The 72,089-nt window shown below is 35.2% G+C and overlaps 1 protein-coding gene, 1 long non-coding RNA gene and 1 other non-coding gene across 4 annotated transcripts; 1 reads left to right on the top strand and 2 right to left on the bottom strand.

Moving 5' to 3' along the window:
* Positions 1-38,385: 38,385 nt before the first annotated feature.
* On the top strand, positions 38,386-40,462 carry LOC141663848 (serine/threonine receptor-like kinase NFP). Its single transcript, XM_074469684.1, has one exon. The coding sequence runs from the start codon at positions 38,621-38,623 to the stop codon at positions 40,457-40,459; it is 1,839 nt and encodes a 612-aa protein (XP_074325785.1). The 5' UTR covers positions 38,386-38,620; the 3' UTR covers positions 40,460-40,462.
* A 3,635-nt stretch (positions 40,463-44,097) lies between these two features.
* Positions 44,098-46,223, bottom strand: LOC141663661 (uncharacterized). Of its 2 annotated transcripts, none has more exons than XR_012551593.1 (5): positions 46,049-46,223; positions 45,695-45,849; positions 45,210-45,404; positions 45,021-45,095; positions 44,098-44,655 (listed from the first exon to the last, which is right to left on the bottom strand). It is a non-coding gene; the product is annotated as an uncharacterized LOC141663661 (long non-coding RNA). The 2 variants fall into 2 exon arrangements; XR_012551592.1 differs by having other exon boundaries at positions 45,538-45,849; positions 46,049-46,222.
* A 14,101-nt stretch (positions 46,224-60,324) lies between these two features.
* On the bottom strand, positions 60,325-60,431 carry LOC141669992 (small nucleolar RNA R71). Its single transcript, XR_012554245.1, has one exon. It is a non-coding gene; the product is annotated as a small nucleolar RNA R71 (small nucleolar RNA).
* Between the last annotated feature and the right edge of the window lie 11,658 nt (positions 60,432-72,089).

Below are 72,089 nucleotides of genomic sequence, written 5' to 3'. Positions count from 1 at the left end.
ATAAGTCAAACACAACTGAGCCTTTCATGTGAGAATAAGAGAAAAGATTGAGAGAAAAACAGAGAGTAAGAGATGCAGGATCCTTCCTGGCAAAAGGAGAGGTAGATGAGTGTATGGATTTAGTAATCCTTGTGAGGGAACTCTAACTCTAAAAAGTCATGAGACTAGTGTAGTAAGAAGTATTGAGACTACTTATTCAAAAGAACAGAGAGCTTAGGATTTTTTTTTACTGACAGACTTTTTTACAGATCTAAGTGAAACCTCTATTCTATTTGATAAACTCATCACCATAAATCTCACTGAAGCTTGAAGCTGCAAACAGTGTTCTAAATGGACAATGACAGTAGCTTGAACAATGTGCATCTAGTTGGATCTTTCTACCTAGAGATAATGTCAAAAAGGGGGAGAATATATCTAAATGCCTGCCAAAACAGCTAATGGATGTGGCTAGATAATAAAATATTATATTCTTCATGAGGGGGGGGGAAGAATAAATCTAAACGCAACTCAACAAACGAAGACCAGATGGGAAGATTGGTTTCTGCATTTAGTTAAAGTTTTGACATTAACAATCAGAACTTGTGCATAATTTCATAATGAACAAGTTGAGGAGATTGTAATATATAATTGATAATGTCAAAGATTACTGGAGATAACAATGTCATTAGCATCTCTGATCAAAGTATGAAGCAAGTCAAATGGACATATGATCTGAGTAGAAGATTAATGAATAATTATTTTCAGTAATCAGTTAAGCTTGGGGTCAACCCTGAGTAAGTTGTATTTTTATCTAAATTTCTATTTTTTACTTGTAACACTTAAAGTCTGTTAAAATGCAAAGGAGCAGACTGGAGTCTTTTTCCTAAAACAGTATCAAGCCTAAGGATTCTATCTGGAAGAAGATCAAGAAGATCATGCCTCAGAAGAATTTTGAAGAAGGTTGGAGTTGAATAAATCTGTTTGGTGAAAAATACTCTAAGTCAAGATCTCTACAAGTCACAGATTTAATGTTATAGAGAAGTCATTTGAGAACTCGAGAATGGCCTATCGAGAAGTCATTCAAGTTGCAGAGAGTACCGACGGATGAGGAACATCCATCGGAATAGTAGTTTGGCTAGTTGACGGATGACTGCTGTTAGGCACATCCGTCGGGATACAATCACTACTCGACGGATGAGCAATATCCACCGGGATAGAAGAAATGAATGAATTCAGAGTGGAGAAGTCAGGAAAGCTATTAGAGAACTCAGGAAGATATTGACAAGCAAAATTGAAGAACTGAAGATTGGGGATATCGACAAGTCATTCCTTCACTAGAAAACTTAGAGTTATCGACAAGTCTACATTCAGTAGAGAACTCTGAGTTATCGATAAGTCAAAGTGAAGATGTGAAGACTAGAGATTTCGATAAGCTGAAGACCTCTACAAGCCAAACTCAATATGGACTGCTAGAGATCTCGATAAGCCTATGTACTATCGAGATGTCAAGTGTTCTATTAATTCAAACTAGAGATCTCGAGGTACAGTCTCAAAGTACAAAATTGCAGATCAATTCAATATCCAAGATAAATAATCAACAAACAATCCAACATCTGGATTGACAAATCTATAAAAAGCAGCTTGAAGAGTGTGCAAGATTAATGGCAAAGATTAACTGATAGAGGAAGATTAAAGTGAACACGGGATGCTAAAGACATGCTAAGCCATAAATGGAAGATTTGCTTTTCTATAAATAGAAATGACAAGTGACAGTTTAGAAAAGCTAATAGTGTTAGGTCACACACACTATAGAAGGGGATTGAATATAGTAATAATATAATCAAATTGAATTAAGAACACAAGTATGTAACAAAGAATAATCTTATTAATAAAACAGTATTGCAATGAAACTGTTCTCTCTCAGTGATAACAATATCATTGAGAGCTGCTAGGGTTACAATGAATAATATTCTCGAGAATGATAACACTTATAGTATAAACCCTATGTCTGTGTTTATATTCCACACAGTTACAAGATAATCTCTAATTGATATCGAATATAATTCTGTATCCTAAAATATATCAATTAGTTATCTTTTCCTCCAAGTCTTCTATTCTTCATAGAATTCTTCTCCATGCATATCTCTTCTTATTTTAGTCTTGATCTTCTTTCCCTTCAATCAGCCGCCTTCCTTACTGAAAGTCTTCTTAAGTCCTGATATTATCTTCTGATGAATATCTTCTGATAACTTAAGTTCTGATATCTTAAGTTCTGACTTCAGTATAAGTACTGATATCTAGTTAAGTCCTGATTTATCCTGTTAGTCAAGATCTGAAAACTAAACACAAATCATTATTAGACATGATATCACAAATATATCTAACAATCTCCCCCAACTTGTAAATTAGCATAATATACAAGTTCAATAGATATTTGATGATGTCAAAAACATTAAGTACAAATGCATATGAGAATTTGACTAGATAACTACAACTCACAGTCCTTGTAGCTTTTACCATCCTTAAAGTCTGATACCAGCTTTAACCTGTATATCCTTCAAAATTTAACAGTTGTAGTCCTAGACCTGGCTTCGGTGTTTGATCTCTTAAATGTCAGGAGTTGTTCTGAGATAGTTCTTCAGAAGAGTTCTCTCAGCATATTCAAGTTCATTTATCATCCTCCTTTTAGCATCTTTAAGTTCAACTATATCTTCTCCTGTCTGAAAGATAGCAGCCCTGAGATCATTAACCTTTGCTTTCCTTATCTGCTGATCCAATCTGATCAGATAAGCTTTGTCAGACTCCTGATTAAATTCAACACCCTTAATACCCAAAAAAGTAGTGATTTTGGCGGTATTGGGCTTCATCTCAACTAAATCACCATTGTGATCTCTGTACTTTGGATAGTATGGTCTGTCAAACTTTACAGAGTAAAGTTTCTTCAGCCTTTGAATATCAGATTTTAAGTATCTGGCAGCACCATCTGTTGACATGTTCTTCACTTGAAGTAGAAATAAAACATGTTGCAGTTCTTCATAATACTTCAACCAAATTGCATCCTTTCTTATCTGGAATACTCTCCCATCTGTCATAAAATAAAGCATTATATCTTCTTTCAGCTTGGAATTATAGACCATCTGTACAAACTCTAATTGATTTAGACTTTCTGGAGTTGTCCCTACTCCTGGTTCAGCAAGGGATGTAGGATCTGAGGTAGAGTTGTTTATTCTTTTCTCATCAGCATTACCCAGTCCTTTTTTATCTCTAGCTTCCTTCCCTTGGATTAATATACCCTGAAAAACATTTGTTGAAGTCTTCATAGGTTAAGCAGATTGTTGAGCTTCTCTCTTTTCTCTTATTCTCTATATATTCACTGATGGTTTTTACACAGGCATTTTACCAAACACCTTTCAGGCATTCTAATTTCTCACTTCTTTTTTAATGGCACCCAAGGATTTAATCGTCAATGGAGCTAAGTTTGTACCAAACAACTACGCTGCCATTCTCACTAAGAGTGAAGCTCCTTCGGAACTTCATTTTATTCAGGATTTCTTATCTCATAGTGAAATTGGGTTCGCTTTGACACATCCATCCACTTTATCTGGAACTCAAGTTCTGACATTCTGGAGAACGGGACTTTATGATGATGGTAGTAAGGATGGGACTCCAAGCATCGTGTTTACATCAAAGGAGGTTGAGTATGTTGTTACTCCGGCTACAGTTCGAAAAGCTCTACACCTACCTGAAAACTTTCAATTCAGTTCTGCTGTGGAGGAGCCCTTGCTACAGCAAATGATGGCTAATCTAGGGTATGAAAAGAGTTTGGCTAAGATGGGTCAACTCAAACGCCTACATATTCGAAGGGAATAGAGCTTATTCTTCGATTGCATCACGAAAACATTTGCCAACAAGTGCTCAAACTCAAATTTTGATGCCATTCCTATTCTGGTACAACAAATTGGGTATGCACTCCTAAACCAGTCTCATTTTGATTATACAAAGACTGTGTTATGTTTTATAGGAGATAGGATGCATGAGGACAGGAATGTAGTTTACTTTGCTAGGTTCTGTCAGTTAATTTACAGTTACTATATATCAGATGAACCACAACTTGAAATTGAACACATAGAACCTTTTAGGTTAGCAAAAAGGGCTTTTACTGATCTCTTAACTGTTGACAACAAGAAAGAAGTTCCGAGACCCCTTAGAATTCCTTTATCAGTAAAGCAAGCTCTGTAAATGCTGATTCTGATACCTATTCATTGTTATATCCTGATGTCCAACCCACCAACACACAACAGCCATCAGAACCTACCACTACCCAAAAACAGCAACCACAACCATCAGCACATACCAATCAACCATCAACACCTACAGTGAAACCTTCTTCTTCTAGAGCAAAGAGGATAAAGACTGTACCTCAGACACAATAAAAGAGAAGGAAGATGATTCTGAGAGATGAATCAGAAGATGAGGCACAGGTTCAACAATCATAACCTGTTGCTCAAGCAGCTGAGGAAGTCTCTCCTCAGAAAACAAAGGAAACTGGGAGTTCTAGGCCCCTCAAAAGGCTTAGAAAGATAAATTCTGATGACAAAGCTCCCAAAGTCTCTTTACCAGTAAAGAGACTAAAGCAGCAAAGAGCAAGGAGGGCTGTAGAAGAGTCTATCTCTGAAGGAGTGGAAGCAGCAGCTGAGGAAGGGGGTCAGGAATCTCTGATCCCAAAAGAGCCAATTGTGATTGAATCCCTTCCATCTACACAACCAGAATTTGCTGAAGCCACTGAATCTATACCTCCACTATCACCAGACTGCTCAAGACAGAGTGCCTACACCTCCTATGTCTCCACTTAATGATCCATTACATTCTGATGCACCAGGTACAAGTACTGATGTTGATATCCACAATCTAAATGTACATGCAGTTCTGTACTTGGAAGCTCTATCTACTTCACATCTTTCTCAGCACACTCCACCAACAACTCCACTGCTAGATGCTGATGTCCATGTAGATGAATCTTCTATTGCTTCACATACAATCATTCTATCAAAATATGATGATACTGAAGATTCTACAAGTTCTGTTGAAGAAAATACCGCTGAAGCTGCTACAAATATAAATGCTGATGCAACTGGTCCTTCAGGACATGCACCTCCACAGACAGTTGGTAAAGCTGATTTGATTAAGAAGTTTGTGAGAGAGGATGCACCAGTTCCTTGGAGTGAAACTCACAGAGGAAGAGAGTGGATCAAAGAGTGGAACAAAGTTGATTTTGTTCCTACTACAGCTGTTCTTGCTGAGCACCTGGCTAAAGCTGATGAGATGCTGATGAATGATGACTTCAAAGCACAACTCAGAGTTACTGCATTGAGTACCAGGAACCTTTAAGGTCAACACTCAATAACTCAATCCAAGGTGGACAAAATTAAAGATATAGTGACTAAGCAAACTATGAATGTCACATTGGACAAGAAAATGTTTTTTAAGCCAGCCTTTGACCGCATTGAGTATATAGAAAATACTCAAGAAAAGCAGCAAGCTCAACTATCTGATATTTTAAAGAATCAAGCTACTCAACAAAACCAACTCAATGAAATCCAAAACTCTGTGGAATTGTTTGTCTCCCTGCTTCTACCAGATGATGCCAAAAAGGGGGAGAAAGTAATTAAGTCCAAATGCACAACTGATCAACCACTGAAGGGTAATGATGATGATAATGAAGACCAGGGAAACTTTGAAAGGAGTAGAGGTCTAAGTCAAGGTAGGGGTTCTTTATCAAGGGAAGCCAGAACTATAAGTCAAAGAACAAGTTCTGATACCGGTAAAAGGATAAGTTCTGATGAAAAAACTCTGAAATTTGATGAAGAGATCTCCAAAAGGCTATTCCTAAAGGACAATCCAGGCATGGATATTGAAAGTATGAAGGAAGAAGAGATTAGACTGAAAGCTGAAAATGACAAATCTAAGTCAAAGTCTAAAACTCAAGACACAACAAAGAAACCACCTAACCTAAGGGCATTGTGATCAAAGAAAGGACAAATACTGAGGCATCTTAGGCCAAGTCCAAATCACAGGTGGAAGTTGACCCTAGATTCAAGGGTAAGGCAAAAGATGATGAATCTGTAAAGATATATATGCCAACCATGGATCTGAAAGCAGATGCTGATGAAGATACAAGTCTGATTTTGAACAAGAAAAGGAATATTCAAGCAACCTCTGACAGAGCTCAAGTTGTCTTGACATCAGAAGAAAAGGAAACCTCTGACATTGCTCATGTTAAACCTTCAACAGTTCTACTACTTGGGTTTACCTGGTAACTGGTGCGGAAATTTCCTCGAAATCAACTCCAAATTTCTGAACATAACCTTTCACCACAATTCTTGCTTTATGTTTTACAACTTCACCACTCGCGTATCTCTTCAACTTGTAAACCCATTTTAAATCTATGTATAGAATACAAAAGTAGATTAAAGATTTAAAATATTTTCTCTCTTTTACTTATACACGCCACTTGACAACAGTTAAGACAAATTTGAACAGTCTTTACACCAGTTAACCATTCAGTAGTTAAGACAATAGTTAATAGGCACGGGAAATAAGTAATGATTATTATGCACATGCAGTTTTTCAATAAAAAAAAACTGTTCCCACTAAGCAAATGATTATGACTGTCTTTATCTCACTTAAACCAATATTCTGATAAAATAGAACCATTCAAGTATTGACCAAAAATAAATCAAGTAAATAAATACTGTCACGTAAGCATCAGAACTTGATTATTATCAGAATTTAAAGGTCATCAGAATATGGCTTCTGAACTCAAAAAGTGAATGTTTATTTCTGTAATTCTTCACACAAATACTAATATGGTTTCCTCAGAACTTAATCATCAGAACTTCCATCAGAACTTGTCCTCAGAATTTATGCAACTAACACTTAAACTGTTCATCTAAAACAACATTGATCACCACAGTAATTTTCATCATTCATATGGAGTGTAAGTGTGTGCTTTAAGCTAAATATCAGACAAAGAGTAAAGTCTGATTCACTTCAGTACATCTTAGAAATAAGGCATAACTAAGAACTATGCTCAAAATCTGTCATTAGTCTGAAGTCTACTATAGAATGAGTTCATGCATGAGTCCACCTCAACTGTTTTGTGCTCATTTTATGCATCTTTTGATATTCTTTTTCACAGGAGCTTCTCAGTGTAAGTGAGTCACAACTGCTTATCAGAATTTATACTATTATCAGTGTATTTCTCCAGTAATCAGAGAATGTGAAAAGTCACCAAGAAAATTTTATTTTGCTTTTCTAATGCATATTACTTAATACCAGCAATGCACTTGGGTCTTCCCTTCCACATATATTTTTCTCTAGATCTCAAAGGAGTACCTGATATTTATTTCTTTTTTTTACTTTTTCTTTTGATAAGTGAGGCTTATTAGCACTTAGTACATCCATAAGATTTACCAACATCAGAACTTAACAGATAAGAAGCATTATTCTAGTTTTTGACTTAGTAATAAGATACACAAAGTAAACCTAACGAAGCTCAATATCAGAATTTGCTTGTGTTAAAAGATTTCCACATAAACAGTTACTTCAAACATTTGATCATTAGTATATTAGAGACTACTAGGTCAGCATCTAACACAGTTATCCTCATTGGATTGAATAGTCACAGAAATATTCATATCACTATCAGAGTTTAGAAATTCACATCAGACAATAATCAGCACTTAGGAAAATTTCAATTCAAGCACAGATTACATAAAGATAGTAATATCTGTAAATACTGGTCATAAAGTTTGATGTATTAGAACATAAACTAAACAGATTTAGAGAAAGAACCTGAAACCATTTCAAGTTCATTTACCAATCTTGTAAAAGTAGCTTCACACAGTGGTTTTGTGAAGATGCCTGCTAGTTGTTGATCTGTTGGAACAAAATGCAATTCCACTGTACCTTCCATCACATGTTCCCTTATGAAGTGGTACCTAATGTTGATGTGCTTTGTCATTGAGTGCTGAACTGGATTACCTGTCATAGCAATAGCACTTTGATTATCACAGTAAATGGATATTTTAGAATATGTTAACCCATAATCCAGTAACTGATTCTTCATCCAAAGAATTTGTGCACAACAGCTTCATGCAGCAATGTACTCTGCCTCTGCAGTTGATGTAGAAATTGACTTTTGTTTCTTACTAAACCAAGAAACTAATCTGCCTCTAAGAAATTGGCAGCTTCCACTTGTGCTTTTCCTGTCAATTTTGCACCCTGCAAAATCTGCATCTGAGTAACCTATTAGCTTAAAGTCTGATTCCCTAAGATACCATAATCCTAGATCAGTTGTACCCTTAAGATACTTGAAAATTCTTTTTACAGCTGTTAAGTGAGGTTCTCTTGGATCTGCTTGAAATCTTGCACAAAGACAGGTAGCATACATGATATCAAGTCTACTTGCAGTTAGATAGAGCAGTGAGCCAATCATACCTCTGTAATCAGTAATATCTACTGATGTACCAGTATCCTTATCCAATTTTATTGCAGTGGCCATAGGAGTGGATGCACTTGAATAGTCTTGCATTCCAAATTTCTTCAACAAATTTCTAGTGTACTTAGATTGACAAATAAAAGTTCCTTCTTCATTCTGCTTGACTTGAAGGCCCAGAAAATAGCTAAGTTCTCCCATCATACTCATCTGATATCTTGACTGCATTAGCTTGGCAAACCTTTTACAAAGTTTGTCATTTGTAGAACCAAAAATGATATCATCAACATATATCTGCACCAAAAGTAAGTCCTTTCCATGGTTGAGATAGAATAAAGTTTTGTCAATAGTCCCTCTGTTAAATCCACTTTCCAGAAGAAACTGAGCTAATGTCTCATACCATGCTCTTGGAGCTTGCTTAAGGTCATAAAGTGCTTTATCAAGTCTGTAGACATGATTAGGAAATTTTGAATCTACAAAACCTGGAGGTTGTTCAACATATACTTCTTCCTCCAATTCTCCATTAAGAAAAGCACTTTTTACATCCATTTGAAAGACTTTAAACTTTTTGTGAGCAGCATAAGCCAAAAATATCCTTATGGCTTCCAATCTAGCAACTGGTGCAAATGTTTCATCATAATAAATTCCCTATTGTTGAGAATATCCTTTTGCAACCAGCCTTGCTTTATTTCTTGTAATTATGCCATCACTATCAGTTTTATTTTTGAACACCCACTTTGTACCAATAACAGATCTATTCTTTGGTATTGGCACTAGGGTCCAGACTTTATTTCTTTCAAATTCATTCAACTCTTCATGCATTGCTTGCACCCAATCAGCATCTTAAAGAGCTTCTTCCACTTTCTTTGGTTCAGTCTGAGAAAGAAAAGAATGATAGAGATATTCATTTGATGTTGCTGTTCTAGTTCTAACACCTGCTTCAGGATCTCCAATAATCAAGTCAGGTGTATGTGCTTTAGTTTACTTCCTTGCAGATGGAAGGTGATCTCTAGAACCGGATGCTCCCCCATGATCCATCCTGTCTCCATCAACATTTTCTGATACTCCCCCTAAAATTATGCTCTCTGAGTTGGATCCTTCAGAATTTGAGTTTAGAGAATTATCAGAACTTGATGAATCAGAACTTGAAGAGCCTGTTCTAGGTTCTGATGCTTCTTGAGATGTGGTTGGATCTTCAATATGTTCCCCCTGCACAGATGCATTTTCCTTTGGCGTAGTCACCACAGTTTCAATAACATCAGAGTTTAACCCATCAGAGTTTGCAGTATTAGGATTTAGACTATCAAAATTTAAAACTTCATTCTCAAATCTCAGCTGATCATGATCATTGAAATCTTCAAGTCCGGTAATCTTCTTATCATCAAAAGAGACGTTGATAGATTCCATGACAACCCTTTTTCTTAAATTGTAGACTCTGAAGGCTTTTGTGGAAAGTGGATATCCAACAAAAATTCCTTCATCAGCTTTTAGATCAAATTTGGATAGCTGTTCAGGATGAGTCTTAAGAACAAAACACTTGCATCCAAATACATGAAAATACTTCAGATATGGCTTCTTTTTCTTCACCATCTCATATGGTGTCTTTCCATGCTTGTTGATAAGTGTTGCATTCTGAGTAAAACAAGCAGTCTGCACAGCTTCAGCCCAAAAGTAGGTTGGTAACTTTGCTTCATCAAGCATGGTTCGTGCAGCTTTAATAAGAGTTCTATTCTTTCTTTCAACAATTCCATTTTCCTGTGGAGTTCCAGGAGCAGAGAATTCTTGCTTTATTCTATGGTCTTTGCAGAACTCTTTCATGATCAAATTCTTGAACTCAGTGTCATTATCACTTCTTATGATTTTCACAGAGTCTTTGACCAATTTATCCAGTTGTTTGACATGATCAATCAAGATAGATGCAGTTTCACGTTTTGTGTGCAAGAAATACACCCATGTGTATCTGGTAAACTCATCTACTATGACCATAGCATATTTCTTCTTTGCAATAGACATGACATTCACTGGACCAAATAGATCAACATGTAGTAGGTGATAAGGCTCAAGAATTGAAGATTCAGTCTTGCTCTTAAATGAAGATTTTCTTTGTTTTGCCTTTTGACATGAATCACAAAGGCCATCAGGAGCAAATATTGATTTTGGCAGTCCTCTCACGAGATCTTTCTTGACTAGTTCATTTATATTGTTAAAATTTAAATGAGAGAGTTTCTTGTGCCAATCCCAGCTTTCTTCAATTGATGCTCTTCTTAACAGACAGATTGCAAAACCATCAAAACTAGTTGAAAGCTTGGCTTCATAATTGTTACCATGTCTGTATCCCTTCAGAACAACTTTTCCTGTAGATTTGCTTACAACTTCACAGTGTTCTTCAAAGAAATCCACATGATAACCTCTGTCACAGATTTGACTAACACTCAGCAGATTGTGTTTAAGTCCTGAGACTAGAGCTACTTTTTCAATGATGACATTCCCAAGATTGATATTGCCATATCCCAGAGTTTTTCCCATGTTTCCATCTCCATAAGAAACTCCTGGGCCAGCTTTCTCCAAAAAGTTTGATAGCAGGGCTTTATTTTCAGTCATATGTCCTGAACATCCACTATCAAGAACTAGGATGCTTTTCTTGTTGCCCTGCAATCACAAAAATCACTAATGATTAGTTTTTCCTGTTGATCCATTATTAAGTTTGTTAGCATTTGCAGCGGATTTAATTTCAGAGTTTATGCTAACATGCTATTTATCAGAATTTACAGTATCAGACTTTGCATCAGAACTTACACTAGAAGGAATAATGCTAACTTTCTTTAAAGAAGGTTTTATTTGATAATAATCATAGTATAAACTATGATATTCCTTACAAGTATAAATGGAATGCCATAAACTACCACAATGAAAACAAGGATTTTGTGGTTTAAACCTAACAGACTGATTCTTAACTCTTGATTTAGGAGGAAAAGAGTTTATATCCTTATTCTTCCTGCAAAAAGAAGCCAGATGGTTAGAATTTCCACAGTTATAGCATTTCTTTGTAGGAGCATTAGGAACAGGCATATAATTATTGCTTTTATTCACACCTTCCTTTCCATTCCTATTTTTCCTAGGTGGCTTTACCTTGTTTACATTCTTAATCTCTTTCAGCTTATACTTAAGCTGCTTCTTTGTCATTAAGCCTATGTTGACTTTAGTTGACTTATCCTGTTTTAATTTGTCAGAAGTTGACTCTGCCTTAACTTCTGTCTCAGTATCTTTCATCTTTTCAGAATCAGACTTTACAGTTTTAGCTACAAACTTAACATGATTTACCCTTGGCTTAACAGTTTGTTTAACAATAATTGGCTTAATTTGTTCAGTTCCTATTTCACTTTTATCATCTCCATAACCTAAGCCCTCTTTCCAGTTTCCACTACTTAGCAAATTCTGAGTTGGTCTACCAGAGTTAGTCCAAGTCCTGATAATCTCCCTTTCCTTTTCTAATTTAGTTTTTAGAGATTGATTCAATTTTAACACTTCATCTCTAACATAAAAAGTATCATCTCTTTCTTTCTGAGTTTGATGGAACATAACTAACTCATTTTCTAAATAGTCATTCCTTTTCTTAAAAGCCAGATTTTCAGAAGTTAACCTATCACATGTTAAAGTCTGATCTCATTTTAAGATAAGATCTCAACTCAGTAATATCATCAGTATAAGAACCATAAGTTGTTTGAGGTACCTTTAACTCAGCAGCATCAGAATTGCTATTAGCATTTGCCATCAAGGCATAGTTCACCTCATCTTCAAAATCTGAAGTGTCTGTCCAGCTTTTCTTCTTTGTGACAAGTGTCTTGCCTTTGTCACCTTTCCCTTTCTTGCAACCAGGAGATATGTGGCCTTTCTCACCACAGTTGTAGCATTTAACATTTGAGTAATCTCCTCTATCAGACTTTCCTGCTTTGCCTTCAAATTTTCTGAATCCCTTCTTATCAGAACTTCCATTTTTCTTGGAAAACTTCTTTCCCCTTCTGAATTTCCTGTAGGCTATCTTTGTGATACCCTTCACCATAAGAGCACACAATCTCATCATCTCTTCATCAGCATCCATCTCAGATAGACTTTCAGTTTCTAAATCATCATCATTATCAGAATTTGATGACTCAGTATCAGACTTTATGATGAGAGCCTTTTCTTTGCCTTTATTTGAGACAGCCACTTTGGGGGATTCCTCCTCAGCCTTAAGAGCAACTGTCTGAAAGAGATATGTCGTAAGTCCAATCACGTATGAGGATTTAGGAATAACTTTTATGTAATCTATTTTGATTTCATTGATATTAATAAAAGACTTGTTTTGTTTTTTTATTACGGGCTCTATCTATTTAAGTGTTTAAATAAGATATACCATAGTTTAGAGTAAAGCTTTTTATGGATTATGATGAGATCATAATAGTGAGACCTAAAAGATGATAACTCTAAACTTAAATAGTTCCTGGTCATAGGATTACTAACTGGTAATTAATAATCCGCAAATATTGGTACATACTATGCTTGCTCCCTTCAGGAGGATGTTTGTTCTCATAGGCATTTGTGTGGTGACACTATAGCTAGTATGTAGGTGCTTATTATAGAATAAGTTCACTGAACATGACTCGCACAGCTGAACAACTGATGGAGTTCACTCACGTGTCAGCAGTTGTTCACATAGTGATAGTTGTACAAGTATCCTTAGACTTTAGGTCATCATAGTCATCTTGTGTACACTGAACTATGTTTTGGTTTAGTTCTTAGTCTCCAGGGATAATTATTAGGGCTCTACTGGGTATAGAAATTTGTACACGAAGATAGTGTATGATCAATAAAGGATCTACCCCTTCCAGTGAAGGAAGAGAATGTTCAAAGTTGATCCACTTATGCTAGTTTTGGAATCTCTGGCCAGAGTGAATGAAATTAGAAAGGAGTTTCTAATTTACATAGAACTGAGCATAGTGAATGGGAAAGCAAATGATTAAATTAGATAGGCTTGACACAAGATCCATGCCTTGTATTTAATCAGGACATTGGAGGGTAGAAGGAGTTAATTGTACGGTAACTATTCACTGACAGGTTCTTGGTATTCTAAGCAGTGAATTCATATTATCCGGATAGTCGCGATATGTTGAGAAGCATCACTCACGATGTAGAATAAATATAATTAATCAGTTAATTATATTTAGTGAATTTTAATATTCATATAAATAATTAATAAAAAGTTTATTATTATTTATTTCTACTACCGGCATAATATTGAACCTACAGGGTCACACCATAAAAGAATATTTCCTTTGATGAATAATGAGAGAGAGAATTATTTTTCTAAATAGTTTAGAAAAGAAATAATGATTAAAATAGTTTTAATTATTATTAAAGCATTTTATGAAGATAAAATGTGGGGGTTAATATATATAAAGATATATTATAAAACCCTATGAGAGCCCTATAAATAGAATGAGATGGATGGCTCTTTTTTTAAGAGAACACACAATTTTGGTTTTGTGAAAACCCTAGCCTCCATCTTCTTCTTCTCTCACTCTCTCCCAAAAACTCCATTTTTATAAACGCTTAGTTTTATAAAAAGGTTCATCGAAGAGGATCGTTCTTGGTGGATACCGGTAGAGTACTTCACATACTGAGGAGCAACTGCTAGCACTCCAATCATTATAAAGCTTCGATTCACGAGGTATGATTTCAATTCCTTGGTTTTTCCCTTTTATATGTTTTTCTATATGTGCGGTATATGGTTTTTACGGAATAATTGTTATTTCACGCTTCCGCTCATCCGTAAATTCCATCATTGGCATCAGAGCTAGGTTCTGCATATAGAGATTCATATAAAAAATTTCAGATTTTTTAATGCATGTATGGATTTATTATAATTTTTGCAAGTTTATTTGGATTTAATTATGAATTAATTCGAAATATTTTTTGCATGAGATTTTGACTACTGATCTGGGTTCTACAAGTGTTGTAGATCATCTAGATATTTTTTTCATAATTTTGTGATGTGTAGATTATTTGTTATGAATTTTTTAAAATTATTTTAATTAAAATTCATAAAATAATTATGCATGTGAATAATTATGATTAAAATTTGCACAAGGACCCATGGCTGATTTGGTATTTTTCTGCTACTCCCTGATTTGAGAAATCATATTATTTTGATTTTTATTAATTTATTAATTAAATGTTAATTAATTTATTAATAATAAAATTAAAATAATATATTAATAAAGAGTTATTAATAAGGGAGTAAAGGGAAGGGGGTTTCATCTCTTTAATTTTGTAACAGCAGAAAAGGAAGCAAATAGACACGGCAGGAATGTTAGCAGGCAGAAAAAAAAAATGCAAAACCTGTTACGGCTGTGCAGGCGCGTGCGCTGCACGCGGGGAAGGGGTGTGTTGCGCATTCCGTGAATGCGTTACACACTGTTGCGCATTTACGGAATGTGTTACACGCGTAAATGGCTCAACAGTGTTGTAACGCATTACGTACATGCGTTATAGCCCGTATGTCCACATTAAATTTGATTTTTTGGGAGTTTTGTAACTCCGTTTTGGGCGTGCAATATATCGTTGGATTCATTTTTCCGAGACGGATCTAATGGAGTGGTCAAATATTTTTTATATAAAAGTTTTGAACTGTTTATATTCCCGAAAGTGTTTTAAAGCACGTTTTAATTGTTTTAATTGCTTTTAAATGCTTTAATAAATCCATACATCATTATATCAATGTGTGACATGATATTACTTGCATGCTTACTTGTATATTTATTTTTATATATGAGATATATGCCTGTGTTTACCATGCGATGATAGATTTAGGTGAACTTAAATCAATATAAGGCGTGCTCTAGAAAATCTAGAATAGGAATCGTTTCTTGCCTTGACAATAATATTATGAATACAATCATGAGATTCTTGTGTTTATGAAACACGTAATTAAATATGAATTTTCAATTTTGAGAGAAAGGATGATTCTGTCAACAACAGATTTCTATCTGTAAGAAAAGATTATTAAGTGACGCCTCTTGACAATGCTCCACCCGATCTGGGAATCATCTGATTATCGATTATTGATTTGAAATATTTAATTTAAAAGGAAGAATCTCTTTATAATATGATTATGATTGTAACGTAATATAATCCCTCTAAAATTAATTAATATCAAGTAGTAATTGGCCAATGACACAACGGGCTTGTGTTGGTCATAGCCTTCCAACATGATAGAAAGTGGTTATTATATTTTAAATCATTGTCGTTTCGTGCTACAGCCGAGGGCTTTGATTTCGAAATAAGAAATACTTGTCTATTACATAGAGATGTGTACATTGAATTAGAATCTAAAGGTCGGTACGTGCCACAGCCGTGGGCCGTTGGAGACTTATTCAATTGTACGGAATGTTGGGTTAGACTTGACTTAGAATATTGAGTTTGTCATACCACAGCCGTGACTCAAGTATTCAAGAGGCTAAAGTTTGATTAGGGAATAACATAAGGTCGGTTCGTGCCACAGCCGAGGTTGTGTGATGGAATGTAGGATCCCTATTCCCACTAGCATTATGAATGCGTAATTTTTCACGTAGGGGGTTGAATAAATTGGATGAACTAGTGGGAGCCACTTATGAATAAAGACTCGATTCATATAGTGTTTTTGAAATGAAATTGAATATTTGCTAAGTGTTGTTATGTGTTTATCATTTACAGATTTACTATATTCGTTATGTCTTCTGCACTATCACTCCGGAGTATACTAGATGCTCACAAGTTGACTGGTCCTAATTTTGCTGACTGGCTTCGAAACTTGAGAATTGTTCTCAGGGTGGAGAAGCTGGAATATGTGCTTGACTCACCTAAGACTACTGAACCTGCTAACGATGCACATAATGATGAACATGTTGTGTATCGTAAGTGGATAGTTGATGCAAATGTTGCTCAATGCATCATGCTAGCTTCCATGAACATTGAGCTACAGAAGCAGCATGAGCATATGGATGCTCACACTATCCTTATGCATCTACAAGAGTTGTATGATGTGGCAGGGAGGACAGCTCGATATGAGATATCAAAGGAGCTGTTCAGTTGTAGGATGTCTGAGGGATCATCCGTGAATGACCATGTACTTAAGATGATCAATTTGATTGAACGTCTTGGACAACTTGGTTTTGCCATGGATGGGGAGCTGAGCCAAGACTTGGTCTTGCAATCACTTCCGGGTTCGTTTTCGCAGTTTGTTGTGAACTTTCACATGAATAAGCTGGATGTCAGCCTGGCTGAACTCCACAACATGTTGAAGACTGCGGAATCGAATTTTCCCCCTAAGAAGAGTTCGGTTCTTCTAATTGGTGAAGGTTCCAATCCTAAGATAAGGAAGAGGAACCCTTCCAAGAAGAAGAAAGTAGGTGAAGAAAATCCGGTTCCACCAAAAGCTGAAGACCCAAGAGCAAAGTTGTTTGCTTTCACTGTAACAAGGTGGGGCACTGGAAGAGGAACTGCAAGGTTTACCTTGCAGAGTTGAAGAAGAAGAAGGGGAGTGAGACTACCGCTTCTGATTCAGGTATGTTCATGATAGAAATGAATATGTCATTAAGTCAAATTTCTACTTGGGTATTAGATACCGCCTGTGGTTCTTACATCTGCAATTTGTTGCAGGGACTAAGGAGAAGTAGGACTCTTGAGGAAGAGGAGGTGATTCTACTGATGGGAAATGGAGCAAGAGTTGCTGCTGAAGATGTAGGATCATTTCATTTACATATGCCTACGGGCAAGACTATTGTTTGAAATAATTGTTATTTTGTTTCCTCGATTGTAAGGAATATTGTTTCTATTCCTATGTTGGATTTGGATGGTTTTTCATTTTATTATTAAGAATAATGAATGTTCTATTCTTAGAGATAATATTCTTTATTGACGTGGTATTTTAAATAATGGTCTGTATGTATGTGACATAATTTACTTCAGATTGAACAAACTAATAAAAGAAAAGGGATGATGAAAATCTCACTTTCTTTTGGCACTGCAGACTTGGTCATATTAGTGAAAATAGACTGCGGACATTGCATAAGGAAGGGTTACTTGACCCATTTTGATTTTGAATCATATCCTACATGCGAGTCTTGTCTATTGGGTAAAATGACCAAATCTCCATTTAGTGGACATGGAGAGAGGGCTGCAGATTTGCTAGGATTGGTACACACAGATGTATGTGGACCAATGTCTACGCAAGCCATGGGTGGATTTTCGTACTTCATTACTTTCATAGATGATAGATCTAGATTTGGATATGTGTATTTGATGAAACACAAGTCTGAAGCCTTTGAAAAGTTCAAAGAGTATAAGTATGAAGTGGAGAAACAAACCAAAATGGTATTATAACTCTTCGATCAGATCGAGGTGGTGAATACTTGAATGGAGAGTTTCTGGATTATCTCAAAGAAAAGGGTATAGTCTCTCAGTGGACTCCTCCAGATTGGTATCTGAAAGGAGAAATCGAACTTTGTTAGACATGGTTCGGTCCATGATGAGCTATGCGAATCTTCCAGTATTCTTATGGGGTTATGCATTGGAAACCTCAGCATATTTACTGAATAAGGTGCCTTCCAAATATGTTCCTCAAACTCCATATGAGATATGGAAAGAAAGGAAACCGAGTCTTAAACATGTTAAGATTTGGGGATGTCCAGCTTATGTCAAGAAAGTTGACCCAGATAAGCTGGAATCTCGATCCGTAAAATGTAGTTTTGTGGGATATCCTAAAGAGACTTTAGGGTATTACTTTTACACCGATCATCAGGTGTTTGTCTCCAGACATGCTACCTTCTTGGAAAAGGAGTTTATCCTTGAAGGAAATAGTGAGAGCAAAATTGAACTTGATGAAGTTCAAGAAGCACAAACTACTACGAATCAAGTGGAAACACCTGTTCAGACTGAACAACCTTCTGTGAAACAGCCCATTTGTAGGTCAGGGAGAGTGTCTCGCCAACCTGAGAGGTATTATGGTCTTGTCATTGAGAATGACAATGAGTTGTCAATCATTGATGATGACGACCCTATGACCTATAATGAGGCTATGAGTAGTGTTGACTCAGAGAAATGGCAAAGTGCCATGAAATCCGAAATGGAAACTATGTATACGGTATACAAAAGAAAGATTAGAGCAGATGGCCAGGTGGAGACCTTTAAAGCCAGGCTTGTGGCAAAAGGATTCAAATAAAGGCAATGGATTGACTTTGATAAAACCTTTTACCTGTAGCCCTGTTAAAATCAGTTCGGATTTTGCTTGCGATTGCTGCTTACTACGACTATGAGATCTGGCAAATGGCCAGATGGTTTTCTTTCCAAGGGAAATGAAAACCTAGTGTGTAAGCTGCTGCGAACCATATGTGGTTTAAAGCAAGCTTCTCGTAGATGGAACATCCGTTTTGATGAGACAATCAAAGAGTTTGGTACCATGTGTCTACAAAAGGGTTAGTGGGAGCGCGGTAACATTTCTTGTATTGTATTGAAAGAGAGTTGACACACATAACAACATAGCAGACCCACTCACAAAGCCACTTTCTGAAAGTCACTTTGATCGTCATAAAGACAGGATGGGTATTAGATACCAGAGTGATTGGCTTTAGTACAAGTGGGAGATTGAAAGAGATATGTCCTAAGTCCAATCACGTATGAGGATTTAGGAATAACTTTTATGTAATCTATTTTGATTTCATTGATATTAATAAAAGACTTGTTTTGTTTTTTATTACGGGCTCTATCTATTTAAGTGTTTAAATAAGATATACCATAGTTTAGAGTAAAGCTTTTTATGGATTATGATGAGATCATAATAGTGAGACCTAAAAGATGATAACTCTAAACTTAAATAGTTCCTGGTCATAGGATTACTAACTGGTAATTAATAATCCGCAAAGATTGGTACATACTATGCTTGCTCCCTTCAGGAGGATGTCTGTTCTCATAGGCATTTGTGTGGTGACACTATAACTAGTATGTAGGTGCTTATTATAGAATAAGTTCACTGAACATGACTCGCACAACTGAACAACTGATGGAGTTCACTCACGTGTCAGCAGTTGTTCACATAGTGATAGTTGTACAAGTATCCTTAGACTTGAGGTCATCATAGTCATCTTGTGTACACTGAACTATGCTTTGGTTTAGTTCTTAGTCTTCAGGGACAATTATTAGGGCTCTACTAGGTATAGAAATTTGTAAACGAAGATAGTGTATGATCAATAAAGGATCTACCCCTTCCAGTGAAGGAAGAGAATGTTCAAAGCTGATCCACTTATGCTAGTTCAGGAATCTCTGGCCAGAGTGAATGAAATTAGAAAGGAGTTTCTAATTTACATAGAACTGAGCATAGTGAATGGGAAGGCAAATGATTAAATTAGATAGGCTTGACACAAGATCCATGCCTTGTATTTAATCAGGACATTGGAGGGTAGAAGGAGTTAATTGTACGGTAACTATTCACTGACAGGTTCTTGGTATTCTAAGCAGTGAATTCATATTATCCGGATAGTCGCGATATGTTGAGAAGCATCACTCACGATGTAGAATAAATATAATTAATCAATTAATTATATTTAGTGAATTTTAATATTCATATAAATAATTAATAAAAAGTTTATTATTATTTATTTCTACTACCGGCATAATATTGAACCTACAAGGTCACACCATAAAAGAATATTTCCTTTGATGAATAATGAGAGAGAGAATTATTTTTCTAAATAGTTTAGAAAAGAAATAATGATTAAAATAGTTTTAATTATTATTAAAGCATTTTATGAAGATAAAATGTGGGGGTCAATATATATAAAGATATATTATAAAATCCTAGGAGAGCCCTATAAATAGAATGAGATGGATGGCTCTTTTTTAAGGAGAACACACAATTTTGGTTTTGTTAAAACCCTAGCCTCCATCTTCTTCTTCTCTCACTCTCTCCCAAAAACTCCATTTTTATAAAAGCTTAGTTTTATAAAAAGGTTCATCGAAGAGGATCGTTCTTGGTGGATACCGGTAGAGTGCTTCATACACTGAGGAGCAACTGCTAGCACTCCAATCATTATAAAGCTTCGATTCACGAGGTATGATTTCGATTCCTCAGTTTTTCCCTTTTATATGTTTTTTTATATGTGCGGTATATGGTTTTTATGGAATAATTGTTATTTCACGCTTCCGCTCATCCGTAAATTCCATCACTGTCCTTGACTTTCTCCCATGTCTCTTGCTTTTTTGATCCATCTCAAGTTCATGAGTTTTGAGCATACCATAAATTTCATCAAGAGTAGTTTCATCAAGAGCATAGTTGTCTCTTATAGTAGTTGCCTTCAAATCCCAACTTGCAGGAAGAGCTAAAAGGAATTTAAGATTAGAATCTTGAATATCATATTCCTTATCCACCAGTGACAGATCATTCAAGAGTTTAACAAATCTGTCATATAAACCAGTTAATGACTCATCAGGTTTTGAGTCAAAGTGCTCATACTCTTGAGTGAGTATAGTCATCTTGTTCTTCTTAATTGCATCAGTTCCCTGGCATCTTGTCTCCAAGGCATCACATATCTCATTTGCAGTCTTGCAGTTAATTACCCTGTTTGACATGACATTATCAATGGCGCTATGTAGCAAATGCCTTACCTTTGCATCCTTAGCAATAGATGAGATATCTTCAGCTGTATACTCACTTTTCTCCTTTGGTGCGATCTTTGCTGGCTGATCTGCAACTACAACAGAGAGTTTGGTTGGCTTATGTGGTCCTTCTTTAATTCTGTCAAGATATTCTGGATCTGTAGCTTCCAGAAACATAGCCATCCTCACTTTCCATATGGGATACTCAGAAGGTCTCAGCATGGGAACCCTAATGGTCTCATATCGACTTTGGATTTGAGTCTTTGGAGTTTCTTCAATTTTGGTGGGCTTGGTTGGAGTTTGTTCTTCTTCAGACATGTTTGTTTTGGATCTTTACTGTATATGAGTTAACAGATAGGCTCTGATACCACTTGTTAGGTCACACACACTGTAGAAGGGGGTTGAATACAGTATATAATACAATCAAATCGAATTAAGAACACAAGTATGTAACAAAGAATAATCTTATTAATAAAACAGTATTGCAATGGAACTGTTCTCTCTCAGTGATGAACAATATCACTAAGAGTTGCTAGGGTTACAATGAATAATATTCTCGATAATGATAACACTTATAGTGTAAACTCTATGTCTGTGTTTATGTGTTTATATACCACACAGTTATAAGATAATCTCTAATTGATATTGAATATAATTCTGTATCCTAAAATATATCAATTAGTTATCTTTTCCTCCAAGTCTTCTATTCTTCATCGAATTCTTCTCCATGCATATCTCTTCTTGTTTTAGTCTTGATCTTCTTTCCTTTCAATCACCCGCCTTCCTTATCTGAAAGTCTTCTTAAGTCCTGATATTATCTTTTGATGAATATCTTCTGATAACTTAAGTTTTGATAACTTAAGTTCTAATATCTTAAGTTCTGACTTCAGTATAAGTACTGATATCCAGTTAAGTCCTGATTTGTCCTGTTAGTCAAGATCTGAAAACTAAACACAAATCATTATTAGACATGACATCACAAATATATCTAACAAATAGCATGTTTATTATGTACAGTGTAAACCAACAGTTAACTGAGTTATAAAGTTAACACTGGTCCTTTAGTTAGTGGTAACAATTTAGATCAAAATTCTTGTAACACTCTCAAGAAGAAGCTGAGCTCTTTAACATCAAAGAGCTTAGAAATTTTGTAGCAAAACAGTCTTAATTTTAATATAAAATTAAGTGAGTTTTAAAGATCTGTGTTCTTTAGTTTTTACAAGTTTAAATTCTGCATGAACACTTTTCTATACAAGATTTAATTTACTTTGTTCAACCATTAACTTTCAAGAAAAGCCTAAAATCAGAAAAACACATTCACCTCCCCCCCCTCTGTGTGATTCATTATCTAACACCTAATTACCATCTAAGTTAGGAGACTTATCCACCGAGTCTCTCAACACAAGTCTAACACTAGACTCATCTCTATATAAAGGGCTCTACCCCTCAACCTAGAACTATGTTTTTGGCTTGATTCTCTACTACACAAAGATACGTAGACATCTTGCGAGGATCAATAGTCCCTACCGCGAGAGCAACCATTAAAACTCGAAATTCACAAACCCTAGCATTAACTACTAACGCACTCTAGTTTTTATTCCACAACAAATAGATGCATTTTAAAATAATAATATATAAAATAAAACACTCAGAGAAAATATAAATAATCTATTATAGATGGGATATTTTGGCCAATCTCTACGAGCCGGAAGCAATAAATATCAACAATGATTATAGCGAATTTCATTCGAGTTCTACATTATTATAACAAGTGAACATATTCATTGTATGTAACCAACCCTATTGGAAATACTCTTAGTTTGTTATATCAAGTACTTATTATGAGTGGATTTTAAGAATTCATGAATATAAATAAAGCATTTTTTTACGTATCATTGTCTCCCCCGTTTGTTTTATGAGGTATGAGAGTTAGAATCTTTTCGCATATAATATGGTTGAGTGAAAATGTATAATAAGAAAAAGAAAATGACAACAAAATTTTGACAAATTTGAAAAAAAATATCAAGGATACGAATTTATTAGAGTAATACTTCTGAGTATATGCTCAACTAATATAAATAAATTAGAAAGGTTTTTTTAATGTGAATCTCTCCAAGGATATATATATATACATACACACACACATGTAACTAAATTTACTATGCATCATTTTTCACAATTTATTATTGCTAGTATCGATTTCTATTTTTTTGTCGGGAACTTAGGATCATTATTGATTTCGGATAACTTCAATTATGTTGACATTCATGTCGTTTTTACCCCCAAATGTTATGGCCAATCATCCTCATTTATACGTCTTCCATGCTATTTACGTAATCGCCATCATCATCTTCAACTTTTCCTGGTACTACAAGATCAAGATTAAGGTCACGAGCAATTTTTCATTTTACATTTTCTAGGGATCCAAATCAAGTTTGGAACAAAAACGGTTATCTTCTTCCTTATACAATTTCATTCGGAAGCAAAAAAACATGCCATTATCACTTGTCTAGTTTCTTTGCCAACATTTTTTTACTTTACTCCTCTACGGTTACAACTTTGACAACAGGAAAATGCATCTTGTTAATCTAGATGAACCAACTTTTTTTCGAGCGGTTACTTTCTATATTTACCGATCACACACATATATGTACTTGTTCATCATTACCCATTTCAAACTGGATTTTCAAACTTTTTGCCCAATTGGCTGTAACTTGCGGACGACCAAGCAACAAGCAACAAATAATTAGGTAAGTCCCGTGTGAATATAATACCATAGCATAAGGTTTGTTTTGACTCTTTTCAGTTTAAATGATCAGATATTTTGTTTGTATAAAGTAGGTATTGATATATGCGTACGTGTTATATTACTCTTTTCACTTTTTACGTATTTTGACACGCACACACAAGTCAGAGATCTTTCGGTAAACAGTCTCTTGATTATTCGGAATGAGTGGAAGGTTGCGTACATATACCCTCCTCAGATCTTGCGTTAAACAGGATAAACAGAATATGTTTGGTTTATTCTGGTCATGTCATTTCGAAAAATATAATGCTACCAAATAAGAAGTTGCGGAAAAAACAAAAACTTGCAAAATATCTTCTTCTTTTTTATAAAGATTATCCGGATAAGTTACAATTATCCCTTCTGGTTTGGATAAATAAATCCATTTTTCATGGCGAAAGATTGGGGACTTTGTCAGTTTGAAAGCCAATACTTGGATGATATGGCTTTAATAGTTATCCAGATTATTACGGCTTTCCCATTTTTAACATATTTGTATCCATTCGTCAAGATTAAGATTTAATCTGCCATTTATGCATGTAATATTATCATCATTAATTAATGATGTCCCATAAAACTTTGACCAATTCACTTTAATCATGCCTGATTTTTTTTCGAGATTTTTAAATATAAAGATGAATAAAACAGGCATTAATTCATTCTTTGTATTTATCTGATTATTTTCTGTTTTTAGAGTATAATAACCTAGTCGATAGTTAATTGATTCTTTGTATCTGATTACTTTCTGTTTTTAGTAATAACTTAGTCAAAAGTTTACTGTTTGTCTACCCTGATTTGACTCTGAAGAAGGGTCATAAAGATCCGGGTAAAACTCAACATCCCTATTCTCAAATATGGTGTTATTTTAATTTTAGTATGTCTAAATTTATGCCCAAAATAATATTATTCAAATATAAATTAATTCTGGGTATATAAGAACCGGTTTAAAATTGAATATGAACCATTGTCGTATTTTTATTTTCTAACCGGGTAAGTTCTGATCCACCGGATACAAGTCAAATATGATTCATCGCTATTAAGCATCATTTCATTTTATTTCAACTATTCAAGTGGCTATCATTTAGCTTAAAATAAATATAATACTATATAATAATAACAATATAAAATTTTGTAGTAAATTAAAATTTATATATGATATTAATTATTATAAAATGATTATTTGCTTACAAATATAATGGATTAAAAATATATTTTCCATATGTGGTCGAATTGAATATAAATCATGAATTATATTTGGATATTAAGGTAGAATCATAATGTGAAACCTAATTTGAGCGAGCATATAAGTGCTAATATATTGGATCATATTTTATTTGAATTTAATTTTTCTGTCAGATTTAGATCGTTTATAAAACGAATATAAGAAATGTATCATATTCTTGAGTCGGATATAAGGCGAGATACCCTATGCTCCGAATCGATTTACACAACCGTACTCATAAGTCTCTTCTCAAACTGTAACATGTATAGTTGATAACACTCATTGATACATTTACGCATAAATTAAAATATGTAAAATTTTGTGACATATCATTACAAAAAAGTTGATAAATATTTCGGAATATCTAGCATTATTTTTAGTCAAAAGTGTATCTCTTCACCAATTTTGGCCAAAAAATTTAAATTTGATGATATTTTAACTTTTTCAAAAATGAATTTTTCGCTATGAGTCGTCTATTTTAATGTGCTTCGAAGCTTTTATTAGAAAAAACAAAGTGATAGCATTAAAAGCGAATGAAAACCAGATAAAAGAAATTGATTCTTTCATTTTAGAGCAAAACCGGTTAAAGTTTATTGAGTCAAAGTGATTATATAAGATTTGTCATACATATTTATTTTTTATGAAAAATAATTTTCCACTAATTTAAATTGATTGACACGTAAGGATGCAACTGACGGGGTGATTAGAGTCGTTGGCGAATAGAGTTGTTCGCGAACCGAGTTGTTCGCGAACAAGTGCGAGCTCGGTTCGTTAAGGACTCGGTTCGGCTCGGTTCGTTAAGGGCTCGAACTTGAACTCGAACACAAAAATGTGTTCGTTAGAAAAACGAGCTCGAGCCGAGTTTCTGGTATGTTCGGCTCGAGTTCAGCTCGGTTCGGCTCGAGCTCGGCTCAAAAAAATTCAAAAAAACTATTTTAATTTTTATATATTTGATTATTATGAAATTTATTCAATTTTTTATAGATATTTCTCAATTATTGAACCATATGAATGTCAAAATATATATTTTAGTAATTAAAAAAATTAGATATTAGAAATAATTTTTTTAATTTGATATTTTAGTAATTAACAAGTGATTTGACTACTACTTGTAACTAATATTTATTCTCATAATGGTATTTTGATTTTTTTTTAATTATTTTTAAATGATCCAACGGTACGAATGTCAAGATCTATATATTTAAGTGATATGATAAAAAATTTGGAAAAATAAATATATTTGATTTGCTATTTTAACAATTAACCAGTAGTTTAACTAATACTTCTATTTAGTCTCATATTGATATTTCAATGTTTTTAAAAATATTTATAAATGATCCAACCCTACGAATGTCAAGATCTATATATTTTAGTGATAAGACAAATTTTTACAAAAACATTAATTTATTTTGTTTGTTATATTAACAATCAACCAATGTTTTGAACACTTGTAACTAATGTTTAATCTAATATTAATGTTTCAATTTTTTAAAAATATTTATGAATGATTCAACCATACGGATGTTCAAATCTATATATTTTAAAGATGTAACAAAAACTTTAGAAAAAAATAAATGTATTTAGTTTGTTATTTTAACAGTCAACATGTATTTTGACTAGTACTTGTAACTAGTATTTAGTCTAGTATTAATATTTTAATTTTTAAAAAAAATTATAAATGATCTAACCATACAGATGTTAAGATCTATATATTTTAGTGATATGACAAAAATTTTAGAAAAAATAAATTTATTTTATTTATTATTTTGACAATCAACCAAATGTTTGAACTGTACTTGTAACTAGTATTTAGTCTCATATTAATATATTTAAATTTTTTAAAAATATTTATAAATGATATAACCATACGGATCTTAAGTTCTATATATTTTAGTGATATGACAAAAATTTTAGAAAAAAAATTATTTTTTTTGTTATTTTGACAATCGACCAATTGTTTGAATAATACTTGTAACTAGTGTTAGTCTCATACTAATGTTTCAATTTTTTTAAAAATATATATGAATGATCCAACCATACGGATGTTTAGATCTATATATTTAGTTATATGATAAAAAATTTAGAAAAAATAAATATATTTGGTTTGTTATTTTAACGGTCAACCGCTGTTCTGACCCGTACTTGTAACTATTGTTTAGTCTTGTAAAAATGTTTCGATTTTTTTAAAAATATTCATAAATAATCCAAACATACGGATGTTAAGATGTATATATTTTAGTGAAATGACAAAAAATTTATAAAAAAATAAATTAATTTTGTTTGTTATTTTGACAATCAACTAATTGTTTGAATAATACTTGTAACTTGTATTTAGTCTCATATTAATGTTTCAATTTTTTAAAAAATATTTTATGAATGATCCAACTGTACGGATGTTAAAATATTATTTTGTTTGTTATTTTGACAATCAATCAATGATTTGAACAATACTTGTAACTAATGTTTAGTCTAATATTAATATTTCAATTTTTTCACAAATATGTATGAACGATCCAACCGTACGGATGTTAAGATCTATATATTTTAGTGATATGACAAAAAAAATAGAAAAAAAATAAAAGTATTTGGTTTGTTATTTTAACAGTCAACCGGTGTTTTGACCAGAATTTTTCATTTCAGCTCGGCCCGGTTTGGTTCGGCTCATTTTGATGGAGAAAGCTCGTGTACGGCTCGTGTTCGGCTCTGATCGATTTTGATCGATAAAAACTCGTGTTCGGCTTGTTCGTTAACCAGCTCGAGCTCGAACACAGTTTTCTGTTCATTAAGAAAGCTCGGCTCGATTCGCTAGAAAAAACAAATTAAAGTTAGACTCGGTTCAATTAAAACTCGGCTCAGCTCGGCTCGATTCGTGAACAGATTGGGGTGATGATATACGGGAGAAGAATGTATAGAGGGGGTGTAATTCGAGTCGATTATAGTCGAGTTTGTGCATAGTAAATTAGAGTTTGAGTTTTTTTTTATTGAATCGAATAGAGCTCAAAAATAACGGAGCCTAAAAATTATGTTCGAACTTGACCTATAAAATAAACTAGTCGAGTTTGAGCTGTTCGCGAGCTTTCGAGTTTATCGAGTTTTTGAGTTTTTTTAGTTTTTTACGAATTTTCGACCTTATTTGAGTTATTATCGAGTTTTCGACTTTTGACTTCATTTTCACAAAACACACTCGATTATATTGTCATAGTTTTAAGTTCAACCAAAAAAATCATTCCATTTTAATTTCAAAATAACAAAATAAATATTTTCGATACTCTACTTTTCCAATTAATTAAATAATATTAAAATATTATCTATGCATTCATATTTTACATATACATTTTATCTTTATTACGAGCTAAACATTTTATATTATTTATGATGATGATGATGATAATAATAATGAATTATAATTTTTTTTATAAACAAATTTGATTTTTACTTCTTAAAAATTAGCATCATGAACTAAGAATCATTAATATTTTCATAAATTATATTTATTCGGATCGGTAAATGTAATTAGGATTCACGACTTATAAATTATATTTATAATCAGACGGACTTAATCGAGTGATTGTTGCATCAACCGGTAAAATTATTAACCAGAGTAATAACTTGAGATATTATATACATTTCAATAATGTTAATAACATTTAATATATATCAATCTAGCGATCTTATTTATTTAAAAATATATTCATTATAAGTTTTTTTTTAACAACATCCATTGTAAGTTATGATGTTAGTTCAATATTTGAATTTAAGTATGTAAATGTCTCTCATTCGAGTTATTGATCAATATGTATAAATATATTAATGTAAATATCAGAGTTACTGTAATTTTATGGTTAAGTTTAAAGCACTCATTTCAGAGTTGAGAAGTTATATTATTATGTGATGAAACTAAAGTACAATTACATAAGTTAATATTAAGAGCTATAAGTAAATATATTTTTTAAAATAATTAAATTTAATATTTTTACTAAATATAATAAAAATATAATAATGCTAGCAAATATTTGAAAAAATTGTAAATTAATTTGTAAAATTAAATTTACAAGATAATTGAAAGACACATAAACTAGCAAACACCCACACACGCATACAACACACACACACACATATATATATATATATATATATTTAAATGAAAAAAATATTAATCGAGTTCGAGTCGAGATCGAATTCGAATTTATTGAGTCGATCTAAAAAAATTCGGATTAATTCGAGTTTTTTCTTAAATCCAAAGCTTCGTTTGAATTCAAACTCGATAAAGATTTCGAGTCGAACCCATTTTATCAGGTCGAGTTCGAACCATTTCGGTTTAAATTATACTTTAAACATATATTTTCAAGTAACTCTCGCTTTCTTGCTCGCTTTAACTAGGCTCTTTTGTTCTAAAATATCCGTTCCAGTTAATAGGAATCAAAATTTTAAATTTAAATTAAAATTTGGAGTAAATTATAGAGTGATGACTGCATTTTATACCGATTTTAAAAGTAATGATTAAAATTTAAAATTATCAAAGTTGTGGTCTACCTTTTTTTCCCGCTTTCAACAGAATGGTAGAATAAATTTCCGTTAAATTTTCACCGTTAACTAATATATTTCAACGATAAATAATACATCATACACAGTTTCGAAAAATTGGTCAAACCTTGATAAATTGTTAATATCTCTTTTCATCTTTTGAAAGAATGCTTTCTCAAATTACTCCGTATTTACAACTTTCTTACCACTAAAAATATATGGTATCTCAAACAAAAAGATTGAAACATAATCTTAATAGTCGTAAATTGTTGTAACGTAATTCTATCTATTTAATAATTTAACTAAATTTTTACGATCATCCCTAAATTTGATACTCAAATCATTCCAAACCTAACTTTTGATATCATGATAGTTTTAGAGATATACGAACGTGAAATTTTATTACAATTCACATGAAATTTATAATATATGTTTGAACTTATATAAAAAATCAATATAAGCTAAATACCTAAAATACCATAATATATAAAATATAATAATAAATATAAATATATATTCTAACACTCAGCTTCCATTTTTTTCAACCTTCTCGCATAAGATAGCGAACAAAATTTTAGCAAAAATATAAAAAAATAACATCCATTATTAAAAAAACTCATAACTATCACTGAGTGATTTGTTAATCGGTAGCTAGTTATTAGTATTAATCTAGGAAATTTTCTAGTCTTCCGTAATAACAATGTATAATTATTTTAAAAATTAAAAAACATACCCGCTATTTTTAAAATAAATATAAAATGCAATCACCATTCAGTAATTTATATTTTAAATATTTAATTAACGGTGAAGATTTGATGACAATTAATTGTTTAGAAGGCGGAACAAAATATTAACCACTATTTTCAGAATTCTAAAATTTAAAAAAACGGCAGAATACATGACAACAGTCATGTTGTTTACTCAATATACCATACCATAAATAAAGAACAATTTAATAAGTATAAAATGTAAACTCTACTCTCTCTTAGTAATTCGCACAACATCCCTGATACTTCTCAGAGTTCACTTCATAGTTCATACTCATTTATATGTACTCTGGTTCCCCAGTTACCAAACTTCCCCAACTCCCAAGTACCTTCGAACATCACTTCTCAGGCTATCGAATTCTTTAGTTTAAATATTCTTGTAAAAAAGATCCTTACATATATTTATATCAATAAAATAATTAATTAATTAAAATTTAGTTATAGAAGTTTTTACATTGGCGTCTCCGAAAAATAAACTTATATGAAAGCAATATATTTCATGTGGTCTGTTATATAAGGAGATGCACGCATCTTTACATTTTATATTCCCCGTGTCTTTTTTAAGTATCACATTTTATATTATGGAAGTCAAATTGATCCTTTTTTATCAAAGGTTAAATATTATTTTTATATTATTTAAAATCTAAAAATTATATATTAAAATAGATTAAATATATTTTTTAATGATGAAATCTTTTTTGTTCAATTATAAAATATCAATAAATTTTGGAGAAACTTTAATCAATTTGACCGAAACAAAGTCAAATATGACAACTAAAAAAGATAGAAGAGTATTACAGAATCAAATACCGAGGATAAATATTTAAAGTCAATTTTTTTTTAATAAAACTAAATTGCATTCAAATATAGCTTCCTTTTCGTGTGGAATGTAATGGGAATTGAATGGAAAGAAAATTATAAGCAAAATATATGAAACAATAGAGTATGTATGAGAGTATAAAATGAGTGAGTAAAATTTTTGTGATGAATATTGTAAGGAAAATGAGGAGGATGGATCATTCTTTCCAAAACACATGATACATAAGTTTACTTTAAATTGTTTGGAAAAAATAAAAATAAAATGAAAAATTATAAATATTTTATCCAATTTTTCCAAAAATTAGTAAAAATTTCATTTCATTCTCTCCCAATTCCATTTATCTAAGTAAACATCACCTAAATTGTCACCTAAGCTCTCACCACCATAAAAGTAAATGAAAATGGGTCTGCTGAATATAATCAAATACCGCCGTTTAAAACTTGAAATCTAGCTGAAGTGTTGAAGACAAGCAGTCGGCTACTTGTAATTACTGGCCGGCTGTATGCCTGTGTCCATGTTCCAAGTATCCATATCATATTTGTATGTTCTTAACTCTTTTGTCACCATTTAACTTCCACGTAATTTGGTTTCTCATTCTGCACTTATGTCACTGTCCAGCTCCAACATTATTGGTCACTTTGGAATTTCTTAAAAAACATAATTTATGATTTAAAATTGAGATAAGTGATATAAATATTTTAAATTATAAATTATTTAGGTGTTTGGATAATTATACGTATAAGTTGGATGATATTGTTTGATGAATCATAATTTATACGATAATTTTTATTATTATTTATTAAATACCATTCACATTAAATTCATAAATTTTAAATTGAAAGCTATTAAAAAATATAAATATTAGAATATAAATCCAAAAATAAATTACGATAAATTTCACAACTATTAATAATTTATTGCTAATTTAAAATTAAATTGGCTTACTAGTTTTATTATTTATTAGTTTAATCATTTGTATTTGGTTAAATGTTCCTGGGCATGACACGTGCCTGGTTCGAAAAATAAGTTTGAGAAAATGAGAATGTACCTGCTCATTAACTTTCAAAGATATGCGAAACAATGTGTATAAATGACGTTCCCTTTTGAATGCCAAACAAGGTGTGGTATCTTAAACTTAGCGTTCTCGTTTGAGTTGTGTTTTATGAGAGTCAAACAGTCGTTATATAAAGGACAACTTCTCGACCGATTCCCGACTAATATTTAATTTATTTCAAATGAATGTGTTAATTTAATAAAATATTATTTTAAGTAAATATTAAATAAAAAGTTATTTATTAATCTTTTTATGATATTGTAATAATAATTTTTTGTGTATGTCATATAAAGGTTTTTATTTCACAAATTTTACTTAAAATTTTACAATATTGTGAATCAGTCCAAAAAAATAAATAAAATGAGTGAATAATTAAAATTAGAGTGAATGAAAAATAGAGAGAAGAGAGAATTAGTGAAGATTAATGAGTGAGAAATGAATGATGAAAAAAAAAAAAAAAGAGAAGCAGAGATATGAAAGAGAAGATTGCAAAATAATATAAAAATGAGATTAAATGAGAAATTGACACATAAGCAAATATGACATCATCATAATAGTATGACACAACAATAATGATGACATGAGCTGTACTCTATTTTAGTATAGTGTAAATACGTGTGATTGTGTATACATATGTTAAATTGGCTTCACAAAAATATGTTCATATCTCAATATGTATACTACTAGTCTATAAACCTTGGTACCGGTTAAGATTAAAAATATTGAATCAGTTTTTGCATAAAATCAAAACTCATAATCTGTGATAACTCTCCTTCTTCCCAAACTCTTCTCCCTTTCCTATCCCAGATCAAGCTCCGTTTGTGCAGAGGGGGGGGTACGAGGTTAATCTGTAAGGTGGGCTCCTGCAAAAGAGAATCGGAGGAGAATCGGAGGGGGTGGCGTCCCCGCGACCACTCTGGTGTAAGAATAAGTAAAGGGTTTTTTGTAAAAGAAGAAGAATGAGTTATTCAAAAATGTATAGCAGTGGTGTGTGAATGTGTGTAGAGAGCAAGAAAGTAGTAACCCCTAAAACCCCTTTTTTGGGGCCTTTTATACGCTCCCAATTTAGGTTTTTGGGGGTTTGTACATTTCCATCCTAGCCATTGGTGAATATTGGTTAGTGGATAATTGAATGGTCCAGATGGGCAACGGGGCCCAGCTGTCTCCTTGCTACTGGGATAGGCTGAGGTCTTAACACATGGATGGCTTGGATGCTGCCATGCTATTTTGGGTAATAGGGGATCGTTGCTCTCCTGTGTGAGTGCCATATGTCCGGGGACCACCTCTAGTTAGGTCTAGGATCTCTTTTCATTGGGATTTTGTAGTATTTCTTGGGCCTAATTATATTATCGCCTATCATTTGCCTCCCACTCCCTTATGCGGGTTTCCCGGATTAGGGAGTACTTTTGTAGTTTGGAGTTGTCTTTGGGAAGCCACTTGGTTTGTATTTCCCAGGAAAAAATATGTAATTTTTTATTTGTGGTCCATAACTCCGGGATGTTGTTGGTTACAAGGCCCCGGTGTTATGTTTGGGTAGGCCCCTTGATTTTTGTAACTTATGACAAATTCTGCATTTTTCTTTGATTTGTGGCTCCTAACTCTGGGATGTTGTTGGTTACAAGGCCCTGTTGTTATGTTTGGGTAGACCCCTTGGTTTTTGTAACTTAGGACAAATTCTGCATTTTTCTTTGATTTGTGGCCTCTAACTCCAAGGTGTTGTTGGTTATGTGGCCCTTGTGTTATGTTTGGATAGACTCCTTGATTTTTGTAACTTAGGAAAAATTCTGCATTTTTCTTTGATTTGTGGCCCCTAACTCCGGGATGTTGTTGGTTACAAGGCCCCAATGTTATGTTTGGGTAGACCCCTTGATTTTTGTAACTTAAGACAAATTCTGCATTTTTCTTTGATTTGTGGCTCCTAACTCTATGGTGTAGTTGGTTACAAGGCCCCGGTGTTATGTTTAGGTAGGCCCCTTGGTTTCTGTAACTTAGGACAAATTCTGCATTTTTCTTTGATTCGTGGCCTCTAATTCCAAGGTGTTGTTGGTTACGAGGCCTTGGTGTTATGTTTGGATATGCCCCTTGATTTTTGTAACTTAGAAAAAATTCTGCATTTTTGTTTGATTTGTGGCCCCTAACTTTGGGGTATTGTTGGTTACAAGGACCCGGTGTTATGTTTGGGTAGGCTCCTTGATTTTTATAAATTAGGAAAAATTCTGCATTTTACTTTGATTTGTGACCCCTAACTCCGGGGTGTTGTTGGTTACAAGGCCCCAATGTTATATTTGGGTAGGCTCCTTGGTTTCTTAATTTTTTTTTGTATTTTTCTTTGATTTGTGCCCCTTAACTCCGGGGTGTTGTTGGTTACAAGGCCCCGGTTTTATACTTTGGTAGGCCACTTGATTTCTGTATTTTAGGAGTTTTTTTGAATTTTTCTTTGATATGGCCCCAAACTCCGGGGTGTTGTTAGTTACAAGGCGTCGAGATTGTGCTTAGGTAGGCCACTTGATCTGACAGGATAAGCTTGAAACAATGTACAGCTTTTGTTGTCTTTTCTAGGGTGTCAGATAACGGTTGGGTTTCCGTGTAGTACGTTTGTGTGTGTGTCTATATATATACACGTCTATACAAACGTTACACCCCCCCACTCTCTCCTAAAGAGTCGCGGCGTTAATGATTACAGCTGTGTAATTATGGTTTTTACAGCCGACACATTAAATGCACGGTTATTTATTGGAGGGCCAGGATCGTGCCATGTGTCCCACTTTGGTGGACACGATTTCACGTCTATTGGGTGGTTTCTACCCCTTTCTCTTCCTATAAATGTAACACCCCCAAATCCGGGGTCGGAGATCCGGGTTGTCACGAGTTCCATTTCCCTTAATAACACCTAATTCTTAATAAACAATCATCTACTGCGTACTGTGACCCCACAATACACACACAAACACCACAAGTTATAGTCTCAGAGATGATTACCAAAAATAACACAAGTCATTTTATTCCACAATTATAAGTCATTACACCTCAAAAGGGTTTCTGAATAAATTTACATATTATTTGCCATTATTACAATTTATAAATGTACATAAGTCTGGTACAACAAAAGTTGAAAGCCTAGCCTATTGGTAGTTCCTACCTCAGCTACAACGGCATCAACGCCTACAGGAAACTGCGAAACGTTTCCTATCCGCTCACGAATTGGGAGCTTGGTCCTGTTTATCATGTCTATCTGTTGTTGTGTGATGAAGAAGAAAACAAGGGTGAGCAACAAGCCCACCGAAATAATATGTATAATAATTAACAATATATGAGCATTCTCATAGTACTCATGAAAGTCTTGGTCAAGAAGAAATGAACCAAGTTTGATATCTTAACGCGACGAAGTCACAAAATATTCAGTATATATATACATATATACTTCTCAAATCTTTGAAATCCTCTGACATGTATAATATACACAGAATTCCAGTTTATAACTGTATAAAATATCGTTGCAAGGTGATCTCATATATCTAACCTTGTCTCAACGTTTTTCTGAAAATCTTTGACATGCATAAGATAATCATTTACTAGATATACATTTAAAAGATGAAGTTACAAGATACTCCAATATACTTATATCTTTTCCGAATACTACTTGAACTACCACCGTTCAAGTTATAATTAGTTTCAAAAGTTCATCACACTGATGAGACTACAAGATAAGACTTGAATAGATTCAATCTTTGAAATATCATTTGAAAGAAATGAAGTTACGAGATACTTCATTAAGTCCCGATATATATATACACCTATATATATATATATACTAATACAAAGAAGTAGCAGCCACAAAGCAGTAGTAACTAACAGAAAACAAACCAGCCGGTGCTTTATACCTGCAAAATAAGAATGAAAATTAGGCCCTGACTTACCTCATAAACCTTTGATGATATCATATAAGTTTTACAAATTAGCTATTAAATTTGAGCAATTCTTACTTGCTATTTAAGTTTTTTCTGCAGTTTGAGCATTCAACACTTTATCAACATGTCCTCTTACTTTTGTTAATTCTTCAACGCATTGCACTGCTTTCCTATGTTGTGAATTGGGAACTCCCACGTGCAATATAAATGGACATCTCGGTCCATCATTAACCCTCTTCCAACAATTAAATCCATCAATAGTAAATTTGGGATGAATAGGTGATTTTTTCAAAAATATTAAAAGAAAAACAAAATATTGCATTCTTTTCCTGAGAGTACTCTAGCCAACAAAAAATTTCAAACCACGAATATTGAAATCTACGAGGTTGTGTCTGTGTTCCATATCTTGTTCTTGGATACTCTACTAACTTAGGTTGATACGGACCCATTTTGATATAAACTCTTATTTCATCTCTTTGATTAACGGGATGTTGCCATATAGGAATTTGAATTCCAGGGACCAGGATCTTGTTCAAGAGTTTTAAGATCGATTTCAACTCTTGGAGATTTAAAAACAGGTTCATCATTTTTAACTCTTGTAGATGAATTTTCTTCAATATCAACATTAGATGGAGATTGTATTTGTACCTCATTTGCAAGTGTAGATACACTTGGTTTGAAAAACGAAAATAGTGTTTTCCCCTCTTTTTTCCTTGAGATGCCATTATATGTCATGTAAAAAAGAGAGTAAAAGAGATTAAAAAGGATTGTAAATTAAAAAACCTAATTGGGAAGAATATAAACAACAAATCAAGAAAGAGATGAATAATCTTATTACCTGTAAGTCTCTACTTCTTCTTCCTTTCATGAATATTAATACCTAATTGTAGAAATTTTGGTGTTTTTGTGTTCTGTAACTCTAACTCGCTGTCCTATTTCCCGTGTTTGTGAGTCTAAGGTGTTCACTGATTAAAAATTTGGGTCGGGCTGACATAAATATATTTGGCCTGGAACATATTAAAAATTCGAATATTTTTTTTTATTTCGGTTGGAGCCCACCACAGCTTTTGATGTGCCTATAGAGTTGTATACATAAAATATTATTTTTTTGTTATGCTTTTATTATGCATTTTTTTAAATTAGTGAAAATGACTTTTAACATGCTTATCATTAAAATGTTTTTTAAGAAAAAGATGCTAAAAATAATACGAAAAATATAAAAATATAAAAGAAAAATTCATTATGTGACAAAGTTAGCAACGGTTGAAGGTTGTCAACGGCCTCTATTTGGGTTGCAATTTTACATGAACATCTGTTTCGGTTTGGAGGAGCTTGCATAATACTTTGATAAACCGGCTCGTTTTAACCTGGACCGTGAGACTAGGCTAGCACATGTCATGGGCCTTAAAGATCCAACAATTAGTGAGAGTCAACGTAATATGATTTTTTGTGTAGGATGCTAGGAGATTTCATATTTTTGGGCCTAATTTGTACAGTGAATTAGTCTTAAAAAAATTCGATAGCTTTGTTTGATCGGTCCAGGCTTAGAAAGAAGTAAAAAAAATCGAACAGTTCGAACCGGAGAATTCAACTCCACTGAAATATTCGTAAAGAAATCCGTTCAAATACTGGTCGAGTGCGAGATCCTGATTTCTGGGCAGAAATAATTTTTAGGTTCGACATAATGAAAAAAGAACGAACTCGAATACTATAATTAAAGTCAGAGTTAAGCCCAATGCAAGAGTGATACAGAAGTCTTCATCACTAGTATTTCATCTAATGCGATGTTGTAAAGGTCTTGTTTATTTTCTTAGATCTCTGTAACTGTTGACATTGCAGCAGCGTGAATTGGTTGCAACTTGCAACTAATTCGTTACTTAGTACTTTTATAAGACAACAAGTTTTTGTTGTGTACTGCTCATCAAGAAGCAGTAGAAGACAATGCGAATCTAACTTATGTTTTTGTTTTCTTGATAGAGGTTTGCTTGTAATTAGTTTTATCTGATACTATAGTATAAGAATGCAAGCCTACTGGTGAAGCTATCGAAATCAGTTTCATGCCGTCCTTGCTCAGTTTTCTAGTAGTTTTATAACAGGCTTAGACAGGGAATAAGAATATCAGTTGATAAATTAGATGGAATTATTCCCACAGTTTTGACAGCATTGTCTTAAGTTACCATTAGTAGCTTTATAAATAATAAGGTAGCGTGGATAGTAAACTAATTGAATCATTAAGAATCAAAGCTAGAGACAAGGCCCCTAAGATGCTTTTATTAGATTGTTATTATTCTACCAAGGATGACAAAGCCTTCTGACAATGACCCTGAAACCAACCTTCTTCCTTTTAGGCGCATACAATACGACTGGATGATTACTGAGAATCTTATCTAACACAGAAATGGTGTTCTCTGTTCATTCTTTGCTCCTCGTGTTTTTCATCTTTATTTTGTTTTCTGCCTCATACATTTCAACTCAACCAATAGCTGATGCTGACACCGACTTCTCATGCTCCTCAGACTCACCTGTTTCCTGTGAAACTTATCTGAGCTTCCGAGCGAGGTCACCTGATTATTTGAATGTCGGGAGCATATCTGATCTCTTTGGCATCAGCCGCTTGAGTATAGCAAAAGCTAATAATTTATCTTCCGAGGATGAATTGTTGAAGCCAAACCAACTCTTGTTGGTACCTATCGACTGTAACTGTAACGGATCTCGTTATTTCTCCAATGTCACCTATCAGATAAAGAAAGATGACAGCTTTTATCTTGTATCAATTACAGCTTTCGAGAATCTTACAAATTTTCTTCTCGTGCAAGATATGAACCCGACACTAGTCCCAAATAAATTGAAGATTGGTGACGAAGTAATTTTCCCTTTGCTCTGCAAGTGTCCTAGCAAGGTTCTACGTGACAAAGGAATCAAATATCTTATTACTTATGTATGGCAACCAGCTGATGACATATTGTCTGTAAGTTTGATGTTTAATGCATCACCTGCTGATATTCTTGTTGAAAACAATTACAGAAACTTCACTGCAGCATTGTGTCTTCCAGTTCTGATTCCTGTTTCAGAATTGCCTGTCCTTGTTCAAGATTACCCCTTTCCTGCTGGAACACACAGAGCCAGACAGCGGCATATTCTATCTGTTATTGTGGGCACAGTCATAGCCTTTTTTATCTGCATGTTCTTTAGTTTGGTGGTCTATATTCAACGGTTATGCAGAAAAAAGATGATGTTGGAAAGAAACCTTACCAATTCAGAATTTGCTGATATAATTAAATTGAAGAAAACGTCAATGGATGAAAAGTTTGAGCTGAAGATCATTCCAGATAAATTGCTACCTGGAGTTTCAGGATATCTGGACAAGCCAATAATCTACGATGAAAAGGTTATCATGGAAGCCACGAAAAACTTTAGTGAACGATATAGGATTGGCGGTTCAGTTTATAAAGCAATTATCAATGGGCAGGTATTTGCTGTGAAAAAGTTTCATGACGTGACTGAAGAATTAAAGATATTGCAGAGGGTAAATCATGCCAACTTGGTGAAACTAATAGGTATCTCAACTGACAATTATGGAAAGTGCTTCTTGGTTTATGAGTATGCTGAAAATGACTCGCTAGACAAGTGGCTGTTTCCAAGGTCGCCGCCTTCTTCATCCTCTCTGGCTCTCCTCACTTGGACTCGGAGATTAAGTATAGCATTAGATGTCGCCAATGGCCTGCACTACATGCATGAGCATTCTCGACCAAGCATAGTTCATGGAGATATAAAGACAAGTAACATACTTCTCAACTCCAAGTTGAAGGCAAAGATATGCAATTTCGCCACAGCTAGACCTGCTACAAGCTCTTTACTTCTTAAAGCAGATGTCTTTGCTTTTGGGGTATTCCTCTTTGAATTACTCTCTGGAAGAAAAGGCATGGAAATAAGTGAAAAGGGTGAGATTGTTTGGAAGGAAATAAAAGGAGTTCTGGAAACTGGAAAGAACATAGAGGAGAGGCTAGCAACCTGGATGGATTCCAGCTTAGAAAGCTTTTACCCTATAGGTGGAGCTCTAATCTTGGCAAATTTAGCAGCGATTTGCACATCAGAGAAATCTTCAGCTAGACCAAGTATGACAGAAATAGTCTTCAACCTCTCATTTCTTACTCAATCAACTTCTGAGATGGATGACAGGTCTTGGACAGAACGAGATGAATCTTTGCGAAGTATCAGTCCAGTTGTTGGTCGATAAGTTCTGCCCAGTCCAGCTATAGATCGTCGAGTTTTGCAGATGCATATAGCATATAGCCTTTAGTTTTTGTCACGTTATTGTGTTTTTTTGGCTAGTATCTCATCTCTTTCCTTTAGCAAGAATCAAGTACTTCAAGAAAGTACTGTACACTTTTCTTGCTATTGAACTCAAAACATGTAAATTCACATATAGGTCTTTTATGTACATGCGCAAAACTGTGTATAATAATGCATTACATCTTCTGTGTATGAACACTTTAATTTTGAGCCAAACAGTATGTGTTACCTACTCAAAGTTTTGATGAGATCAACTTTTCTCTAATACTCGGGGACTATATAACCTTGTGTTCTTACCATGCCTTATGTGTTGTGTCAAGATAAAAATCTTTCCATCCTCATCTGGTTGATCTTGCTTAAGTTGAAGTTGGCCTTCTAGGCCCCAAAATTTACTGACAAGAACAGATCTCCTCTTTATATCTTTGTTGAAGTAATGAGGGAAAGCAATGCAACGGAGATGGATGAGTCCTGTGGCCACATCCGTGCAATTAGAAGCTTTGGAGTCCATACTATAAATATAGTCACTTGAAAATTTAATAGATGCATCCTCATACTATGGTACCAACTACCAAGTTTCGTTGTAGAAGCAGAGCCTGAAGACTGATAAGAAGATTAAAGTGGTTAATCTGGTTTTAGTATATTGGTTTTCTTGGAGCCATGGAAAGCTTGCAGCCCAACACCATGCCATGTCCCTTGTACATATACTTTATATTTTGGTACTCAACAATTGAACATATACATAATTAGGTTAGCCGAGCAATTTAGGTTTTGTAATCGACAAAACAGCCTTTAATGAAAATAGTAGGCAAGCCTGATGTACGAATCATTTGCACACTTCATTGTAAAATCTAAAAACTATTCATAGCAAATAAAAGAACAAGAAAAGAAGTACGTTACGAAATGTCAGGCACTTCACTTGGGTATTTGATGATGAAGCAGAATCAAGGTCCTTGCCATTGCAGCGTTCAGGCTACACTTATCGCTTATCTTTAAGAAAAGAAAATAGCCTTGGTAGACCAACATCGGGCTTAACCCAATAAAATTCGTTAAGACACGTAACTGGGCCTTGATACTTTCGCTCCAAACTAGATGTGTTTCCCACTCTTCTTAATTCAAACTAGTAATATACCTTTCTACTGACATACAAAACCCAATCATGTATTAGTTCTAAGCTTCAAGCTTCAATTTTACGGTTTAATAGTATTAGCTAAATTATATAAATTGATATATCATATTTCCCTATAATAGTATAATGTAAGTAAGTTAGAAATATATGACACTAATTTAAAAAAAAATGCCAGGCTAAAAAAAAACTTACATTTTATTCATTTAATTTTATATAAAAAAAGTTACCTTAAAAAATCGAAAAAAAATTATTTTAAAATATACTAAATACAGACCTACACAGAATTTTTATTCGTATAAAATATTCACTCCTTACCTTTTTACTTGTCACACACTGACTTCGTCAAATTGACCAAAATATAGTACTATTTTATAATTGAATAAAATAAAAAAATTATATCCTTAAAAAGTAAATTTAATATATTTTAATATATAATTTTCAGTTTTCTTAAATAATATAAGAGTAGTATTTAATTTTTGATAAAAAAATGGGTCAAATTGATCAACAAAAAAAAAATATGACAAAAGGGACGAAGGTATTTATTAATTTAAATTTTATTGTCACATTTATTGTCAAACTAAGGAGATAGATATTTTGAATAGCTTATTGTTATTTTCTATTAAAAAGATTGTTTTATAAGTTTCAAAACACATACACGTATTGTTAAGAACAAATGTTAATGATTTGTCGTCGCTCAGTTGGTTAAGAAGGGGAAGTGGATAATTATCCTTTTGGACACAGGTTCGAATTTCACTCGAGGCAAATTTATGATTATACGTCCTGAATCAGAGCATGTCGCTTAAATGCAGTTTACTTGATTCCCGTGCAATTGCAGGCTATTGCGTGAGTTCATGGGGTTTACCGAATGTGTACTCGAAAACTAACGGCTGCAGGTTCACTACAATAAAAAAATGTTAATGATTTAACCTTTATTCCACCCATGTATGTAAGATATGAGAAATGATCATTATTTAAAATTCTATAATTTAATAAATTTTTATTGTAATGTGGACAAGTTATTTTCAATGTTTAATTTGAATAAATAAATAAATTACTAACTCTACTATAAAATCTTAGTCAAATACTGACGGTATCTTATTTTTTTAAAAATGAATGCATTTTTCTGTTTCATTTAAAAGTTACAATTAAAGAACTTTAAAATTATGCACCATTAAAAATATAAAAATGTAAGAATTTTTATCATATAAAACCGCAGCCGCTAGTTTTCGGTGCCCATTAGGTAAATCTTGTGGGCTCACACAATAGCTTACAAACCACGCTAACTAAGATAAATCGCATTTAAACGACGACAAGCTCTAAAATCATAAATTTTCCGCGCGTGAGATTCGAAGATGTGATCAAGATAGTTATCTACTCTTTAACCAACTAAGGCCCTTGCGAGCACTTGTAAGAAATTTACATAAACATAACATGTGTCTTATTTTAAAAATGGAATACATTTTTTTTGTTTTATCTAAAAAATACAATTAATGAATATTAAAAGTATGCACCATTAAAAAAATATAAACATATAATAAATTTACTTGAATATAACATGTAGCAAAATATTAGTTTGGTGAAAAATACAATTTGCTAAAAAATTATCATGGTGTGATATTTGAGTTGTTTATTCTATTTTAGTTCTTACTATTATTACTTGATTCTAAAATTATTTGTTTGTAGCTAATATGCATTTAGAAAATAAAAAATATGTAACTTCTTACCGTTACTCCGTTTGTGGTTAATATGATACCACTGAAAATTAAAATAATTTATTTATGATTTTACAAATTTGAAAAATAAATTTTAAGTAAAATGAATTTACTTTTTTAATAAAATATTTTTAAATATATTCATTTTAATAATATACATAAGTTTTAGCATATATTAGAATCTGATTCAACATTTTTGATACAATATACAAAAACCCAGACAAAAACAATATACAAAAAACTCCAGACTTATGATTTTGCTTTGTCTTGGGAAATTTTCAAATTAATGAATGTGAATAACAAATCAACTTCCAACGTAATTCCTAGGTAGTTTCTAGCTATATTGGATTTTTAAATTCCTAGGGAATAGGGATGTATGCTTATATTGGGTTTTTTAATGCTTTAGTAGGTAGTTTCTAGCCATGTTATGGTATTGTTCTTGGATTTTTAACTCTCTGCAATGTATTGTCCAGGTAGCTTGTGTGGTGTATTCTTATTTTGTCATCTGATATACAATGACTTGTAAAAAAACAAATAAAAAGGCTACACTAAATCTAAAACATGTAAGCTTCTCCCTCTGGTACTGGTCAGTGGTCACCCCTGTATGAGATAGTTCTGATCAAGAAATCAACTTCAGAAATGGGTGAGCATTATCAGCATAATTATATTTTCTTTTAGCTGTAAAGTAGTGCATTGAAATAAAGAAATATTTACATGGAAGATTCATCCTTTGTCAGATTCTCTAAACTTGGACACGTATTATATTCTAAAGTAAACCACTTTAAGGAAATTAATCTAGATTTTAGCCTCTAGATACCATGTCCATTTCAATGGTAAGTTAAGAGTTATGGTAAGATAAAAGCTAATAGAGAACTTAACTCATCCCTGAGGTTTTGGTAGAACTTTCTATATAGGGTTGGTCAATCTTCGGGAGTTGACTTGTAGGATTATAGTACAATACAGCCATCACCATTAGTTATAAAAGAATGGATATATCATCTAGTGGTTATGATATGAACTTTCTTATTCAAGGGATGTTCATCCTTCAAGTTAGCTGCTGCTGATTCTAATTATGCAGATAGCCTATCCTTCTGATCTATCTACACCGACTTAGAGTCAAGACCAAGATCTTTGGGGATATATGTAAATAATAGGCCTGCAAATGTTGTTGACCATGATGTTTCAAGGGAGCCGATTGAAGAGATAACAACTCAAGAACTACCAATCGGGGTTAGCGACGTCTTTTGGAAACATTTTCTGACTAATCAGACTCCAAATTCCTCTACCACTGAGAAAGTCGAGCTGTAAAAATTAGACACGAAAGGAAGAATAAGTGACACTACAATGGAAGGGCAACAAAAATGTTCAAACTTGTTAAAATTAGATAATCCATCACAAAAACCAAATTGCAGCATATTGCTGGTGTTTGCAACCACGAATTGTTTTTAAGAACAAATAACAAAACCAAGGTCTGAAATTAACAATATTATCTAATAGCTACATAATGTGACAAAGACACTATATTGCTGCTACCTCGACTGAGAATCACATACTTTTCCTTCAAAAACCAAAAATTGAAAATAAGGTTCTAGCTCATTTAATGAATATACAAAACACTGTATACTATACATGTTAAAAAAATGCATTAGGAAAAAATTGCAACTAACCACTTCTATCTTTTTGGAGGATGATATAGCAGAACCAGGTGTGTATCCAGTATCAGAAATCTCTAAATCATCGGTCTGCAACATAAACATATGGTATTTGATTTGTGAACTTTTCTGATATACTGTCGTGAAGAATACAAATTACAGAACACACAATACATATTATAAGTAATTTACCAGAAAACTCACATTTCCAAAATTAGATACTTCTGTCACGGACATTGCCATCACATACTTAGAGGAATTACTATGAGCACAGTCAAATGCATCGATAGCATAGTATACAGTACTACTCAGTAATATTTTATCATCATTGAGTTCGATCCTGAGGTTAATTTCCTTGCCTGCTAATTGGCTTCTGTGAGTAGGGTATTTCCCAGGATCCTGCAATTTGATTACATTTAACAGGTTAATAGAACAAAACTAAAGTTGAAATATATATGAGGACGAATAAAGGTAGAGACACAAAACATCATATCCCTCCGCAATCAATTTTGTTACTGTTTTTCCCGTTAACCTCTTTGTCGCTTGATCATAAATAACAAAATTGAAAGTTTCGGTTGAATCCTCTGCAAGTACAACAATTTTGTACCTCGTGATTCAAAAACAAAAAACTATTAGGCCACAAAGAATACGAAGTTTGATAGTTAAAATTTCTAAAATGAGTCTATAACCTCTTACGCAGGATTGGGTAGTTTTGACTGCATCTTGAGCATTTGTATATCCCCTCCAGTTTGACAACATGTCCATAGCAGTTACTTTTGTTGCAGCTCATGTACCGTCAAGCATCACTCTCCTCCACAGTTTTAACTCTGACTTTGCAATTCATCTAAACAATATTTGTTATATTAATACAACATTGTTAGATATACTAATTATGTAAGATAAGTTAGATTGATTGAATAAAACCAAATTTGCTACTTATATGAAATAAGATACAGAGCATCAAGAAGTTGAAACATGAAACATTACTTTAACATATAATATTAATATAAAAACAAAGTAATTAATACGGTAAAGGATAATACCTTTAAAAAATCTGATGTTGTTACAATCTCAATTGTTGGTGCATTTGAGTTTACAATCTGAGTTGGTGATGAAATCACCTTATCCCAAAGAATATAACCTTCTTCAGTAAGCCTTGTATTTCATATTGTCATAAAGGGTAAAGTGTGTCAAGAAAATTACTTGGACTGTTGACATACATACCCGAGGATTTCTGAAAATTGCTTACTACACTGGCTTGAGTTACTTACAATTAGAGCTGGCCAAACGAGCGGTTTGGCTCGGCTCGTTCGTAATTCGACTCGTCAAAATTCGTATAATTCGGCTCGTAAATAAACGAATAATTATTCGGCTCAAATCGTCTAGTCTAACGAACCGAACACGAATATCATTTTGTGAAACCGGAACCGGCCCGGAACCGACCGGCCCGGACCGGCTAATTTGTAATCGAACTGAAAATCTGAAAGCAGGTGAACCGCGAATAATTCGTTCGGCCCGCGAATTATTCGTTCGTCTGAACAACAGGCACGCGAATTATTCGTTCGTTCTGTAACATACTAATTCATTTGTAAAAACTAACTTTATTTTTCAAAACTAACAAATTTATTTTTTAAAAAATAACTTTTTAAAAATACGATTAAAAATAAAATTTTACTAATCTAATAATATAATGTTAATCGATGATAATCTTTTTCAATATAAGAAAATATAAATAAAAAATAGAAAACCAAAAAAAATAAAATAAAAACAGCAATTCACCGAAACATAAATGCAAAAATGTAGTTGACTCATGACTGTACAAATAAAAAGCAAAACATAAAAAAATGTAGTACATTGTACAATTAAAAAACAAAACATAAAAAAATTTACTACACTTTAGTACATGAGCTCATTCGTTTATTCGTTATTCGCCTATTCATTCATTATTCGCCTGTTCATTCGTTTATTCGCCAGAACGCCAAATTCGTTTAATTCGCGAGCCGTTCACGATTATATTTTCTGTCTAACCGGCCCGGCACGGCACGCCCCGCACAGATATACGTGCCGTCCACGAATTGTCTGAGTAGTGAACCGGCCCGCCAGGAATTCGGCCCGGCCCGCACGGAACGACCGTTTGGCCAGCTCTACTTACAATACAGTGGTCAATGTTCTATATGCCCATCATAGAATATCGTGTGCCCATCATAGAATAGCGTTATCAACCTTAAAACAGTGGTAATATTTTCATTAATGTAAATTCAATAAGAATATCGTAGACAATTGTCATGCAAAGACTTACCACCTCTTTCCATCAAAAAAATTATTAATACTGTGTCTGCAAGTACAAACGACGACATCAATTACTACATAGAAGATTGAGGGGTTTCCATGATTAAATATAATGACTGTATTTTTAAATTTAAAATTATATTGAATTATAAAGTAGAAGGTGACAGAAGATATGGTTATTGAGGGAGTTATTAAACTGATTCGCTGCAATCACGTCTCACCTGGACAATACTTTCAATTTAAATTACGGGTCGATCGAGAATGATGGATAGTCCTACAAAATAAAACTATCACCGTGTATTTCTAGAAATGGGTTCACCCGCTTGGATTTGGATGCTCCATGTATATTTTTAATTGACCAAAAAGGACATCTGCTGGAAGTTTATTAACAAAGGAAGGAAGGGTAATTCATGTAATTTAGAAAACTTGATACTAGTAAACATTAGGAATATATTGATATTGATTGCTAATCTTCATCACATCCGATCCTTACCTTTTAGAGAACCGGGGTCCCTTTTAAAAAAATTATTTAGAATAATTAATTTTTAACAATGAAATTATAAAAAAAGTTTTAAAATTTTCTAAAATTTGATGCATAATGTAACAATTATAAAAGATGAGTTATACAAGCGTCTTTACCTTGAGACCAATTGAACAACAATAGATCTGCAGGTTTGACCTCTTGCACAGCATCCGAAAAAAATCCCATAGGAGCCTCCTTATGCACTGGAACGCTAACCTTGGAGCAGAAATCCACCAAAATGTTGTTCCCACTAAAACACACGCGAAATTACACGCAAGCGTACGTGATCACAAGTAGTATAAGATTTAAGTCGAGCTCGTTCCCACAAAGACTGGTTTAGGTTAAATTTAGATTATGCACTTATGCAACAATGTATGATTATCGTTCACAGCTAAGACAAATAACAAGTTTGAGTTGATTACCTAGTCAAGAGATTATACTAGCATGCATTAACTAAGAGATTAAAAGTGATTTACTTATATGAGAATAAAATATGGGATTCTAATTGCACTAAATACTTTATTCAAAGTTTATGTCTTTATCAATAGTATGCGATGGTGATGATAACTAATCAGATAACACGAAATTAGTATACGTTATCTTTCAATATACGTACACCCTACTACTAAATATCCACAATCAAGATAGAAGTTGAGTAGACACCAATTATGCTTAGACCCTATATGTCTATAGAATCTGAGAACATAACAGTTGAAGAGCAGGTTATCTATTATGATTACATAGGGTATGTAAGATGGTTAAAATTACACTACGAATTATGCATGTCAATTCATACATAAACCTATGCTAGCATGGCAAGTTCTAAACCTCTATATTCACTATCGCTTCAATAGATATTAACAAACAATCTTAGATGTTAGCTACGCATCAAAGACAAATAAGGACAACCAAACTAGGAAATCATAAATCACCACACACTAAAGACTTAGAACAATCAACTATTGTAATCCATAAATAAATTCGCTAGAACCCCATGACAACGTTTAGTTCGTGATCGAACACATCGTCGCCATGGGTTCCAATGAAAACATGATATTAAATAAGTCAGAATATTACGATAGAATATCAAAGTCTAGAGTTTAGAACAAAGAAAAAACAAGCATCCAAAGTATCGACTAAATCAATGAATACACAAGAATAAACTATGTCTTCTTCTCTGTAGCCGTCTTGTGCTCTCTAGGTCTTTGTTATGCTCTCCCTGGCTTCCTTGTAATCAAAACGTCTTTTTATCTTTATATATAGGCTCCTGGATGATCTGGACGCTTCAAGTCTTCAAGTCTTTTTATCTTTATATATATTCTCTGATATGATTGGAAATAATGTCGAAGTGTTCATGGACGACTTCTCCGTCTTTGGACATTCATTTGATGAATGTTTGAATAATCTTCGTTCGGTGCTCAAAAGGTGTGTGGAAACTAATTTGGTGCTCAATTGGGAAAAATGTCATTTTATGGTGCGTGAAGGCATTATTCTTGGGCATAAAGTCTCTAGCAAGGGTCTTGAGGTGGACAAAGCCAAGGTGGGAGTCATTGAAAATCTTCCACCACCTATTTCTGTGAAAGGAATCCGTAGTTTTCTTGGTCATGCGGGTTTCTATCGGCGTTTCATCAAGGACTTCTCGAAGACATCTAAGCCGTTGTGCAACTTGCTCGAGAAAGATGTGCCTTTCAAATTTGATGATGAATGCTTGGCAGCATTCGAGACTCTCAAGAAGAGTTTGATAATTGCACCAGTTATTACGGCACCTGATTGGACATAACCTTTTGAAATGATATGTGATGCGAGTGATTATGCAGTGGGAGCAGTTCTTGGGTAGCGCAAGAATAATCTTTTTCATGTAGTCTACTATGCTAGTAAGACTTTAAATGGAGCTCAAATGAACTACACCACTACTGAGAAGAAACTCTTGGCTATAGTCTTTGGTTTTGAAAAATTTCGATCTTATCTGCTTGGGAAAAAGGTGACACTATTCACTGATCATGCTGTCATTCGCTATTTGGTCTCAAAGAAGGATTCGAAGCCTAGACTTATTCGTTGGGTGCTCTTGCTACAGGAATTTGAGTTAGAGATCAAGGATCAAAAAGGTACCGAGAATCAAGAAGCTGACCATCTCTCTAGATTGGAGAATCCCGGTTCGACTTCACATGATAAGACATTGATCAACGAATCTTTTCCGGATGAGCAGTTGTTCGCAGTTCAGGAGGAAGAACCATGGTTCGCAGATATTGTGAACTATCTTGTCAGCAATATAATGCCTCCTAATATGAATGCAGCTCAAAAGAAGAAGTTTCTGCATGAGGTGAAGTGGTACACGTGGGATGAACCATATTTGTTTAGGCAGGGAGCTGATCAGATCATCAGGAGATGTATCCCATTCTGTGAGACGGAGGGGATATTACGAGACTGCCATTCCACAGTTTATGGTGGACATTATGGTGGTGAAAAGACGGCAGCTCGTATTTTGCAAGCAGGTTTTTTCTGGCCTACGTTGTTTAAGGATTCGCAGCAGTTCGTTTTAAGGTGTGATCGTTTCCAAAGAGTGGGGAATCTTACTAGAAAGGATGAGATGCCTTTAAATATGATGCTTGAAGTCGAGGTCTTTGAAATTTGGGGAATCGATTTCATGGGACCATTTGTCTCATCCTGCAATAATCAGTACATCTTGCTGGCGGTAGATTATGGTTCGAAATGGGTAGAAGTCAAGGCTCTACCGACGAATGATGCAAAGGTAGTGTTGAGTTTTCTTCATAAGCAGATATTCACAAGGTTTGGAACGCCACGGGTAATCATAAGTGATGAGGGGACGCATTTCTGCAATCGTAAGTTCACTTCTATGATGCAGCGCCAATGTGAATCATCGTGTTGCTACTGCCTATCATCCGCAAACTAATGGTCAAGCTGAAGTGTCTAATAGAGAGATCAAGCGCATTCTAGTTGTCAACTTGATCGAACTCCTCTACGTCAAGCTAATGATGTAAAAAAGCGCTTCTTGGGAGGCAACCCAAGGCTTTAACCTTTAGGAACCTTTAGAAGTTAGTACCATATCCAAAAAACCCAAAAAAATTAGAAAACTGGGCAGAAAAAAAAGTTTTTTCCAGAAACCCCTGGGGCGCCCGCCTGGAAACCCTGGGCGGCCGCTCGGAGTCTGGGGCGCCCGCCTGGAAACCTGGGCGGCCGCTCAGGACCCTACTGTCAGAATTTTTTGCCTTATAAAAAAATCAAAAAAAAAATCAGAAAAAAACCAAAAATAAAATACAAACTCACAGCCCACGATTTCTCTCCCACAATTCCACGTTTTCTCTCCCACAAACCCCACTCCTACTCTAATTTTAACCCTAATTCCTACCCTATATATACACACAACCCCGAGAGAGAAAGAACTTTGAAGATCGTAGGAGGGACCAAGACGATCAGGGGCGGAATCCGCAACCTAGGGGACCAGTGATAAATGCAATCTTTTGAGGACCGCGACCCCGAGGGCCTGTGATAAATACAATCTTTGGAGGACCAACTGCTGCTGGTTTGTCCAAGAACTCAAGGAAAGCTTATACTAGAGAAGTTATGCATATTGTTGGGGAAGCCCCGAAGAGGGCTAGGGCAGGAGTGACAATGACATTTGATAATTCTGAATTGGAGGGTGTGAAATTTCCTCAGGACGACCCGTTGATCATAACACCAATAATAGGGAACATCCCGGTGAAGAGGGTCCACGTAGATAATGGTGCCTCGGTGGATATCTTGCTCCATGATACCTTTTTAAGGATGGGCTACAATGATTCTCAATTAACCCCGACCGATATGCCAATATATGGATTTGCAGGAGTGGAGTGCCCCATGGAAGGGATAATTAGGTTGCCAACAACTATAGGGCAGGAACTAAAGCGAGCAACACAAATGTTGGACTTTGTGGTGGTGAAGGCTAGTTCAACTTACAACGCGATTATGGGAAGAACATGGATACATGCCTTCAAGGCAGTCCCTTCCTCCGACCATTCAGTGATGAAGTTTCCCACCCGGAATGGTATTGGAGAAGAGAGAGGAGATTAAAAGATGGCAAAGAGTTGGTATGTGGCCTCTCTAAGGGAAGATGGAGTTGGGGGCAGGTTCTTCCTATTGAAGATCTGGATATTCGTGAGGATGATGAGAAAAGAGGGAAGCCAGCAGAAGACTTGGTTCCAATCCCTTTGGCTCCTGAGGATCCTGAGAAAGTGACTTTCATTGGAACAACACTAGAGGAAACCCCTTAGATGGAAGTTGGTAAAATTTTTGCAAGAAAATAGTGATGTGTTTGCATGGTCGGCAGCTGATATGCCAAGCATAGACCCGTAACTGATCACTCACAAGCTGAATGTGAATCGAAATCGAAAGACTGTGAAGCAGAAGAAAAGAAGCTTTGCTCCAGAAAGGCAAGAAGCTATTAAACAAGAAGTAAAGAAGCTCTTAGAGACTTGTTTCATTGAGGAGATACAATTTCCAGAATGGTTAGAAAACCCTGTGATGGTAAAGAAGGCTAATGGAAAATGGAGGATGTGTGTAGATTTCACCGATTTAAATGACGCATGCCCAAGGACTGTTTCGCATTGCCAAGGATAGGTACATTAATAGATGCTACTGTTGTACATGAGATGCTGAGCTTCATGGATGGATTCAGTGGATACAATCAGATCAAGATGCACAAGGATGATATCCTAAAGGTATCATTCATTACTGACTTTGGTGTTTTTTGTTATCTTGTTATGGCGTTTCGTCTCAAGAATGCAGGAGCCACCTATCAAAGGTTGGTCAATAAGATTTTCAAGGACCTTATTGGCAAGACCATGGAAGTTTATATCGATGACATGTTAGTCAAGAGTCTAGTGAAGACTGACCATATAACCCATTTGAGGGAAGCTTTTGAGGTCCTGAGATACCACAAAATGATGCTAAATCCTGTAAAGTGTACTTTCGGAGTGGGATCTGGAATTTTTTGGGACTGATGGTCTCCAAGAGAGGAATCGAGGCCAATCTCGATAAAATAAAGGCAATCTTGGACATGGAGCCACCAAAGACTATCAAAGATGTTCAAAAGCTCACTGGAAGGGTTGCTGCATTGGGGCGATTCATCTCCAAATCTGGGGACAAGTGTGATAAGTGGCATTTTGTACCACTTAGAACGTCTTATAATGGCTTGAATTGATGTCTTGAAATCAGGTATTTTGTGTATTTGATGCATTTTTCTAGTGTTTTTGCATTTCAGGGTATAACTTGCGTATGTAGGAAGAATTCATCAGAAATAAGCCTAGGGAAGTGTGTGGCATTGGTTGTGGAAAGTTGGGGGCAGAACACACCAAAATCAGGAGCAGAATTCAGAAATTTCCAGAAGGTGCTTGGGCGCCCGCTCAGGATGCTAGGGCGGCCGCCTGGGAGCTTGGGCGCCCGCTCAGGAATCTGGGGCGGCCGCTCAGGGACGAAAATTTTAATACTGAATTTTATAATCCTTATTCTGATGGACTTCTGAGATGGCTGGTTCTTGTGGGCTTCTATATAAGTAGTTCTCAGAGATGTTTCACATAAGTGTGGTATCAAGCAAGGAGCAAGGAGAGAAGAAAGAAGACCGTTTTAGCACATCGCAACGAAGAAGAGGAAGCATATATTTTCTTGTGATTCTTTTATTCGTTGTATTAGTGGATGCTAGTTTTCTTTACTTTGAACCTTATTACTCTTGTGACGTACTCTGGTTTTAATAAGTATTTTTATTAGTTTATATTGTGTGTATTATCATGTTTTCATATGAACCCATAGTGACGATGAGTTCTATCATGGGCTAATCGTGATCATGGGGTCATAATGGATTTACTATGGAATTTTTTAGTTAGTTGTTTAATACCTTAGTGTGTGATGATTGTATGATATCTAGCATAGGTTGTGCTTATTCGTCTTATGTGCATCGCGAATATATAGGATAGTCTGTTAAATTCCTGTGAAGCGACGGTGGATCTTGAGGTTTAGAACTTGCCATGCTAGCATAGGTTCATATATGTGTATGCATGATTAGTGGGTAACTCTAACCGTTTTACTTTCATAAAGAATAACTTGTGCTTAAATCGTTATATTGTCAAATTCTGTAGATATATATATATAGTCTCAACATAATTGATGCCTATTCAACTTCTATCTTAATTGTGGATGTTTGGTAGAATGGTATTAGTACAACGAAAGTTGGCTTTTATCAGTTTCGTGTTGTTTGATTAATATCATCACTGTTACATGCTAAGGGTAATCACGATAACTATTGAATGGAGTAGTAATGAAGTTATGATCTCATGTGTGTTTAATATTGTTAATTCAAGTGTCAATTAAGTGTTTAATTCTCCTAGTTAATTGTAGTTAATAATTAGTTAATCAAATTTAAGTGTTATTGTCTTGACATTGAGAAGTAATCATATATTGGTGAGTAAGTGTTAATTGAACATAATTAGTCTGAGTCTCTGTGGGAACGGACTAGAAATTATTCTATTTTACTTGCGAACGCGTATACTTGCGTAAATTACTAGCGCGTGTTTTTGTGCCTAACAAAGTGCTTGTCATTCTTCAAGTCCTTGAAGAAGGTTAAAGATTTCATATGGACTGAAGAATGCCAGAAGGCATTCGAAGAATTAAAGAAATATATGGCCCAGGCCCCGTTGTTGGCCAAGCCAGCTCTGAGTGAAATTTTATACTTGTACCTGGTCATTTCAGAAAATGCCTTGAGCGCTGTACTGGTTAAAGAGGAACTTAAAGTCCAGAAATCCATATACTATGTTAGCAAAATTCTGCATGGGGCTGAGCTGAATTATTCAACTATTGAGAAGTTTGCTTTAGCCTTGGTAATTGCTTCAAGAAAGTTGCGTCCTTACTTTCAGGCTCATCAAATTGAGGTGTTAAGAAATCAGCCCTTGAGAAATATTATAAATAGTCCCAAGGCTAATGGGAGGCTGATTAAGTGGGCAATAGAGTTGGGAGAATTTGACATCAAGTACAAGCCACAAACGGAAATAAAAGCCCAGGCATTGGTTGACTTCGTGGTGGAATGTACCATACCCAACCAAGAAGTCGGGGGGCAGGAAGATACTATACCTCCAAACACAGAAGGTGATAAAGGAGACAAAGAGAAGGACAATAAGGAGAAGGAATATTGGGTTCTCTATTTTGATGGAGCATCAAAAACAAATTCAAGTGTAGCAGGGCTAGTTTTACAAAGCCCCGATGGGTTCTTGATTGAATATGCTATGAAGTTAGACTTCCCAACTACAAACAATGAAGCAGAATATGAAGCCCTAATAGCTGGCCTTGGCCTAGCAGGGACACTGAGAGTCAAGAACTTAAAAGTCCGTGGAGACTCGAAGTTGGTCATATCCTAGGTGAAGGGAGAGTTTGAGGAATGGGATGATACAATGGCTAAGTATGCCCGCCTAGTAAGAGCTGTGATGACTCAATTTGATGAGTGCCATGTTGAGCACATCCCAAGGGAGGAAAATGCTAAGGCGAATGCATTGTCAAATTTTGCTTCATCTGAGATAGAGGAAAGTTCCGGAAGCATATACTTCCGCGTTTTGAAGACACGAAGCATTGATGTTAAGCTTGTAGCTCCTATAAGGCTGGGGACGTCATGGATAGATCCTATTAAGGCCCATATTCAAACTGGTTGGCTGCTAAATGATGTGACTGAAACACGGAAGTTGGCTGTTCGAGCACTGAGATACTCCTTGATCGATGGGATTTTGTACAAAAGATCTTATGTGGTTCCTTACTTAACATGTCTCAGGCCCGATGAGGCGCGCCTGACTCTTGAAGAAGTACATGAAGGTATCTGTGGGCAACACCTGGGGGGCAGAGCACTGGCTCATAAGATCATCAGTTTAGTCTTCTATTGGCCAGAGATGATGGCTGATACCAAAGAGTATGTGAAGAAGTGTGATCGTTGTCAGAAACATGGACTTGTTGTTCGACAACCCCCCGAGATGTTGACTTCCATTAACTCTCCCATCCCCTTTGCCATGTGGGGAATGGATATACTTGGGCCCTTCCCCATGGCCACGACACAAAGGAAGTTCCTGATTGTAGCCATTAATTATTTTACTAAGTGGATTGAAGCCAAGCCTTTGGCCAAGATCACAACTAAGCAGGTTGCACAATTCCTGTGGGAAAACATCATGTGCCGATATGGAATTCCCGTATCCTAGTTACTGATAATGGAACACAGTTCAACAATGAGGAATTCAAGAAGTATTGTGAGGAGAATGAGATTGAGTTACGATTTACCTCTGTAGCTCACCTGCAAGCCAATGGGCAAGCGGAAGTGGCAAATCGAATAATCCTGGATGGACTAAAGAAGAGGATCGAAAAGTCGAGGAATAAATGGGTAGATGAAATGCTCCCAATATTATGGGCCTATAGGATTACTTGTAGAGTCACGACTGGAGCAACTCCCTTCATGTTAGCATATGGAGCAGAAGCGGTTGTTCCTGTAGAGATATCACATTCGTCTCCCAGGATACAAGCTTTAATGTTGAGGAAAATGAGGAGGGGCAAAGATTAGTCCTGGATCTAATCGATGAAGTACAAGATGAGGCACATATGAAGATAGTGGAATATAAGAAAAAGGCTTCGTTCTACTAAAACCTGAGGGTTAAGGAAAGGTTATTCAAGCAAGGTGACTTGGTCCTGAGGAAGGTGGAAGCTTCCGGTGTTGGACAAAAAGGAAAACTTGCCCCAAATTGGGAAGGGCCATAAAAGGTCAGAAGTGTTCAAGGAAGAGGAACCTACAAGCTGGAGACTATGGATGGTTTTGAAGTCCCGAGAACTTGGCATGCACAAAACCTGAAGATTTACTATGTGTAAAATGGTTGAGCATGATTCTCACTTGTCAAGATGACAAGTAGGTTGAAAAGCACCTTGAAGCTTTGATTGCTTAGGATTTCATGTTTTAGTTTTACTCTTTAAAGTTTGAGTTTTATAAGACTTGTGTAAGGGATGAATCCCAAAAGTTTATGAAATTTAAAAAGTTTACGAAATATGTTTAAAATCACTATGGCATGACAAGTAAACTAAGTGCATGAGATAAAAGCATAAAGTTTGATAAATAAGACTGGTTCAAATAAGCAATACAAAGTCTGATAAATAAAGTCTCAAAGACAAAGTAAAATAAATAAGCCACGCAGGGCTAGAAAAGCTCTAAGGGGCAGAGGTGCCCTCGGCATCCATGTCATCGTCTCCGCCACTCTCGTTGGATGTCTCAGTGGTCCCGGAGGAAGAAGAGATATGATCATATGCGGAAGGCCGATAAGATGACTCGGGAGGAGAAAGAAGTGGATCTTGAGGGGTACGATCCGAGACGACCACTCGGGTACGAAACCTCTGTAGTAAAGTCTCATCTTCAGGGCAGACATAGTCCACTGGGTTAATATCGGGACAAGCCTCATTCACGGTTCCAAGGGTCGTGTCCCAGCCAGTCCTGAAAAACCCAGGGAATACCGAGTCGTCCCTCACCTTCATAGATTGAGTGAACTCCTCCGAGTCCAAATAGTTATCGATCTCCCTATCCTTCTCAACCCTCAGCACGACCAGGTCAGCATTAGATTCTCCAAGCTCCTCCTCCTTGCGCTTCAACTTCCTCTCCAAAGAAGCGTACTTCTTCTGCTGCTTCCTAAGGGCATTATCAGCCTTATATGAGGCCCTCTTCCACGATTTAGCTTGCCTTACAGCAGCTTGAAAGTGAGCATTAGACTAAAACGAAACAATAAACGAAGATGTAAGGCAAGCGGATGCTAAGAGAAATATAAAAAATAAGTAGGATTTTAAGAAAGGATCGTACCGAGGCCAAGGACTGAGCACCCATGAGCTTTATCCTCTCCAAGTCTGGGCCAACCACGATGTCAGTAAAGTCCTTGGGGGTAACACCGTGGTAGGACGAATCCCATGCATGTTTTGTGGATCCAACCACAGTGTCCCCTCGACGAAATCCCCAAAGAGGCTGGAAGGCACCAGTGGCAACAGAGGCAGGAGCAGCCACAGAAATAGGGGCATTTGGGGCTTCAGTTCCCCCAGAAGAAGCTTCCACCATAGGCTCCTTGTGCTTCCTTAAGAAGCTAGGCTCTGTAGCCTTCCCCCGGGTATCCAGTCCCGCAAGCCGAGCCTTCTTCATCCTCACGGTTTCTTCAACGACAGGCACGTTATCCTCGTCGATTTCCTTAACAGCTGCAAAAATAAGAGGAAAACAAAAATAAGTTGCGTCAATAATGCATGAAAGAAAGTAAAAACAAGAAGGGGAGAAAAATACCCTGGGAAGAAACTGAGGAGTGCCCCACTTGGATAAGGGAAAACTCCTCTAAAAGAGTCCATCTGGGAGTGGCACCATTATCCCGAATTAGCTCATTATAGATAATAGTCTCCTCGGGGGTTAGGTGAATGGATTTGAGACTACCATCGCTGATAATTAGATTTTATATCCACTTGGAATGCTTTATTACAAACTTAAATTGGTGTTTTGGACTCAAGTTGTTGGTATTTTGATGTGTTTTTGTGTTATTGCATTTCAGGTAACAATTAAATGAAGAAATGAGCTTTTAAAGGAAATATGATAAAAAGTGATCAGATTTGGAATCCTAGGCCATTGTCAAGTTGTAGAGAATCTCAATAGCTTCGCGTGGGCAGTTGAATCGCCTAATTCTGACGAGTAGAACTCAAGTTATGGCCAAAACAAGATTCATCAGAAATTTTTCCAGTCGGGAGCTGATCGCCTGCCCAGGAGAGCTGAGCGCCCACCCAGGAGAGCTGAGCGCCCGCCCAGGAGAGCTGAGCACCCACACAGGAGAGCTGAGCAGCCGCCCAAGGCGCGGCTGGTCGCTGATTTCGTTGAAAAAGCCTTTTTGAGTGGAATTTGACGATTTTAAGGGTCCAGGTCCACTAGGGGCGTATATATACTTAAAAGAAGGGTTTTCATCATCCGGAAAGATTGGGATACCAAGGAGAAGACCTAAAAGCATAGAACAACTCCGAAAAAGAAGATCTTATTTTCAACTTGTGATTCTTTGAATTTGTTTTAACTTTGGATGCTCGTTTTCGTTCTTGTTGAACCTAGATCTCGTTTATTCGTACTTTGATTATTATTCAGTTTATTAAGACCTTGTTTAATACCATGCTTTCATTGGAACCCATGGTGACGATGAGTTCAATTATGGGCTAATCGTTGTCATGGGATTCTAGCGGATTTACTTATGGATTTCAATAGTTAATTATTCCGATATCTTGGTGTGTGGTGATTGATTGATATCCTAGTATTGGTTGTGCTTATTCATCTTATGTGCGTAGCTAACATATAAGATAGCATGTTAATCTCTATTGAAGCGACAGTGAATATAGAGGTTGAGAACTTGCCATGCTAGCATGGGTTCGTGTATGTGTATGCATGAATCGTAGCTAACTCTAACCATTTTACTTGTCCTATGTAATCACGATAGATAACTTGTGCTTAAACCATTATGTTGTCAAATTCTATAGGCATATAGGGTCTCAATATTATTGGTGCCTATTCAGCTTCTATCTCTTTTGTGGATGTCTCGTAGAATGGTACTCGTGCAACGAAAGTTGGCGTTTATCAGTTTCGTGTTCTCTGATTAGTGTCATCACCATCACATGCTAAGGTTAAGAACGAAAAGGCTATTGAATGAAGTAGTAATGAAGTTAGGATCCCATATTTGTCATATATAGTAATTCAACCTCAATTCTCGTAGTTAATGTTATTTAGTATACTCTCTTAGTTTAATAAAAACTCAATTTGTTATTTGTCTTAGCATTGAGTGATAACCATACATTGTTGCATAGGTGCATAAATTGAGCTTAACCTAAACCAGTCTCTGTGGGAACGAATCTGATTTATATCATATACTACTTGCGAACTCGTATACTTGCGTGAATATTAGCGCGTGTTTTTCGCCCTAACAAGTTTTTGGCGCCGCTGCCGGGGACTCGGTGTTAATATTTAGTTTATGTGCTTGTCATCAGTGGTCGTTAAAGTTCACTGACTCGGACTCTTTTACTCTCACAGTTTATTTGTTTGTGTTTCAGGTACTCAGTACAATGGGAGATCCAGCAGCACAAACGAGAGCCTTAATGGATTTTTCTCAACCTAAGATCAATGGCATTCAATCTAGCATTGTCCGGCCAGCTATCATAACTAATACCTTTGAGATCAAGCCTGACATAATTCAATGGGTGCAGAATTCAATCCAGTTTGGGGGTTCTTCAACGGAAGATCCCAATATGCACATTAGGGATTTCCTTGAGATCTGTGACACTTTCAAGTTCAACGGTGTTTCTGAAGATGCTGTAAAGCTGATACTGTTCCCATTCTCTCTGAGGGACAAGGCTAAGAGCTGGTTACACTCTCTACCAGCTGGTTCGATTACTACTTGGGAAGATCTTGCTCAGAAGTTTCTTACTAAATTCTTCCCTATGGCAAAGACAGCTGCAATGAGGGATGCTCTTACTCAATTTGCGCAGCAAACGGGAGAATCTTTGTGTGAAGCTTGGGAGCGTTACAAGGAGATGCTTAGGAAGTGTCCTCATCATGGAATGCCTGATTGGATGATCATCAATTGTTTCTATAATGGTTTGGGAGCACAGTCCAGACCCATGCTCGATGCAGCAGCAGGCAGAGCATTATGGGCAAAGAGCTATGAGAAAGCTTATGATCTAATTGAACTGATGATTGCTAATGAATATCAGTATCCAGACCAGAGATTGCCATAAAGCAAGGTAGCAAGAGTTCTTGAAGTGGATAGATATACGGCTATCACTGCTCAACTAAAGGCGTTGTCTATGAAGATCGATTCTCTGGCTAACTATGGTGTTAAGCAGATAATTAGTGTTTGTGAGCTGTGTGCAGGTCCGCATGCGACGGAGCAATGCGCTATATCTAGTGACTCAGCTCAGTTTATGAGCAACTTTCAGAAATCGCAGCAGCCAGTTCCTGCCACTTATTATCCTAACAACTGGAATCATCCTAACTTCAGCTGGAGCAACAATCAGAATGCGATGCAACAGCCGTTCCAGCAGTTTGGAAATAAGCTATTCAACCTACAACTCCAAATTCAACAACAAAATCATGATGCAGGTCTATCTTCGAATGAAAAATCTGAATTGGAGGAGTTGAGGCTTATGTGCAAAAACCAGGCTCTTATACGCCAAAGCCAGGCTATTTCTATCAAGACTCTGGAGAACCAAATAGGGCAAATTTCTAATGCCTTATTGAATCGACCACCAGGAACGCTTCCTAGTGATACAGAAACAAATCCAGGCAAGAGGGAAGTTGAAGAACAGGTGAACGCCATCACCTTAAGGTCTGGAAAGGTCGCAAGCCCCCAAGTTCAGCAAGACGAAGAGCCTGAAAAATCTCAAGTTTCAGAAAATGCAGTTGTGGCTGAAGAAGATGTGTAGAAGGAAGTAGAGGTGGAACCAAGGAACACTACTATAGAACGCACTCCTCCTGAAGGTAATACAGGGGAGAAACAGATCTATCCTCCACCTCCTTTTCCAAAGAGGCTGCAGAAGAAAAAGTTGGATAAGCAGTTTGAGAAGTTTTTGGAGGTGTTCAAGAAACTTCATATCAACATACCTTTCACTGAAGCTCTTGAACAGATGCCTAGCTATGCGAGGTTTATGAAAGGTATTCTCTCTCAGAAAGTGAAGCTCGATGACTTAGAGACTGTTGCTCTAACGGAGGAATGCAGTGATGTGCTGCAACAGAAGTTGCCTCCGAAGCTTAAAGATCATGGAAGCTTCACTATTCCTTGCACCATCGGAAACTTGTCGTTCGACAATGTTTATGTGATTTAGGAGCTAGCATCAATCTGATGCCCTTATCTATCTTCAAGAAGCTTGGTCTGCCTGATCCGAAACCAACATACATGTCATTGCAACTAGCTGACCGTTCAATCGCTTATCCACGAGGTATAGTGGAAGATGTCTTGGTCAAGATGGATAAACTCATCTTCCCTGCTGACTTTGTAATTCTTGATTTCGAGGAAGATAAGAGGATTCCCATTATCTTGGGAAGACCATTCTTAGCGACTGGCCGAACTATGATCGATGTACAAAAAGGAGAGCTTTCGCAAGTGTACGCGTTGGGGCAAAAATACGCGCTAAAATACACATAAGTATACGCGTTCGCAAGTGGTATAAGATATAAATCAGATTCGTTTCTACAGAGACTGATTAGGTTAAGTTCAATTTATGCACCTATGCAACAATGTATGATTATCGCTCAATGCTAAGACAAATAACAAATTGGGTTTTTATTAAATTAAGAGATTATACTAAATAACATTAACTAAGAGAATTGAGGTTGAATTACTATATATGACAAACATGGGATCCTAACTTTATTACTACTTCATTCAATAGCCTTATTGTTCTTAACCTTAGCATTTGATGGTGATGACACTAATCAGATTACACGAAACTGATAAACGCCAACTTTCGTTGCACGAGTACCATTCTACCAGACATCCATAAAAGAGATAAAAGCTGAATAGGCACCAATTATATTGAGACCCTATATGTCTATAGAATTTGACAATATAACGGTTTAAGCATAAGTTATCTATCTTGATTACATAGGGCAAGTAAAACGGTTAGAGTTACCAACGAATCATGCATACACATACATGAACCTGTGCTAGCATGGCAAGTTCTAAACCTTTATATTCACTATCGCTTCAATAGAGATTAACACGCTATCTTATATGTTAGCTACGCACATAGGACGAATAAGCACAACCAATACTAAGATATCAATCAATCACCACATACCAAGATATCCAAACAAATTAATTATTGAAATCCATAAGTAAATCCGCTAGAATCCCATGATAACGATTAGCCCATAATTGAACTCATCGTCACCATGGATTCCAATGAAAGCATGGTATAAAACAAGGTCTTAATAAATTGAATAATAATTAAAGTACGAATCAACGAGATCTAGGTTCAACAAGAACGAAAATGAGCATCCAAAGTTACAACTAATTCAAAGAATCACAAGTTGAAAACAAGATCTTCTTTTTCGGAGTTGTTCAGTGCTTTTAGGTCTTCTCCTTGGTATTCCAATCTTCCCGGATGATGAAAACCCTTTTTTTTAAGTATATATACGCCCCTAGTGGACCTGGACCCTTAAAATCGTAAAATTCCACTCAAAAAAGCTTTTTCAGCGAAATTAGCGACCAACCGCGCCTTGGGCAGCCGCTCAGCTCTCCTGGGCGCCCGCTCAGCTCCCGACTGGAAAAATTTCTGATGAATCTTGTTTTGGCCATAACTTGAGTTCTACTCGTCAGAATTAGGTGATTCAAATGCCCACGCGAAGCTATTGAGATTCTCTACAACTTGACAATGGCCTTGGCTTCCAAATCTGATCACTTTTTATCATATTTCCTTTAAAAGTTCATTTCTTCATTTAACTGTTACCTGAAATACAATAACACAAAAACACATCAAAATACCAACAACTTGAGTCCAAAACACCAATTTAAGCTTGTAATAAAGCATTCCAAGTGGGTATAAAATCCACTTATCACACCCCCAAACTTGAATCGATGCTTGTCCTCAAGCATAAACAGACTCAAAACTACAAAACAAACCTAATGCAAGAATGCAACTACGTGAATGCAACTAAATGATAATGCAATCAATCCCCTCAGAATAACCATAACCAAATGAATAAGCCAATGCCTCTGAGAAAGCAATAACTTGAAACAGAGTTCGAATAAATCCCACAAACCAACTCACAAACCAGAAACGTGCGTGTGTGGAATGCTTAACAAATATCTCTCGATACTAGATCAATAACCATAACTTATCTATCATCGAAACTGTAATAACCCCAAATTTTGGAATTTTTTTGAAACCCTTATGAATAGTGCTTTTTGCTGATTATGCTGAATAAGAAAACTTTTCATGCCACACTATGTAGGGGTTCTTTTATTGTTATTCTGATATCATATTAGTACTCTATATGATAAATAAGTGTATGAAAAGATCGTCAGAATCCAAATCCGAACACTTTGATTTTTCCCGAAAATCTACCATATATCGAAAGAATTGAGTATAAGGTAACAGGATAAAAAGGATTTAAATTCAAGGATTTTAAGAGAGGATCATAAAAGGAATATAATGTATTGAGAAAGGTTAAGGGAACCCAAGTAATAAGATCCCGGATATGATCCCTCAAACGATAAACGAGAACGAAAGTTAAGCGAACCGTATAACAGATCAGCGGTCATTAGGCAAGCAATTAAGAGTTAATCAAGGAGGTTAGGGATGATGATGTCATCAAACCAACAAGAAGAGGACAAGTGTGGGAGAGTGACATCACATGATGACCTAAGCATGACATAATGGAAGGAGATGTGGTTGATTAATAACCACACAAATTTTCATGGTTAAAAAGGTAATTAATCAAAACAAAACAAATCCACCAAGTCAACCAACAATTCATTTTCACCAAAAACACAAAGCTATTTCACCTTCTTCATCAAAAGCTCTCGGCTTCTTTTCTTTTTCAAAGAAAGAAAATTCAAAATCCTAGTTCCAAGCTTTGTTAATTAGCAAGGTAATTATCTAAGACTCCTTATGCATAGATATAGCTATCCTATAAGTTTGAGCTTCTAATTCATTCACAATATCTTCCTAAAAATCATGGAAGAAGATGGTGAATAGTGTTTTTCAAGAACTAAAATTTTTGTTCTTGAGTTTTTGTTTAGATTAAGCTTGGATAAGGACTTTTAAGGGTGATTCCAAGCTAATTACTTGATTCTCCACTCTCCAAGGAAGGTATAACCCCTCCAAACCCTAACTTTACTTGAGTATTAGGTTTAGTTTTGTTGTTATAGTTCATGAGAGGCTTGATTGTTGTGTATGTAGAGGTTAGTTGGCTTTGTGATATTTTGGAGTTGTAATTCTTGGAGTATTGATTAATGAACTTAAGTATAGTTTAAATTCATGTTTGAGAATAGTATAAATTGATAATATTGAGTTGTTGGGGCTGTTATGGTGAATTATGGATGGAGGTTGGTTGGGATGTTGATTGTGGGTTGGTTGTGGGTTGATTTGAAGTGGTATAAATTTGGGTAATCGCGTAAACATAGCCGTCGTAATGCCCGATTTACTTTAGACTGTTTTTGTTCTTAACATTAGGACCCGTGAACTCACTGCTAGGTTTTGACCATTACATTATTAGATAGTTCATGTTACGATCTTCGTTTTGATATGTGGTTCGTTTGAATCCGATGTACGGTTTAGGAGAAACGACCATTTTAAGTAACGGCGTTTCGCGAACGAACCATTACCCCTCGCCTTACTTTGAAACATAGGTTAAAGACCTAAAAGGACTAATTGGAATATGAAACATTTATATAAAGTGTATTAGGCAGTTGGTAAGGCACTCGCAAAAGAATCTCCTTAAAACTCTTAATGGTTAATTTATTAAAAATGGTGGAGCCGAGGGTACTCGAGCGACTTAAGAGAATCATTAAGCGCAAAGCGAGCGTTAGAGTCTAAATTGGTTAAAGTATAGATTTATAAGTGACTTTGGTTTAATTCCAACTTATGTTGTTTATAGGTTACCAGACTCGTCCCAAGCCATTTATAACCCCAGTCGCTCAGGCAAGTTTTCTACCCGTTATACTGTTGTTGTGATGTATATATGTATATACATTATCTTATGATAGATGCATGTTGGTTAATTAGCAAATTTTGCGATATATTGAAGCATGCTGATATGGTATATATATGCATGTCTGTTTCGTAATCTTGATATATATCTGTTGAATCAAATGCTTACTAGTTGCATAATACCTATGCTAGAGATAAGCAGTAGTTGCGTATACCCCGAGTATAGGGGACCCAAAGGTGAACATTTTCTAAAACCGGGAGTCGATGTTCCCGAGTATAATATATATATATATAGATAGATATAGTTTTCAAAACTATTAATCGAATAAGGTTTATTCGATAACTTTATATTATTTAATGAATATTAATTGAATATTCATTTGAGGACTTAAGACTCCTTTTATTTTATTTAATGAATATTATCTTGAATATTCATTCGAGGACTTATGACTCCGCTTATATATTTAATGAATATTACTTTGAATATTCATTTGAGGACTTAAGACTCCTTTTATTTTATTTAATGAATATTATCTTGAATATTCATTCGAGGACTTATGACTCCGCTTATTTATTTAATGAATATTACTTTGAATATTCATTTGAGGACTTAAGACTCCTTTTATTTTATTTAATGAATATTATCTTGAATATTCGTTCGAGGACTTATGACTCCGTTTATTCTATTTAATGAATATTATTTTGAATATTCATACAAGGACTTATGACTCCGTTTATTCTATTTAATGAATATTATTTGAATATTCATTTGAGGACTTATGACTCTGATTATTTACTAATTAATATTCTTTATTTTATTAAAGATTAATGTGTCGATAATCAAACTTATTTTTTATTATTGAAATGAAGATAGTACTTTCGTATAAGTATATCTTTGGTTATTTAATATTCATTTCAAGTATGAGTTTAAAACTTCTACTTCAAATTATTTTTATAAAGATTATTCTTTATGTGAATATTATTTAAATAATAATATTCGGATATTTTCTAATATATCGGGAATGATTTATTTCATTAAATCAGCATTACTCCAAACACTCTTTAAAGTGTTTTCGAGTCTTCAAAATGATTTTTAAAAGTTAGAGCGGATCCCAAAATTCATTTTTATATTTAAGATCTTCCTTTTAAAGGGGATTTAAATATTCGCTCAAAACCTGAGGGATCCGGCTCTGTGGTGTATTTATATTCGCAACGAGGTTGCTGCTTTGGTAAATGAATTGATTACTTACCCAACATTCGGGAAGTAAGTCCATCTATTGAGTCGGCATAAGCAACATGGACTCAGTGGGCGTCCATGAAAGTGTAAGTGGCTCAGTGGGAGTCCATCAAATGCGTAAGTGGCTGAGTGGCAGTCCATCATAAGGTCCTATTGCGACCAGGGTGATGACCAGTGGGGAATTCGTCCATCTACTAGTAGAAAAGGTTACTTATTGGTATCTTTGCCTGATCAGCAAGATATCGGGTTTATGCCAACATTCTTTTCCTTACCAAAATTCATTGGATGTTACAAACTCTGTTCATACTTTACATAACAGAGGTTTCCAGGAAATGTATAAAAGATATATAGGTGTATATATATATCGGGACTTAATGATGTATCTCGTAACTTCATTATTTATAATGATATTTCAAGGATTGAATCTATTCAAGTTTTATCTCGTAGTCTCATCTGGGTGATGAACTTTTGAATCTGATTATAACTTGAACGGTGGTAGTTCAAGTAGTATTCGGATATAAGTATATTGGAGTATCTTGTAACTTCATCTTTTAAACTTATATCTAGTAAATGATTATCTTGTGCATGTCAAAGATTTTCAGAAAAACGTTGAGACAAGGTTAGATATATGAGATCACCTTGCAACGATATTTTTATACATTTATAAACTGGAACTCTGTGTATATTATATATGTCAGAGGATTTCAAAGATTGTGAAAAGTATATATGTATATATATACTGAATATTTTGCGACTTGGTCGCGTTAAGATATCAGCTTGGTTCATTTCTTCTTGACCAAGACTTTCATGAGTACTATGAGAATGCTCATATATTGTTAATTATTATACATATTATTTTGGTGGGCTTGTTGCTCACCCTTGCTTTCTTCTTCCATCACACAACATCAGATAGACAAGATGAACAGGACCAAGCTCCCAATTCGCGAGCGGATAGGAAACGTTCCGCAGTTTCCTATAGGCGTTGATGTCACTGTAGCTGAGGTAGGAACTACCAATAGGCTAGGCTTTCAACTCTTGATGTACCAAACTTATGTATCTTTACGAATAGTAATAATGGCAAAAAAATGTAAATTTATTCAGAAACCCTTTTAAGGTGTAATGGAATATAATTGTGGAATAAAATGACTCGTGTTATTTTTGGATATTCATCTCTAAGACTATAACTTGTGGTGTGTGTGTTTATTGTGGGGTCACAGTACAGAGTAGTTGATTGTTTATTAAGATTGGGTGTTATTAAGGGAAATTGAACCCGTGACAACCCGGATCCCCGACCCCGAATTTGGGGGTGTTACAGAAATGGTATTAGAGCTAAGCGTTACAAACCTCAGAGATGATGTGACGTTAAGATAATAAGTTCACTAAGATAATAAGAACTCTTGCCAAGTTCATAGTCGGGCTACCTAACGTAGTACTGACAGTTAAAACCCTTATGGGAACCCTTATAAATATCGTGATAGAAGTATAGTTCGTTATCGTATATGGTAGCGGGACTCCGAACCCTGAGCTTGAGGAGCAACAACGCGATGATGTTTTATTAGTTATTGGAGATCAGATTGTGGATCCGATAGAGCGTCCTAACATGGGACCGGATGATGTTCATATTGAGGATGTAGCGGTTGAGGATGTTGTTCTAGAAGGGATTATCGCTGAGAAAGATCATGTGAAGGATCCTGACAAGAATGAATAAAGGACCACTGAGGAATTGATGACCATGGTTAGGGAAACTACCAAAAGTAGGATTGGCTGGTCACTACCAGAGGTTCGTTCAAGTTTGTAAAGATAGTAGCCCCTTTGACGCGGCTTACTCGTAAGACTAAGAAGTTTGAATGGACAGAGAAATACGAGAAAAGCTTTTAACAACTAAAGCAAAGGTTGGTGGCGGCCCCTATGTTGGCGTTGCCGGATGAAAAAGGAGATTTTATGAATCGTAGTGACGCTTCGCATAAGGAATTAGGGTGCTTCTTATACAGCACAGCAAGGTAATCGCGTACGCGTCAAGATAATTAAGGGAATATAAAGTTCGATATCCCCACCCATGAGCTTGGGCTCGTGGTGATAGTTTTTCCCTAAAGATTGGAGGCACTACTTGTATGGAGAGAAGTGCGAGATTTACACAAGCCATAAGTGCTCTAGTGCATTTTCATGCAGAAAGAGCTCAACATGCGCTAGAGGAGGTGGTTAGAGCTAATCAAGGATTACGATTATGAGATTCTTTATCATTCGGGGAAAGCCAATGTGGTGGCTGATGCCCTTAGTAAAAAGGAGAAACTCAAGATGATAATGTTTTTGGGAGAGTTTATAAGAGATTTTGAGAAAATGGAAATAGAAGTGAAGGTAACCGTAGCCGGGTTCGAAAAGCTGTTTGAGATTGCAATACAGTCTGAATTATCGGAAAAGAACATATTGTGCCAGAAAAAGTGATGAATGAAGGCAGAGAGCCAATAATTAGATAAAAGATTAGTACCGAGAAAGATGATAAGGGAATAATGAGGTATTCCTACAGAATTTGGGTTCCAAACGTTTAAGAGCGTAAGGACTGGATCTTAGACGAAATCCATAGCTCGAGGAATAAGATTTAGGGCAAACCCCGAATGTGATAGTCAGGGAGGTTGCCATTAAGAAAGAAGGAGCCCATAACATAATGAAGTGGAAAACAAGGATTTTAACGTATAAGATAACCCCAAGTATGGGAGATGGATGAAACATTTCATAATAAGGAAACAGAAAGTCGAGTAAGGAAAGGAGACCTGAGACGGTACTCCTATACGGCAATTCATGGACCTGTCTAAAGAGAACTTAGACTATTATCCCCAACCACCACCCTGAGAGGACAGTGCGGTGGAAAATTCTTTCAGGACCTTTAAGTCACTAAGCTCTCAGAGTTCCAAGGAACAAGCGAACCCAGTCGAGGCAAGAGCCTGGCTAAAGGAAATATAGGAATCATTTGAGATTCTAAATGATTAACGAATCACAAAAGACTGTTTTGTCACTTACCCTCCTAAGAGAGAGGCCACCCGCTGGTGAAAGGCAAAGGAAGGCACGGAGCAAGAGATTATAATAAACTGATTAAAGTTCATTCAATTGTTTTCGGGAAAGTAATTCCCAAAGGTTATGGAGAGAGTGTAAAAGCTTTAGAGCCAGAACAAAGGCGGACGAGTATGATGAAATATGAAGCTAAGTTGTAAAAGTTGTCAAGATTCGTTCTGATGACAAGAATCCCAGAACGATGTGATGTTTGAAGTCAATGATTAGTGGGTTCATGAAAAAATGATAAGAGAAAGGAAAATAAAAAGAAACTGTAGTGGAAAGGAATATAAAGGCAATAGAGTTTGAGGAATGATAAGGGAGTTGGGTATGAGGAAACCCTAAAGACTCGTAGCAATAGAAATAGAAAAGTATGTAATCGTCAGGATGAGGGTGATTCACCATGAGTTAAAGTTGATGATTTAAGGAATAAGAGATACATATATTTTATCCCCTGTAAGTTGGGAGGATTCAAGGAAACCTTGAGATAGTTCGAAGGATAAATAATGAGACGCGGATAGACTGAGGAGACAAGGAAGTAAGAAATTAGGAAAATTGGATGAAGGAAGTGACCTTCAAGAATGTGAAGTGTAAGACCGGTGGCTTGATACCCAGAAAGGGAGACACCAGGTATGAAAGATATCCCAACATTGAGATGACTGTTGAGATAAACAACAAAAGTAAATAAGGAGTTATTAAGAAGAAGTTCAAGTTGAACACGACCAATATCTTCCAGAACATCCCTGTTATCATTATCAAATCAGGAAAGAAAAGCGGGTAACCATTGTTATCTTTTGAAGGCCATATGGGTTGACCTCAGTTTGAACAAAGATGCTATTGTGAAATTGGTATAGACTATCTGGGTGGGAATGATTGAATAAGATAATCTATCAAGGACATATGACTTGATTTATCTATGGAAGGATGCATGTACCTTTTTAAAGGTAGAATTAAGGATAGAACATCTGTAACTTAGAATGAATCCTAGGGGAATGCATAAAGGTTGGCATTTCACCCTTAATAGGGATAGTATGAGTTTGACAGTATAAATTGGAAAGGATTAAGGTAACAACAACCTTTAAGGATTAGTGGAGAAATTTTTCAGAACTATATAGACAATAATTCTAGTATTAGTAAATGGTATCTTGATATGCCCTGTGCCTAGGGTGTACATGATGAAGGATTTAAGGATAACCTTAGAGGTTTTACCAGGAGAAAGGTAATATTCAAAATTCTCAAGAATAGAAATATTGATAAAGGAAATATGATGTAATTATAATGATGCCAAGTGGGGCACGTGTTAAACCACGAGAAAGTATGGATCGAACCAGTAAAGGTCGAAATTGTTCAGGGAAATTAGGACCTAAGATAAAAGATGTTCTAAGTATGATTGAGAGTCAGTCGTGACAGTGATTAACCTCTAAAGACTGAGGCAATAACTTATGGAAAAATGGTGATATTTTTTTTTACTCATCAGATTTTAAGGAAAACATCTTCACATAAGCAGTGATTGAAATGAGGTAGAAAATTTATTTGGAGGTGGTTAAAATGACATTGACTGTAAGGAAATTTTATTATCAGGAAAGGCCAAAGAGGTGGCCGACACTTTAAAGGTAAGAGGATAATTATAGGCGCTTGTGCCAAATGAATATAGTGATGATGGTTAAAGCTGTGAAGGTTGTATTATGGTTTGGAAGATTGACATTCCTTCTGATGACTGTGCAATACCCAACCGTAATACTAGTTGGTAAAGGTTTAATTCGTGTAATCGCCATGAGCGGGCTATCTATCTCAGAAGGTACTATCTTGAGATAAGCCAGGACCATGTTTCAAAAAAAAGGACTAGACGAACCTTTGAGTTAAGTCTTCTATTTAAGGCATATGATTAAGAATGGTATTAACCTGCTATCGTTGCTTTGATTGAAACTCTTCTGCAATTTTATCTGCTTCATGTCATGAAAGTACGTCAGAATTTGGAGTGTTCTTCATGAATTATGAATGGTGATTATGTTAACTCCTTAGAAGAATTCTATACGACATGTATGGACTCCGTATGGTTAGATATTAAGATTTCATGGAAAGTGAATGACGACAGTAGGTCAGTGGTGGACCATAGTAATGCAGCAATGATTCGGCGAGTAATGAGCTGATTATAAGCATGAGAATTGTATTGGAATGGATGTTGAGATTGAGTACCACTAATCGGGTCGCGTGGACGTATAAGTTATCTTTGATAAAAAAAACTAGGTCGATTATTTGCCTATTGAATATTTATTCTTTCTTA

This window comes from Apium graveolens, chromosome 6, assembly GCF_009905375.1.
Source record: "Apium graveolens cultivar Ventura chromosome 6, ASM990537v1, whole genome shotgun sequence".
NCBI classification, from domain to species: Eukaryota; Viridiplantae; Streptophyta; class Magnoliopsida; order Apiales; family Apiaceae; genus Apium; species Apium graveolens.
This window is presented reverse-complemented; position numbering and strand designations above follow the sequence as displayed.

Coding starts and splice junctions, on each gene's coding strand:
- LOC141663848 (XM_074469684.1), top strand. CDS start 38,621: ATGGTGTTCTCTGTTCATTCTTTGCTCCTCGTGTTTTTCATCTTTATT.